The sequence below is a fragment of the Arctopsyche grandis genome, chromosome 3, assembly GCF_051622035.1.
Source record: "Arctopsyche grandis isolate Sample6627 chromosome 3, ASM5162203v2, whole genome shotgun sequence".
Lineage (NCBI taxonomy): Eukaryota > Metazoa > Arthropoda > Insecta > Trichoptera > Hydropsychidae > Arctopsyche > Arctopsyche grandis.
Window position 1 is genome coordinate 27,924,590 of NC_135357.1, and position 60,124 is coordinate 27,984,713.

The following is a 60,124-nucleotide window of genomic DNA, read 5'->3' on the forward strand; positions in this document are numbered from 1 at the left end:
CCCATATCCAGTGGAGGTTAAGGTGCCATATAAACAACATCCAATCACATACCCCATTCAGAATAAACAGGTGCCCTTTAAACTAGTAAATAATCCTTATATTGTGACATATCCTGTACATCCAAACATTCCTGTGAATTTGGGTCAGTTATATTTTGTAAATCAAAATTATGGATGGCAGCAAAAGGAATGGCCAGTAGTAAATCACTATTATAATAATGCTTATTCACAAAATCAAAATCCTATCAAAGTGAATTATCCTACGCACGTAGATTCATATTATAGAAAAGCACCATCTTCCTACGGTGGAAATAAAGTTGTTTCATCACAACTATCTACTATTAATGGCGCAGAATCCATCAAAAATTATAGTACATATCTAGGTCCAGTACCAATACAAAATAATTTAAATATATGGGGGCAAAACGATAACACAAATGGAAACAGTTTAAAATACAGAAGATCAGATAGGAATAGTAGAGGTTATAGAATGGAGTACGGCTTTAAGCCACCGCTAATTCCTAGCATTGAAATAGACATGAATGGACAACCCATCAATAGGGATCTAAAAAGAAAATAAGTACATTAAAAATTTAAACAAACATGAAATTTAAAAAGTATTGTAATGTAAATATACATTCACATAAAAAATAATAATAAACACAGGGTCATGAAATTGTTATTTTAGAAATCCAATATGAGCCCTAATAGTCATTATAGAAGGGTTTGTCGAAAGGGAATAATGATTGGTAACCCATATTATTTTTGGCAAAACAGTAAAAGTGTATATTTTTAAGATTATACGATAAGGTTTAGTCAAAACTTTGTATTATATTGTACGGTTAAATTTATTTATAATTTTGCCATAATTTAGATAAAGCTTACATAATTCTTATTTAAAATAAGGTGTATCAATAGTATTATAAATAATATTACAGAATAAAGTTACCTTTATATATTAAAAAAAAAAAAACATTTTAATAAGTAAAATGTGTATTTTATTACCAATAAAAAAGACCTACATATAAATATAATCTTAATTACAATATCACATAATAAAAAAATGTTTTCAGTGGTTTTTAATATAATTTCGAATCAAAATTTCAAAATATCAAATAAATATATTTATGTATGTATATATGTACTTACACCTATTCATCATCAAATATTAAAATACCTTACACCTATTCACTTACACCTATTCATCATCAAATATTATAACATCAACAATTGACGTTGAGAAATTAAACCAATAAAAACTTGAATAATGATATATATTATTCAGCTTATTATGAATTACATTTAAAAAGTCTTTGCCATTTTTCACAGCTACAACTTTATCAAGAAGGTAAGTTTTGAGTTCATTGTAAGTTAATTCCAACAATCTTACAAGGGATGGAAACATGCACAAGCTGGCTAAATTATGTAGGTAGAAAAAATCAATATCCCTTAAATGTTTTACAAAGTTTACAATGACTTTTGGTTCAAAAATCATTTGCAAAATGATTGAATTATGTAGCTCCGGTGTCAATTTTGAATTTAATATCTGTGAGTCGACATCACTTCTCGGAAATCCAGTTATTTCTGTACAGAAATAGTTATTGTAGTTTCCACGTATGATTCTAATCTAATCACTAGTATGGCTCAAACCATCATTGTTGGTGCTTATGTTGCTTAACAGTCTAAAACTAAAACTGATTTTGTATACAATATTGTACTCAAACTGTTAATTAACTACTTTCATTCTTTACTCTGTTGCTTTTGGTATACATGATTTAAAATTTGTATCATAGTATTCAAGAAAGATTACCAGCCTGAAGAATCAACACATTTACTATAGAAAGTGACTTTATTTATCTTTATGGTGTTATTTGTATTTTTTTTTATTTTAATTATCAGTTTTTAATAATCACATGTATTTAAAATATCTTAACAAATATAAATTAATAAATATTAGAATTTATGTACATACATACATATTAGCTCGCTTGCTTTTCAACTCGCTTGTTAGAAGTAAGCTAGAGTATAATGCAATTGTGTGGAATCCGCATGAAGCAAACTACTCTCTTATTATAGAAAAAGTGCAAAAAGCATTTCTTCGTTTTCTTTATAAGAAAGAGTATGGGTACTACCCATATCTCTATCCCACTCCTTTCCTTTTGGGCATGCTTGGGTATAATTCCCTTGAACTTCGGAGAAACTTCTCGTTAATTCGTTTCGTTCTCCAGCTATTGCGTGGTAATACGTCATGCCCGTTGTTGCTGGAACAGTTGGGACTTTATGTCCCTAATAATTATGTGCGTGGTAGACATCATCATTTAATGGTTGTACCTGCTGCTCGCACAGTTCTTTTTCGAATGGCTCCTATTCCAAGAGCTATTCGACTTCTCAATGAAATCGTTGCTGCTGTCCCTGAATGTGATATTTTCCACCTTGGGGAGCGTAGATTGTCGGATATTATCTTAACATATTTATCTGGTAACCTGCGCTCATCATTACTTTCTTAATTTGAATGTGATGAATGAGTGGAATCTTAATCTACTCTCTTCCATTTGGGCCTCGCTGTGATTTTATTTTTTATTCATATTTTGTTTTATTTTATTTTATTTTTTCTTTCTCTTTTGTACATTTTTATATACTATTTTAATTTTGATCAGTGTAAACAAAGAATGGGATTTATGGATTTTATTTTTAATTTTTACACTTTTGTTATTTTTTTTTTCTCTCTGAATGATGTATTATTTTCCTTTTGTTACTTTTTTTATTATTTTATTTTACCATGTTTTCTGCTTTTGCTTTTTTCCTTTATTTACAGTTTACTTGTTTTTATATCATGTTTTTATATCTTTTTCAAATGTAGGCCATTGTGGCGCATTAGGTTCTTCCTGTAATGCCACAATGGTCCAAAACTATTAAATAAATAAATAAATAAATAAATTAGATATTTGATTTTTAAATGCTTTTTATTATTACGAAATTATGTTCACAATACATCTTATATCTATTTTAATAGCTACTGATCTACTGATCATTTTCTATTTTACAATTTTAAATTAATTTTGTTAGTAATCATAGTATTATACTATTCTAATGTTAATATGTACAGCGTAATAGGAATGAAACGTAAAGGATGTATGTAAAAAGAGCTCAAAAACCTATTTACAATTCTTATAAATGCTCATAATACATCTAATACATAAATGAATTAAAGACTATCCAAAGTCGATGACCTAAAGCAGATTGTGTTTAGGTAATCTACATATTAGATATAAATCATTGATACTGTTCTATAAAAATTCCATAAAACCATTTTGAAAACCATCAAGCTTTAGACACAAACAAACTTCTTCACAACTCTCACTGAATTCTCATATAATAATAATAATAAATATCTATGTAAATGTTTTATTCCAAAAATATATTTAAAATACCGGATAAATGTATGTATGTATTTACATGTAACTGACCTATGTCCACATGTCATGGAGTATGAATTAAAATATACACGAGTATAAAACATTCTAAAACTAGTCACTCCAATGCCAAAACATTGTTTTTGAGTATCAGATTGCGTCAGACTGAATCAAGCTTAATTAATATGCATATATATCAAAACTTGAACCAAAATTAGTCAAATGTACTAATCAAAATGTTATCTAAATATTCAGCATTCAATATTCATTCCGTTTTCCTTTTCTTTCTTTTCATAGATTTTTTTTTTGTAACAAGGACACTCGTCAAGTATTTATGTACATGTAAAGGCTGATATTAGCGTTTTTATTATTAAGTATTAAGAATTTTTTGTTTTATCATATAACCTTGTCAAATAAATGTGTCACAGGGGAATTATAATTTACATAGAAGTGTAAGATGTACTTTTCTTCATAATCAATAGTGGACCAACATAAATTAATTTTGACTACATTCCCCAAAATGGCAGATTTCAAAATTTTGATTGCATAGTATTTGTTTCGATATTTTTCTTCATAATTACCAAAAATGTAATTATGATGAAAAATAGAGAGCTTAAACAATGTGAATTAAATGTGATTTCTTTATTATGGACATTGATAAAAATTATAAATTAGTTCTGATTGATTTGACTCTTTAAAGTTTAACTAAAAAATCAACGTTACTGGTTTTGAATGACCCACTAAGAAGTAGGCAAAAATAAAATAAAAACACTGCGGTGAAATATGCACATATACTATTTAATATAAACAAATATGATGTATAAAAATGATTCTAATTTAAACATTTCCTTATGAAAACTATAATATTAAACAATTTGTTTTAAGTTTTTTATTTGAATCATATATTTTTTTAATAATAAACAATGTTGATCAAATTATTATGTCAAATTGTTAAGTACAATATCACATAATCAATATTTCTTATCAATATTTAAGTGTTTTACCTATCCTCTTAGCCTACCCTCTTCGTCATCAAATATTGAAAGACTTTTCAAAACATCAAAAATGGACATTGAACTGTTAAACGTAAACCAATGAATACCTGGCAATGTCAATTTATTTTCAAATATATTTTCAATCAATTTCAATGTAAAATTACGTATCACATGTGAAAAGCCTTCACTATCATTTTTCACAGGCTCCACTTCATCAAGCAAGTGCTGAGGTACCGGCAATTGAGTCAACTCTGACATTCTTATAAGGACACTGTATGATGGAAACATGCTAAGACCGGGTATAATAGGTGCATCGATTCCCATATTTCTACAATTTTTTACAAAATTGACAAAGTCTTCTGATTCAAAAAACATTTGCGAAATGATAAAGTTAGCTCCGGCGTCAATTTTGAGCTTTATATATTCCATATCCTTTGTCAGATTCTGTGAGTCAGGATGACCTTGTGGAAATCCAGCTATTCCTATACAGAAATAATTGTCGTAGTTTTCACGTATGAATCTAATCAAATCACTAGTATGGCTGAAACCATCATTGTTGCAGTTTTTGTTGAAACCATCTGAAAATAAAATTACCTTTTTATACAGACATGTTTTAAAATGTATATTATAGTATCTGAGAAAGATTACCTCCTTGGAGAAGCAATAGATTTTGTATAGAACATGACTTCACGTAGTCCAAAATACAAATCAGTGTATTTTTTTTCATTTCAATGCAGGTTAAATGCAGTAGAACTGTGTAACCGATGTCTGCAATACTTTTTGCTAGTTCAATGGCGGGTATTTTGCCCACGTTATCTTCGTTGATGTTTGTCAAGTTTGATTTTGGGTGACCATTCCATACCACCGAAAAAAAAGATGGATATTCCTCATTGTATTTAAAGCTCGCTGGATTTAGATTCGCTTCTGGGAAGATTTCGAATGAAACAAGCTTTGAATTTCTTTGCCCACACTGTTCTATAAGACTTGTTATCCTGTTTTGCACCATTATGTTGTTTTAAAATCTGGAAAGTGTTGAAATGTTGCACTGAATATGTTGTACAAATAAAAAATAAAAGAAAAACACCATTCAAGTACAACAACTTTTCACACATTGGCATCAATTTTCTATTTCGTCTGTATAGTGTTATTTATTACACTTTTACTTAAATATTTAAATTTTTTTTTGAGACATTTCTAAATTTGGATAAAGCGCTTTTTAATATCATATCATATATGTATATACAATAATATAATATCGCTATTATGTGTGTCTGTCTGAGATAACGCTCGCCGTACTATGATAGTCGTTTCGATTCATATGTATGGGGTGACCGTGAAAATTCGTTTATCATGCATACAAATGAAAAACGGTTAGTATATGTATAAATCAGTGGCGTGCGGTAAAACTATCTCTCCCCCCGTCGTACATACTCACTTAATTTGCGCGAGCAGGATACAACAGAAACAAGAGGAACAGGCTTTTCCTCCCGTATCTGCGCGCGCACATTAAACAAGGCTGTATGACAAAAAGATAGATGATTTCACCGCATGGCACTGATAAATATTATATGCTCGTATACATGCACCCTTTTTTTTTTGATCTTTCGACTTAAGATCTTTCGATTTTCGATCTTTGCCTTCCCATATTTGCTTTTTCAACCTTTTCACTTTCGGTGCCGTGAGGTAGACCCATATGTATGTACGTCACAGCTAAACCACTGCCAAAACGAATATATGAATACAATAACAAAATAAAAAAACTACTATATATACTATTGGTTACCAGTGTTTCCTGTTGGTAGAGAATTTACCGCCATATATTGAAAATTTATTTAAATAACTAATTGTGTAGAAAGGTAGGTAGTTTTAACCTTTTTTTATATTAAACAAATAAATATAAATATTAAATTAAATATATTTAAAAGGTATTTGAAAAAAATTCGACCGACGACACATTTCTTTTAATTTAATTACTTAATATGCCAACACCCATGCGATGATATGTCATCGAATACAAGACTAATTTATCATAATATTCCAAAAGTATACACAAATTATATAAAAACATTACTAATTCCTTCATACATATAAAATTGCTATTCTGTGTGTCTGTGTAAGATAACGCTCGCCATACTATAAAAGTCGTTTCGATTCGACATATGTACATCACAGTTAAAACACTGCCAACAAAACTTACCAATATAATACGAACATAATAACAGATCTACAAAAACTTCTATATATACTGTTTGCTACCAATGTTTCCTCTAGGCAAATTAGTATCTGGGCATTTAGCGCCATCCATTAAAAATTGATTTAATTAATTTTTCTACTGGTGTTTTATATTATTTATATTACATGTAGGTAGGTAGATAGTTTTTACCATATTTTTCATACTAAACAATTAAATATAAATATATTTAAAACAAATATGACCGCGTGCGGATTGAACACAAGACCGACACATTTCTTTTAATTTTTTTAATAGCTTAATATGCCATAACCCATGCGATGATATTCCATCGGGCACAGCACTAGTATATTTATAATTAGAGGTAGGACCGGAAGCGTGCTGTTTATTGTTCAATTGTTGTAAATCCTTTGTAAAAAAGGTTCGGAAAACAATACACAGCCCCCTCAGGGTCCGGGCTTTATTTATAATATTTAAACATATTATTAAGATTGTATTAAAATAGGGAAAAAATTGAGCACTTTGAGTTTTTTAATATGGCGAATTTTCACCAAATATAAAATAAAAAAACACCATACAAACGTACATATGTACAAATAACAATTTAAAATTATTTTATATTAAAAATATGTATTAAAATACCTTTTATATGCACGTAACTGCTCTATGTCTACACGTTACGGAGTATAGCTCTGGTATGGATATAAATATATAGATACATAAATTATTATCCATACAAAAATATTCAAATATGTTTCGAAACTTGACCGTTGAATAATCATCTACTAAGCAAAAAGTTGTCCAAATTCAGTACATTTTTGCTCTTCGTATGACTAATCTTGTTTGATAGAGACATTTATTTTTTTTTCTGTAACAAGGACACTTGTTAGGAAACTGAGAAAGCTATGTACTTTGAGCGTAAACATTATCAGAAGCAGTTTTTACCATGTATCAACCATAACAAACCAGTGCCGCATGATAGGATTTGACACGGTTTAAAAATTACATATATAATGAATGAATGTATTATACAGAGCCGTAGCGTGAGGGGAGGGGGCAGATGACCCTGGGCGCAAGATTAAGGGGGGTTTATAATATCAGGGATTTTTATTTATTATTATTTTTTAAATTTGATTATTATCACAAATTCTACAATTAATGTTTATTCAACATGTAGATGAGCGCTACAAATAGGGGCCTTATCTATGTTCGAAAATGACTACTTTTGATTGAATTTTTTATTTTGAAATTTAATTTATTATTTCAAAATAAAAATGTATTAAATGCTCTTAAAAAATCACTTTTTTGAGTTACGAGAGCGGAGATTAACCAATCTTTACTAACTTTGACCCGTTTAACACGGAAAAAAAATCCGTAAAAAAAATATATTTTTGACTTTTAAAATTTGCTAGACAAATAATTATAAGTATTTTAAAGCAATGAAATATCACAATCAATAGGAAAAACATCTGACTATTGATTCCAATACTCACGCCAAAGTCAAAAAACTCTAAAAGTCGCGCATTTTTTTAAAAGCTCATATCTCGTAAAAGCTCACCAACCAACAAAAATCAGTATCATATTCGAATTCAGTGGGTCAAAGTTAGTAAAGATTGGTTAGTCTCCGCTCTGGTAATTTTTTTTTGTTGCTCAGTGTTATCATTTAAAAAATAAAAGGTTCTCAATTTATTTATAAAATTAATAATATAATATTTTAAATTCATATAAGATATTGCTCGCCGTACTATAATAATCGTTTCGATTAGAAATACCTCTATATGCACGTCACAACTAAAACACCGCCAACAAAACGTAAGAATATAATAACAAAAGAAAAAAACTTCTATATATGTATATACGGTTTGCTACCAATGTTTCGTCTGGTCTAATAGACGGTGCTTAGTAAGTCCCTTAGCATTTAGCGTTATATATTGAAAATTTATTTAATTCATTCATTTTTCTATTGTTAATATGTAGGTAGGTACCGCTTTTTTTCATATTAAACAATTAAATATAAATATTAAATTAAATATATTTAAAAGGTATTTGAAAAAAATAGGACCGTGTGCGGTTCGAACACAGGACCGAAACATTTTTTTTTTCAATTAATAGCTTAATATGCCATAAGTAGAGACACGTATTTTGGTCATCCATTTTTGTTAATTTTAGCATTTTCATTTTGCATTTTAGCGTTTTAGGGTATTATCATTATCATATTCGAATTCAATGGGTCAAACTTAGTAAAGATTGTTTAGTCTCCGCTCTGGTAATTTTTTTTTGTTGCTCAGTGTTATAGGTATTGGAACTGTATTAGCGACCAATAATTGTAAATATCTATTATGGAAGAAAATTCACCCTTTAATTAGTGTAAATAATGATATAAAATTCACCTCAATGAGATATAAACAATGTAGGAATGTATTTGTATAAAAATTAATAAGTGGATTTTAGTAGAAGACAAGTTCTAAAAAATATGATCTTTTCGGTCTAAACATTATATAATATGTACCTGAATGTGAATCTAGCCACATTAAAAGTAATCATACTCGTGTATAGTTTTGGAGCTTTCTTTGACATTCGAGAAAACGGAAATGTGGTTCGTTAGCGAACGTACGTCAATTAGAAAGTTGCTCAACAGGTATGAAATAAGCAAAATTATGGTAGGTACACGTCCGTATTTTGGGTGAAGAGCCTGCAAATTTTTAACTACATACATACAACATTTAATACCAAACTTTAATTACATTAGAAACTATTAAGGCTTGAAAAATCATAACATGTAAGTAAACCACATGTTGAAACCATGAAATTCACTTAACCCAGTTAAAAATCGCATATTGCAAAACATATAGAAATTGATTGAGTACGAATCATATATAACACATATGTACTTGAATTAAATTACGAGTGATATAATATAAAAATTATCCACATATTACTTATGTATATTACTTATGTGTATTGCTTTTAATAACAGCCCTACAATTTGACATGAAATATTTATTATAATTCATTCTAACTAACTAATATGACGTCCAAGCTTCAGCTGTTTACAATAAAATTGGTAATCATATAACCTCTAAATGACCATATTGGTTGTGAATTGCACAACGCTTGCTAATTTTAAGAAATGAAAAATCATGCAGCTTTCAAACATATGTTTCTATTGGCTCATTAAATAGTATAACGTTCGACGTTATGTCGACGCAACAGATGATAAAATTATATTACATATTATACCTACATGCTATTGCAGCAATGCTTTTAGTAAACTGATAAGAAGATATCAATGTATTTTAATTTGACAGTCGATCAATTCAATCGAAGTTTTTGGTCGTAAGAATCTACATAGTTGTTCATTTGTAATATTCAGTATACCAACTTTTTAAAGGTTCGAATTTAAATTTAAATTTGGGAAGTCAATTTGGAAAAAAACAGTTGAAAATTTTAAAATACCCATTTTACTTCCTCTACAAATGTGAACTTCATAATACAAATTTCATTTCACATATTTTTATTGATCATCAAGGTGGAAAATCAAATACTGTTTTGATTATCAGTGGTAAATATAAATTTTGTTTAACCCTTAGATGTTGACCAACGCCGATCGGCATTTTGCCAACAAGTCCATGGGCTTAAAAAACGACGATAGGCGTTGTATTTTGAGCATGTACAAAGTAAACAAGATTACTCAAACATGGGCTGTGTTATCCGTGTCAATGTTTATAAAGACTGGTTTACAACGGAATTTCATTCATAGCGGAATTTCGAGATGGAAATCCCTAACTGCTGAGTATTTTAGATTGTGCTTGGCATTTAGATTGTTAGCATTACATTTTAACAACAAAGGAACTTGTTTTGGGAAAATACATTCATTAATGGACTTCTTTTGTTTTTTTATTTTATATTGTTACAAGATATATTAGATAGTCTAAACTAAATAGCAGTAGTTATCTAGGATAGTGATCTAGGGTTTGTTTGGATTAACTACAATTTTTATATCTGCTTTCTATTGGATTTCTAAATAATTCTAGTTGGAAATGTTGGCGAAATTTTCAGCGTGGCGGGCTTTTAACAGAAAATACATCAGCACTCAAAGGACTAATGTGAAAAAGACAATATTTCAAAAGATAATATTTCAATTTTAATATTTTGCAATTACATAACCATTTTGCACAGTTCAATAGTAATAACTAGAGATCGGAGCCACTTTGCGCCGTTCATTATTATCATTGTTAATTTTTAAGCATTTTACTACAAAACTAGAGAGCAAATGAACAAAGAACGGCGCAAAGTTGGTCCGCTCTTTAGTAATAACTAGACACCGGATAGTCACAGTGCTTTTTCTAGGAATTTGGGCGGTTTAGTTCTATTTACAAAGCTAGAGTCAAAAAAAAAAACGCTCGGCGAACCTTTAACAATGCAATGAACAATACACAGCACCCTCTGGGTTTGTTTCGAACCAAGCGAAGAGTTTTAGGAATATTGTCTGACCGATAGGCGAAGTAAGCCTCATATTGTAAAAAGTGAAGTAAGAAGAGGCTAGTAATAATGGCGGATTTGATTTCCACATACATATATTGATGACCAAACCGAGCAAAATGGCAAAGTTTGAAAACGATCGGATAAGAAGTCAAATTTCGTCAGACGAAATCAGACGAAAAAATCGAAAGCGAAGTAAGAAGAGGCTAGTAAAAATAGAATCCACTCAATTAGTTTTTCTAAGCGGATTTACATTTAAAGCATCGATTTTAACCCTCAGTTCATAAATTGTGTGTTTCCGACATTAATGCGAGAAACTTCTAATACGGACTAAAATCCATCGATATATTATTACACATATACATAAGTGTATGTATGCTATTTTTAACGTATTTTACTTTCTCTCTTTCGTCAATATTGCGCGATCTCAAAAGACGTTTAAAAATTGAAAGTTTTGACAAGTTGTTGATTTCGGAGCACTTGCAAATTGCATACCAACTTGTATATATTCGATATAAGCACTTGTTTATCCATTTTTTCATCTACTTTCATTGAGCCAAACTTACTTTTAATTATTGAGTAAAGACAGTACGGTACAATCCTGAAAAAATCGATTTTTACTTTCTTTATTCGTGAATTTCTATATGACTGGAGTTTATTATTAAAGCTATCGATGCCATTATCATTACTTGTTAAATTAATCATAAAATGATATTGATAAATAAAAAAATGGAATATTGTCATATTTAAAGGGTGAAGGTGGTCATTAGGGCAATATGTTTTTTTGTCGTTATGGTAGAAAACTTTTTTTTATTGCTGTCTTGTATTGTTGGAACGTGTATTGTTATATGGGAATATGGGATTGCCCTAATGATCATTTGATCTCTACTGATTAATGATTACATGAAGGGTCCAAACAGGCAGACCCAGAATTTGCAGGAATAGTAAGCTTGAATGTGATTCAAAAAATAAAAATGATTTTAAAATTAAACATGATTATGTTACACTATGTATATAGCTTTACAGCAGAGTATCCCTCCCTTTTGTTCAGATTTGTTTTTATTTTAATTTCATATAAGAATCGTATGGTTAAATATTTAATTAAAATTTCATGTCTAATACTTATGTATATATATATATATTTTTTTTTTTCAAATAATAAAATAAACGTAAAAAACGTGTGCAATAATTATATTTAATGAGAAGAAATCATATAAAACTGTTTTTAAATTATTCATTTGAAACAATATATATAAATTTAAGTCAAATATGAGAAAGCTGCCATTCAATTTTAATGGGGTCCCCATTTGTTCTTGATCGAGTATATTATTCAGTTGCCAATGATGTGCTACATTGATAAATAGAAGATGATTAAGTGCAACCAACATCATTGACAATGGCATTGAATTGTGGTAACGTTTTGGACTTGAACTGAGGACCTTGGCATTCGAAGTCTTTCACCGTCTGACGCGACCGGTTGCAGATTCACTCTCGCTCAGATTACACACAGACTCTCAATCTACTACATCCAACATTCGTTTTTGATAAAAATAATAGTCAACTACAAATAGGTAAGGTAAAAAAATATACAAGTAATTTTCCCTTTCAACCTATGCACGTTTAATAAAAATACATAATACCTTACTCTAGTGCAGTGCCGGCCTACACCCTATGGCGCTCTCGGGCAATTTTTTCTAAGCGCCCCTAGAAAATTGTGACAATTTATTTTGTGACATTGTAGACCAGAGATAAGTTTCAATTTCAAATACAGTGTAAGTCGAAAACCGCGTAAGTCGAGGAATTCTTTAATTCGATATATGTATTTGATGTGTGAACTGTATATATGTATGTGTGTATTAATATTTTTGTATCAAGGGACAATTGAGAAAAATAAGAGTAAGTGCATAAATCTTCATGAAAGTAACATTTATTTTGTAACTGACATTGCTGAAATTTTACTGATCATGGTGAACTTGAAGATTGAGTACATAAAAGTGGAAGTGGTCGTGTTGCCATGGTTATTCACTAAATATATTCAATAAGGGCGGAAATCAGCGGATTTTTCTTTTAAATTCTCAACCGCGTAAGTACGAATTCGCGTAAGTCGAATTCGCGTAAGTCGAGGACTTACTGTAATCAATTTAAGTTTCGCCTTTGGCACTCTAATCTAAAAAAAAAATTGTGTCTTTGGCTTTTTTAAATTTTAAAGCGCCTTCGACCCAGCCCCCCCCCCCTAAAATCGGCACTGCTCCAGTGGTGTAACTAGAAAAATTCGGCCCGCATGAAAATGTTAGCAAAAGGCCCCTCTTTAGAATTTTTCTTATTAAAATTAACTAACATTTTTTAAATGTTCTTTTTCCTCGCCTTCAAAGTCGCAAATTCTGCAATTATGTACATCTTTCAAAGACATTTTAGAAGCTTCTTCATGTTCAATCGATAATATTGCTAATTCACTGAGCCAGAGTTGACTCATTGAATTTCTTTTATAGTATTTTATTAATTTGAAAAAAAAAACACCATAGTGTATCAAGTTATAAAATATTTCATTTAAGATAAAATTACTATCCGAAAATCTCGAACGATGTCAAATACGAGAACGTGTGTCTAGCGTTTCTGAAAGAAAACTGAAGATTCACAATACAAAAATTAAACGAAAATATTTTACTATCCATTATTTTTTTAAATTTACCATAGAGTTTATAGATCATTGCAGACAATTATTATTACTGTACCATAACGGAAAACTATTAATTGTCGCTAGAAGGAGTACAAAATCGTAAAAATTCGACACGAAATTTGGAGTATAAACTTTTGACTAGTGCTTTCATTAGTCTTATGAATAATTTTAAGAAAATTTTACGACCTATTTTTATTCAAAAATGCATGTACCGCATGCCCTTGCGGCATAGTAGTTACACGCCTGCATTCCTCGCAATATACAAATGTAGTTTTAACATAAAATGAAGATCTGAATTTGAAATGCAATTTTTTTAGAGTTTTTTATAAGTATGAATACGACATGGAAAATGAATAACTAATAAGTTAATGTGAATAGGTTTATATTTATGAAATAAATTAATTAGCATTCAAAACTATAATATATGGATTTGTAATAAAGATGCTTATTATAAATAGAAAGAAGAGTGAGTGATTACGAGTAAATGTAAGTATATGAATATAATTATTATTTGAATTACTATAATACCACCATTCGAATGGAATTAAAGAGTCTCACACCTAATAAATCTTTATCAAGTCCCCATTTGAGAATCGCTGATCCGAGTCAAGTCTGGTGAGCAAAATATACAAATATGGCGTCAACGAATGAAAGTGAAATAGTTGTGGTTTACGCTTCAGACAGTTAACTACCGGCATTTTTTTATCTATAACAAGTGTCACCAGGAAATAAATATATATTGGACAGAAATATAATACATATATATGAATTTCAATCGAAATAATTTCATATAATAACGTATGTAGAATTTTTTTTATTTTATTTTAAAAATCCTGAAATTAAATTTGATGGGGTTGGTAATTTTGTGATTTGTTAAATTTTTTAAATTGCCGTACTGCAAATTTTTCATATTTCATTTAATTTTTTTATTTTTAATACTTGTTTTTACTACAATTAAAAATGTAAATAGCGGCTGAAATAAATTTTACAGTATATGCAAATGTCAGAATTGTAATTGTAATTCTTTTTTCAAATCATTTATTCATAGATTTAAAATAAAATAAATTATTCAATACAAATTGATCAAAAAAATAATTCATTTGTCTTTTTGTTCTTAGTAAAAATAATTGAGATATACACATAAATATGTATATGTAAATTAATTAAGACTGGAAACATTAATTTGTGTAGTTATAATTAAAAACGCATTAATTTATCATAAATATAAGGTAAAAGGTTTTTATACCCATTTTGTGATGACTGGGCAGTTTAATTATATATTAATTATTCGACTTTTATGTTAATTAATTAATTTTCATTTGAAATTAGGTTCAATGCTGCAAAATGAGCAAAACCATGCTAATGTATTTATGTATTCATTTTTTTATATAACAAAATTTTTTTATATAATAAGATTTCTAGCACGTTGCATCAATTACACTTGTTTGGATTTCTAATTACATCTATTATTTATTTGGAATTTTATCTAATTCGTGTATAATTTGGTTCGTAATGCACCGTCGGTTTTAGTTAATGGACACGCAGTATGTACTGATTCTTATCTTATTTTAAATGCCAAAAAAATGAATGGGCGAAATTTCGCAAATTTAGTTTTAATAACTTTTTAATAACCATCGTATTATATTAAATTTCTTCATTTTTCCACACGGGTGATCCATTCAACTTGTCGCAAAATGTGAATGGCCATTTTCACATTGTCCAAATTATTGATACGTTTCGATTTCTTTTTTTTATCGTACATATGTATGTATATATGTACATACATACATATGTGTGTATTAATGTTTATCCGAATGGCAATCGATAGCCTAAGGGTTTATTTTGTCGTTGTATATATGTACATGTATTGAATATATTAAATGAGAAAGTCGATGGTCATAAAGACTTAAATCAGCTGCTCTCAGTTGACATTCGAGTGTCATCTCTGTACTGTAGAAGAAGTTCTAAGAAAACTGCATGTATATATTATATAGTAAATTTAAATTCAGAACTCAATCACGTACATATGTACGTTGATGTTTATTCTCTATTTAAATTTATGCAAATATTTATATTCGAGAAATCGTATTACGTGATGTATAGTTTGTATTGGTTAATGAAACTTGAACTGAGTATAATATCTAGTAATAAAAAGTGGGTATTTTGTTTCAGATACAGTTTTCATCACAAAAATGGCGAACTTGAAAACCTGCACGTTTTTGATTTGTTTCGTATTGTTCATTTCCATCGAAGCAGGGAGGATACAAACAAAACCAGTTTATGAAAGAAACAGTGATAATGCAGAGTTTCGAGGAAACCCCTTAGTGGCTGAAACTAAAAATGAACTGTCCCAAAGAGCTCTAGCTCACGTTCAAAACCAACAGAGGAGGTACAACATGGAAAAGACTAGAAAGCACAAAGCACTTATGGAACACGCTCAAATTCGAGGAAGTGAAACTATGGACAGCTATTTAAAAGCTTATCAAGAACAACAGGACAACTACCAAAGAGATGTTGAAAGGAAAGTCAGCTTAGAACGCACTGCAAGAGACCAAGATCGTGCTAGAATAGACAGGAACAAAGGTTTAAAAGATTATCCGAATTCTCAATGGTGGAAGAATGATAGGCAAACTAGAAATAAGAGAGTCAATGCGGATTCCGGAGATTTCTTTAAATCCATGGCTGCAAAGAGGGCTATATCACAAATGGAAGTCAGAAATACTCCTTATGTTTTGAGTCCAAACTACTACTATGGACCAGCTGAAAATCAAAACCTTTATTCGTACGAACCAAGCCACACATTCAAAGTTGAAGAGGAGAAATCGGGTTTGCATCACGTACAACCGTACGAGCACTTGACTCATTATAAAAGCAGCGGTGATATTCAATCCTTGAGTGCACTGTTGGGTAAAGAACCCAATGACCAATTGAGGGGATTCAACGAGCTTTTGAATACCCACAATAGTCATGCACAATTGTCGCCATCTTATTACGACAACGTACGCGTGAATTTGAAAGCATCTTCCTTGGATGCTCCGAGTGAAGGACAGGCTTCTCAATACGTGTTCCAAAACTCGTACCAAGCCGACGAAGCAGCTCAGCAACAATACGCTTACACTTACAAAGATCACACACCGATAACTGAGAACGTGAATGATGTAGCAGATACTAGGGCACCTGCTAGTTTGGCAGCCACGGTCAAGTACGTGTATCCAACTGAGTCACCTTTGGGTCACACGTTGTCTACGAACTACTACAAAGTGGAGGTGGCCAACCAAGTCGTGAGCGAACCCAAAAGTGAAGTCAAATATTATAATGTGGATGATGCATCTGATCAACACAACGCCGATGTAAGTATGAACATAACCACTAACACTAACCGATCTAAGCTCAAACTGAACCAACGCATGCGAACAAAGCGGCAAGTAAGTGTTAACATTGCAAATGCGACAAATCCATCGGTAGAATCTAACATTAAATTCGAAACTGACATCTTTATAACATCAAAGGATTTTGAAAATAGTAAAACAACTTCTAATGAGACTGCCAAAGATGAAGAGGAATATTACTACTATGACGATGACGATCCGAACTCTAATGATACCAAAGAATACGATTATTCTTCGTATGATATCTCGGATACTAATAATACTGCAACTACTACTTTGAATGCAGGAAATAGTTCCAATGCATTCAATATGACTCTCTCCAATAATAGTTCTTCTGAAGTGAACCCACACTTTGAAGCTTTAACGAGGATTCGAAGAATCAGAAGAAGACCACTGTATAGGGTTTATAAAGGAATCAAATCAAGAGTGCATCACCCAAAAGAGTCAAGGTTCAGAAAATATCTCGTCAAAAAACCTAAGCGATTTTATAATATGTATAGTGACGAAGATGACATGTATGAAAGACATTTAAGTAGAAATCCTTTTTTGCATTACGATGGTGATGATCGACCGGATTCTGAAGAATATGACGAGGAACAAGTTGAATATGAAGATCCCGATGATGACGCGAGCGAAGGTGTAGAATATAGAGACCTGATCAACTCAGGATCAGATCATCGCGATAGGTATGCTTCTCGTTATAATGCATATGACGATTACGTCGAATTGGATAGACCTCCCAGGATACGAACGAGAATTAAATATCATAATAATCATCGTCCTGTGCTCGACCAGGATGATTATGACGATCATTATAATTACTTTAGAAGCAAACCAGATTTTAGCCAATACGCTTCTAGTTACGCTGATGATTACGTTTATGAGAGGCCTAAACATAGCAAGCGTAAATATGAAATACCCAGAAATAGTCACCGTTTCGATAAGCATATTCATGGCTATGGACAACCCGAGTATTTCCACGAGTCATCATCGCGTGATTGGTCGGATACTAGACCCGTTATAATAGACAATGGAAGGGATGGTGACAAAATACATATTGATAAAATAAATGTCTTACAAGAGAAGCTAGAGAAGCACGGTCATCAACATCATCACCATTGGCGACGACCCGTTAAAAAAATCAAGAAAAAGCCGCATAAACGGTATAGAAGACCAGTGAAATCACATGGATCAAAGAGGACAAAACAGGAAAAGAAAAAGCATATCTTGCATCTCCAGCACAATATCAACAAACTGGCCAACAAATTACACTTCTAAGTAGTTAATTCGATTTGTACGATGTAATATTTAAATTATTATTAAAATTACTTAAATCCAATTCTCATTGTTTGCATCAATAATAAATCATCACAAAGAAAGATCTTAAATTGTTATGGGAGAGAAATTTTTTAAATCGAAGTCTTATCTTTATTAAAAAAGAAATTGCTTTAGAAAGAAACGTGCACCGAAAAATACGTCGTGACATTGACCTCCGAGTAGACTGTGTTGATGCATCATGATGACTCGGAAGAAGGTGAAATAAATTGGAGAAATCAACGTCGCTCGCAGCAATATCCGCTATGTTAATGATATTGAATTTGAACATGCTCGACATGGCAGTTTTTTATTATTTTATTTCATGACACAAGAAAGTGGTCATTAAAAAAACGGTCTCTAAATAATGATGATTGAACACATATTTTAAATGCGTAAAAACAATTAGGTAGCATACCTATTTTAATTTACATATATTAATGACATGTAAATCACTGTAATCAGAATTTTGAAATATTTACTCATGTGCATTGTTTCATATCTAGACGATAAATAAAAATAATAAAAAAAAAGAAAATTTAATGAAATACATTTTAATTTAATTTTTCATATAAACACATGTATCATACTTATATATATGTATATACATTTTTTTTTACTAACCTCTTCTTACTTTCAATTATTTTTAATTTTAATTAAAAGACGATAGTTTCAAAAGTTTTATTATGTGTTAAATATAACAATCGTGTTTGAAAAAATTTGAATTTAATCAAATTTTTCCATGTTTTTGTTTTTAATCATAAGCTTCAAATATTTGAGCTTTATCTTTTTACATAAAATTTATTATTATTTTTTTGAATAATTGTTGATATATTTGCAGCTACATTATGCCTCGCAGTACGAATTTGGATATCGAGTGAGAGATCCACACTCAGGTAACGATTTTGGTCATAAGGAGGTTTCCGATGGTAAAACGGCCAAGGGTAACTACCATGTCCTGTTGCCGGATGGAAGACTTCAAAAAGTAAGCTATGTTGCTGGACCTTCGGGATATCATGCCAATGTCTCCTATCAGAAAATCTGAAACACATACAAATCCATCATCACACCTACCCACCCACCCCTCTTTTTAGCATAAAGGTGCTAAATTTTCTACTCAGCAAGGGGGTAACTTATTTAAAAACACTATTTTTCTTTCTAAAAACATATGAATAAGTATTTTAAGCAATATATTAAAATAAAACTATTTAGATGAGTAAATGTAATTTATTTTCTTAAGAAAAATTAAAAAGCCAATTCTGATATATTTTCTTATAGAATTGTTGAACATCTATTATTTATGACTAACGACAAACCTAAGAAACTTCAGCAATTTTTAAATTATTTTTTCCTCGTTAGAAATTACAATAATTTAATTTATATAAAAATATTTCTTCATCTGAAAATCAATTTTTTTTTATTTAGCTTTTGTATTTCCTGCTAGATTCGTTAAAAATATTAATTAATTGAACTAAAATTATACAAATCAATTTGAATCATATGTATGTATGTACATATGTTGAATGTAAAAAGCATACAGTTATTTATAATAGATATAAAAAACTCACCTGTGAGGTATGCGGTGTGTATTTAGCGCACGTGATACCGGTATTGAGTATCAAGAGTAACTGGCGCCAAATTGCCCGTTGTCTCAAATTTACATTGAAATTTTGTGAAATTTGGTGCCAGCTGTTGCGTTGAATCTAACAAAAGAAGTGGGAATAACAATGTTGTAAAATGAACTTTCTATAGGGCCGTCGAAATTAATTTTAGTTACAATATCAAAAAAAACTACACACTCCAATAGTGTATGTAACCGATTTTATTATATGTATTTATTTGTTAAATTGTATAGGTTTATATCTAACTCGTGTTTATTTATGATTTGAACCATTTATCATTCGAGATTGAATAAATATATTTATTTATGCATTTAAACGTACGGCGTATGAACAAAACGGTTATGCAAATAAATTTAGATGTATTCGTGTGATTCATTTTAAAAATGAAATCGCATATTCGGAGAAATTAAATTTAAACGGTGGATCAATTAAGATAAATGATTTACATACATACATTGTATTAAAAATGTTAATTTTAACATTTTATGTGCCACTCGTGACAAGTGCAATATTTTAGTTAATTCGATTTATTTTGATGATAAATTTTAAGCGTTATTGTTGACATTTTAAACGTTATATTAATATTAAGAGATATATTTATGTGTACCTAATTAAAAAGCCAAATTTTATAATGTGCAATATTTTTATTTATTTTGAATTTGGGATTTGTTTTTAATAAATGTTTTATTTTTATTATATACATATGTATATTGTTTTACTTTTACCCTTACCATATAATTTTCCTAAGCAAAGAAAAGTAAAATTGTAATGCTACACATTAGATATACTATGTATACATGGTATTTGGCTAGAGGGCGCGATGGGGGCGCTAGCCCCCCCAACCTCATAAATTGAAAAGAAAAAAAAATTACAAATGAAATAGACATTAAACCTAATTTTCCATGATTTTTTTAGAATGAAACAAAGCTTATAAAAAGCAGGGACCCGAACCGGAACTGAACCGAAAACCGAAAGCCGGAATAACCGGAAACCTAACCCAATGGTGTAGTGCTAAATAAAAAATAAAAATTTGGGTGTGACCAACCCATGACTTTATCTATGTATTTGAGGAATATAAGAAGGTTACAAAACAAAATTCGATATTGAACTAATGACTATGATAGCGATACAAATTGAGCGCAAATGTATGGAAACTTGCACAAGACAAAAGTTCTACTTCCGGTTGTCAGATTTTGTTCAAATTTTTTTTATTACTAAAAATCACTATCAGTATTATACTCATTAAATATCAAGAAAATAAAAATAATTTAAAAGATCAAAATAAAATAATTAAATATTGTTTTAAAAAAAAATACTACTTCCGGTTTACGAATTCTGACCAAAACCCTACCAGCTCTAAGTTAGTATATAAAGAATAGGAATATAAATTTTCAGCTTAATACGTCCAGGGGTGTGGACAGAGTAGTGGGCACAACATTTTTGACATTTCTAAGAGGAAAAAATTTCACTTCCGGCTCATTAAATTTATTGATTTTTATTTTTATTTTTACTTAAAATCACTATCTTTATTATACACAATAAATATCAAGAAGCTTAAAATAATTTAAAAGGACAAAATAAAATAATGAAATATTGTTTTAAAAAAATATACTACTTCCGGTTTACGAATTCTGACCAAAACACCACCAGCCCTAAGTTAGTACATAAAGAATAGAAATACAAATTTTCAGCTTAATAAGTAGACACCAGATAGTCACAGTGCTATCCATTTTTCCATTGTTGTAAATCCTTTGTAAAAAAGGTTCGGCAAACCTTTAACAATGCATTTACAACCTTTGAACAATACGCGGCACCTTCTGGGTCCGGTGTCTTTTAATAAGTTCAGGGGTGTGGACAGAGTAGTGGGCACAACATTTTTGTCCTTCTAAGAGGAAAAAATCCCACTTCCGGCGTATAAAATTTAATGATTTTTTTTTATTTTTATCACATTGATACAAGAATTATACTTGAATTTTTTCGTGACAAGCACACATGTTTAAGGGGTCGAAAAAAATAGTCGAAGAAAAATTGAACAAGAGTAAACTGCCACTTCCGGTTGACGGATGCTTACTAAATTTTAAAAATAACTTGGTATTAAGTTTAAACTTCTAGATACGAAATTTCAGTTGAATCAACCAAACGGTTTCTGAGAAAAACATAAAAAATCTTGATTCTCTAGAGTAAAAGTACTACTTCCGGTTCAGATAAAAATATTTAAAAAATATAAGGTTATAAAAATTATTATTTCTATTACATTTAAAAAAATTTAATCCGATTCAGTTAGTGGTTTAGGAGATAATTGAATTAAAAAAAAAGAGGACACCTATAAGGGGAGGTACCATTTCCGGTCAACTTAAAAATCTGAAAAACATTTACGTCGTGTCGATAAAAATGTCAGTACCGATACCAAGTTTCAGTTCGATAGGACTAATGGTGTTCAATAAATCCCCAAAATACACAGACACACAGCCACACACATTTTTTCTAATCATGAAAACGTGATCAGTGATCGATTCTGAGTTCGAATCAGTTAAAATCTTGAGTTCGAATTTTCGCATGATCACAAAACTTCATCTATTGTTACTACGTACATAGATAAAGTAACCAGGTCGGTTTTTAATATTTATGACCCCCCCCCCTCCCCGATTTTTTCCTTACTAAAAAAAAGTTGTATCCTAATATTGGTAGTAAAAAATATCAAATCAAAAAATCAAATAAGCTACGTCAGAATCCGCCTTCTATTCCGCAGTGCACCAGCGAAAAGAAAAATATTCTCCTTAGAATTTTATATATGATATATGTCCACAATAAGTTATAGCGAAAAATTCGTATAAAGACAGGTATTGGTGTGGGTAGGTATAACTTGCTAATATTTAAATAAAAGAGAACCGAAAACTGAAAACTGAAACTGAACCGATATTTTTTTTTTTACCGAACTGGAACGAAAACCGGAACAAAAAAATAACGATTCGGGTCTCTGATAAAAAGTGTCGTTTTTTATTCTGAAACTACGCTTTGGGGGGGGGGGGTTTGGAAGCGCTTGTGTTTCAATCTTCCCCTCTTAAACAAAATCCTGGCTATGGCCGTGGAGTTTGTATTTTAGTAACTCCAAAAATCAACAATCGGATAATTTTTGTAAATTTCACTATATATTTTTCGATAAAACAAAAAAATATTGAGCTCTAGAGAAGAAATAAAAGTTTAAATTTAATAATATAATCAAAACGTCTTAAAAAATTGTTGATAAATGTCTAAACCTCTTTTCTTGCTCAAGGGAAAAGGGCAACAAAGGAAAAAAGTACTGATATAGTAAATACGCCGTCCACACACACGTTATCTACAAACGATATTTCCATATCCAGTTCCCATATTGCAACTTGTAGTTGCTATTTAGGAACTGGATATGGAAATATCGTGTGTGTACCAATGGTTACATAAGTGAAAAATTACACCTATAGAAATTTTGAATTAATTGATAACAGATTATTATGGTGTTCCCTGCAAACTTTGTGTAAAATCTCTAAAACGTTGTTTTAGATTAAATAATATAACATAAAATGACTTTCTTTGCATCTCTCATTCTCACATTTTGTTAATAATTCAATTTCAATTGACTTGTAATTCTTTAATATTTATTTATAAAATAAGGCACTTTCCATCTTTAGATATTTAATTCTGTATACCGCAAAACGACAAAAAACAGAGTGTTTATTTTATAAACACAAATCTGTCAAACGTCAAATAACTTTCAACTGGTCACCCTGAATTATTAAACAAAATTTTATTTAGCATCTGGCCACATTGCCCACAGTCGGGCTTGGACTAGGTTCGTTCTCTCGTTCGGTCCGTTGATTTAGTTTCATCAATTCACATATAATGTCGTTGTTTATTCAATACTTCATTATAATATACTAACATATATTTATCCAAGTTTGCTTTTTATTGCAGCTCGTCGTTTGATAGTTGATTATAAAAATGAATATACTCTCTTTGCCCACTGTTATGCTCGAGCACATCTTCTCCTTCTTGACATATGATCAAGTCGCCAAAAATAGAGTTGTAAGTATGAAGAGTCTTACCTGATGACTTGTCGTATAATTAGTGAACGTCAGCACGTAAACGAGACAATTTTATTTAAAAAAGAGTAAAAATATATATGTAAATTTTATTCGTTCGAATCTTTGTGTCAAATATGTAAATTTATTTATATATGACTGCAGGCCATTTGAAGTGTTTCTAAATTTATTTTTACTTACGTATATGTCTGTAGAATATAATTCTTTTATATTTTAGTATGACTGTTACAATACATGTGGTGATTTTTATTAAAAAGTTAAAAACATATTTTATTGAATTGAATGATTTTTTGTTGTATTTGTAGGTTTGCAAAGACTTCGATATGGTATCCCAGCGCGTGCTGAATCGAGGATTTCAAAAGATGGATAAACGTCTTACAGCTAATATGAGAGCCATCAAGGCTCAGCTGCCGAGACGGGAAAGTGAACGAAGGTGATGGTTTTTCAAATAACTAGATGATATGTTTTGGATGAGTTGATATGTTTATTACCAATGTAGAAAAAGCATGTTGAATTAATCAGCTGGGTTGATCTGTTTATGTTTATTATAATTTCATTATGTAAATGTTGTAGGTTTCATCCTTTGTCGAGACACTGCGATTTATTAGCATCGATAGAAACTAGATTTTCCATGCTCAGTATGGCTTACAGTCGATTTGTTGAACAGGGAATGTGTTGCTTCATCCCAGGAAAGGTATTGTATTCGTTGAATAGTTATAATTTAAGTTTTATTTTTGATTTTTATTGAAATTTATTTGTATGTGTAGGTGTTGGATGAGTTTCGGCATGTAGTGACGGTCGTTGATGAGTGCAATCCGTTACCGTTGGCTTTTGAGGTTCTGCAAGAGCTACGAGATATATCAGGAATGGCTATTGAACACTTTGAAGAAGTAGTCGCTCCGTCCTTGCGACAGAAGATGCAAGAATATGCAAACGGATTGCCGCCTCTGCCGCTCGTTATGAGAAGCGAAGTTGAAAAAAAATGTATATATTATTTATATTAATTAGATTTTCATTCAGGTTGGACGTCTATATTTGACTTTTATTAATTACTTTTTAGCGTCGAAGGTATCTTTGGGTTCACCATCAGAATTAGCTTTGTTGAGGGAGGCATGTTTGAAAAATAACAAAAATATTTTAAAAATGGAAAAGAAATATATAAAACTTACAAGAAAGGTAAACATTTTATTATTGAAAGAAAATCAAATGCCCAGTTAAAACCAAAGTTTTAATATATCATGTTTTTTACAGCTCGAGTTGAATAAAAGACTAATGGCTTTGAACAAGCGTCAAATGCTTCAAAGGCAAACCGAACAGGGTCACAAAATTGGTAAAATTATTTGTAAATTGTAAGCATGTAGTGTTTATGATATATTTGGTAATCATTTTCTGCAATAATTTTAGCTGAATTGAAAAAGAAAGTTGAAGAATATGAAGTGAAATTTAATGAATTGTCGCTTAATCAATACGTTGGATACAAAACATGTATCAAAGGTGAAAAATCACATTCCTTTGCATATTTTTCAAATGAAAAAATCGAGGGTCATGTTGTTTAAAATTTAAATGTAATGATTTCGTGCACATTTTTCGATGGATAAGTTTTTATTGACAATTCTAGAACCAGATACGCGCGACAGAATCTCAAATATGTTAGCTAAAACGAATAAAATGCTGAATATCAAAATGAGGTTGAGGAATATTGGCAGTCAGATCAAATTAGATCCATCTCCGTCGCGCATCGGACCAAATAAAGGTGGTCGAGGTATAATTTAGTCGTAATATATTACTGTAATAATAGTACTTTCGGTCACGTTGTGGCTTCATCTTTCAGGAAGTCCAATAACCAAGCCGCGCAAAGCCGGTTTGAATCTCCCATCTCCCAAGTCGACTGACGATTCTGTCATACCTGAAACATTGTCGAAATTCACTGTGGCGAATGTTAACATTCCGCAGAAGGACCAATTCGCTGGAGCTGTACGATCGGCTATTTTCAAAGAGTATCCATGGATGAGGAACATGTTGCGGTCTCAAAATGAGTTGGCTAGTAGGGATTCCATTTCGTTGCCGAGCACGTCTAAGTCCATATCATCAGATGATAGCGACCTTCAAGTTGTGGATTTTCCTATTGAGAAAAGCAGTTCGAGTTTGGATGGCACGACGGGAGGAAAGAAACGCGTTAATTCTGAAGCGGACGACGATACTATGAGGTTTGGTGTTCGTCATAGGGGAGTCCAAGCGAAAGTACAACTTCTGAGTAGAACAATTATGAATTTAGCCGAATCTATGTCGTATACGCCTTTCGGTAAACGCCGAAGACTGCAAGAAGATCAAGAATAAAACGAAAGACTGATTTTAACTATGGCCCATTGTATCATATTACAATAATGATTTTGAGGCTTATTGACTGGAAAATAATTAAAATCTAATATTATTTCCAATATTACTGATTGGATTGTTATATGTACGTATGTATACATATACAAATAAAGACAAATCTGAAAGGCTTATATTTATCAGTAATATACATACTAAATCCCAATGAAATTTTCAAATAACACGATTTATTTCTAGATAAATATATATATATATATATATATATTGCTAACACTTTTCTCTTTGTTAAACAAATAACAAATTTTGATACGTATTTTTAGTCATTTTTTATTAGTCATTCAAAAACGAACATTATATTATTTTGTATGCCATATTTGTTATACATATTATACACTAGTATCTCAGTGGAGATTAGTCTGACTCAATGATGTTACGGTAATTGAAAATATATCTTTCTATGACATCTCCAGTTGATCAATTCTGTAAGCAGTGGGTGAAGTGTATTGTTATTGCTTCCAATTTATAATATTTTTGTACCGTGGTGCACCCTTGTAAATGTTATGAATTATATTGTGGGTTTGGGTGAAATACATATATACATTTATATGCAAATAGTGATTAGATTTATATGATAATATATATAATCTGTAGTTAGATCGTATATGAATAATTTACTTTGATATACCATAGATTTGTTTTATTATTTAGGTTATTAGTTGCTTTTTTTAATAATATTTGCATACGAAAAATGAGTATCGGTATGTATAGAATAGTATGTAGTGTGATTTTGATGGATTGAATAATCAATTTACATATAATATATCCTGTTTATATCTTTTTTATATTATGTATGTATATAAAGAAGCTATACATGTTTACTTATGAACACAATTTAATAAAGTAATTTACCAATGATATTTGTGGTTTTATTTTATAAAATGTAATTTGGATTGTATGTTTACTTACTGTTTTTATTATTTTCATAATTCCAAATTGTACATGTCATCAGTCAAATGAGAAATAATCAGCCAGCATGTCAAATTCATTGTAGTAATTTTGACATAAAGAAACTAAGTATTTTTGTACCATAGAAGAAGTATCCAAAAAACCCTATTCCAAATGCAGCAGCTGTAAAATGTATATTAAAACATTTTATTTACGAACCTTTTTTATGTGATTAATAATTAATATTTACAAAACCTTACTGCATAATATATATTCCCATTTATTTAAGTTAACTACTCCAAGGCTGAGTTGAATTTTGTAGAATATGAAATTTCTAATGTGTTTCAACATTGGAGTTCTGAAAAATGATAGAATTAATTTAATGCGTCAGATTTCACTTAAGCAATGTAATGATGAAAACTTTACCGGTTGTAGGTATAGATGTGAAAAACTCATGAACGACGAAACATCTAGAATGATGATCTTAGATTCATTGATATATGCGATTTCATTTCTCGAAATTTGAGAGATTTACATATGAAATCAAATGAACTTCGAGTTTGTTGATTTTTTGCAACGCATGAATAAAAAAGTACAAAACACCAATCTGACAACGCTTACGTTACTGCTAAAAACCTGATCAGGTGAAAATTACCCCATAATATTTATATACATATATATGGGTATAATTCCCTTGAACTTCTGATAAACTTCTCATTAATTCGTTTTGCTCTCCGGCTTCTACGTGGTAATACGTCATGCCGTGTTGGGACTTTATGTCCCTAATAATTATGTGCGTGGTAGACATCATCATATGATGGTTGTACCTCTTGTATGCACAGTTCTTTATCGGATGGCTTTTATCCAGTGACGGCTCGTCTATATGGGCTGCAGGGTACATATACATGGTATTTTTGTCTGCATTTGATCAAAGGTATGGTCAACGAGCTATTACATCCCGATTAATCTCTGCAGCCCCCCCTCTATGAATTTTCACGAGCCGCCACTGCTCTTATCCCAAGAACTATCTGGCTTCATAATGAAATCGTTGCTCTTATGTCTGAACGCGATATTTTCCACCTCATTGAGCGTTGGTTATCAGAGATTATTTTAACCTATCTGTCTTGTAGCCTGCGCTCATTCTTATTGTCATAATTGAATGACGGATGAGTGGAATTTTGATCTTTTCTCTTACATTTGGGCCTTGCAGGGATGTTTTGTATTTGCAGCTGGTTCTTATTTATCGGTACTGGCTGTAGGTGCAAGACATTCCCTACTGTGTATTTTATTACTTAACATTTTTATTTGATCTGCTGCTATTATAATCCTTTAGTTTTTTAATGACTGTATAAATGTATTTTTGTTTGTGTACATGTACATGTATATATTTTTATTTTCCTCATCTCTCTGTATTTTTTTTCGACCATCGTGGTGCATTAGAGACAGAGAAATGTAATAATAATAGCAGGGCCCTTACGAATAAATAATTGTTGTCAATATTACGCGGTACGTCTCTATAAATACGCTACAACGCACGGAATACAATCGGATCAATTTACTTATAAAAATGTAACCCATGTTGTTTATTGTGTGTTTTTGAATGCATTGTGCAATTTTTACAGTTGCTTGCCCATCTTGCGAGTAATATAAACAAACAGAGAAGTTTTTATCGGATATACGTCGAGCACCAAGCATCAAATACGACTGATGCTAAAATTATTTAGGATTTTCTGTGGACAATCGTCACTTGACAACAATATGACGCCTAAAGCCATTTCTATTAATATAACATTTCTCTGATTAGGGATTCCTGTAATGCCACAATGATCCAAACTTAAATAAATATATTCTTATATATTGTTAACTTTTCTCGTTCAAAAAGTAATATCTATTTAGAAATATATACATACATAGACCAAATTTATTTATTTATTTCATTAATGAAAATATGTTCAAGCCTTGTACTGAAACAGAAGCCGTACCATTTTTGCAAAATTGAGGCATCCTTCCAAACAGGATGGTTTGCCACAAAGTTATATTTTGATTCATGTATGATGTACATATATATATATATATATATATATATATATATATATATATATATATATATATATATATATATATATATATATATATATCATAGAAGTATGTGAATCAAGGCAAGGCAAGGATTGACCGTCGAAATCGACAGGAGCTTATTCATTAAGAAAAATTCCGACCGAGTACTGCCTTCGCAATGGATCTTTGACGGATCATGCGGGTAGACGTGATGTTTGATGATTTTTTGGTTAAAGTGGACGATCGCAGTGCAAAATCGTTAGTGATAGTAGTATTGAATCTGGTTCAGATAGTTGGCCCTTATACAAAAAGGGATTGGAATTCAAAAAGGCGGAATTAATATGAATCATAGTTATAATTTCATCGATTTACAGACGTCAGTTCACATTCATAGCATCAAGCCAATGTGAGGATCAGCTAAATGGCGCAACAAAGACTTCGGAGAACAACACATCATCATTTGGATTCACATTTGGAGACAGCGGAGATGTATTCGTATCAGTTTTAAATTCTACAAAAGTGCAATGAATTTGGATATCGATAATAGAAAAGTACCATTTTAGTTTTACCATACTTGAGGAATAAACTAATTATATGATAAGAGGATAATAATGCAATATGTATGCATATGCTGTTTATCTGAAAATACGTTTTGAAAATGGGTTCTATAAGGGTTATGCTTATAATGGCCGACAAATTCTCATTTGTTTTTTTTTATATTAGAGTAAACACCAGAATACAAAAAATTTCGTTATCTTACGGTCACAATCGACATTAAATCAAAGTCAGTTTGACTTCCATTTTTTTTATTTTACTTCTTACTCTTTAAAATATTCACAATCAATGACCATGACAAACTTATTTTCAAAAGGTGTTTTATTTTAGTTATTTTTCCTCTATGGTGAGTCACCTTTTGACTGACTTTTTTTTTTTTGTTAGTATAAGTTCATCCGGTCTGGGACACTGCATCGAAAATCGAGAAGAATATATGCATGGTAAACGGTACTATATATTTATGTATGGTAATACTACCCGCTCTAAAAATGTAAATGGACTATTTCACATATTGTTATAAAAAGCGCGAAAAACATTGTTTTTTCGACTTTCGTTGACTTTGACGGCCACCGACGTTTATCCAATGTATAAATGTATGAAGATTTCAAACTGATGCCTTTTCAATTTACTTTTATATACCTATATATAATCTCTGCGTTTTATAAGTATGAGACATACATATATGCATTTGTTTATCACGAACGACTTTTTATTTTATATAATAATTGTCTAATGCGTGCGTGCGTGCGTGTGTACGAAGTACTCCCTGTTAACACCATGCTCCATCTCTATTTCTCCCCTTGGAATCATATATCGTGGAAAGAGACGGAACTTGGTGAGTGTTTACGAAGTATTCACTAACCATGCTCCGTCTCTCTTTCTCTACTTGGAATCGTATATTGTGGAAAGAGACACATGAGTGGCCGACAAAAACAAAAGATTTTTTTTCAAAAAAATTAATTCAATTTTAACACTATGGCGGCCACTGACTCATATTTGTATCATGTTGAGTGCACAACGCTTACTGGCCGCTAAGGCTTCCAATCCCGGTGTTTTCTGGTACCGTGAATCCCGGTGCTGAAATTAGTCTGAATACTGGGATTACGGTGCTGGCAGAAATTTCTTTAAAAATAATATGGAAAAAAAACATAAAACAACATTATATAATGAACAATGGTGGGATGAGCAAAGACAGTCATAGTCCATTTGTTTGCCACCCATTTCTTCCACCCGTTTCGACGCCGGCTTGCCGTTTCCACGAAATGGTATGAAAGTAGTACTTTTTATTTAGCTTTTTTAATGTTTTTCTAAGAAATCCTTTAATTTATTGAACTGAAATTTTATATCTAGAGTTTTAAGTTTAATACCAAGTTATGTATAAAAGTTGGTAAGCATCCATCAACCGGAAGTGGCAGTTTATTGTTGTTCAATTCTTTCTTCCATTATTTTTTCGACTCCTTTAACATGTGTGCGTGCTCTTCACGTAAAAATTGAAGTATTATTGTTGTATCAATGTGATGAAAATAAAAAAATTTGAATTCCGATTATGAATCACTGAATTCATAACCGGAAGCAGGATTATTTCCTCTTAGAAAAGTCAAAAATGTTGTGACAACGATTCTTTCCAAGCCCTGAACATATTTTGCTGAAAATATGTGTTTGTATCTTTCGGTCGGAGTTCGTAAGCCGGAAGTAGAACTTTTGTCTTGTGTAAGTTTTCCTACATTTGTGTTCAATTTGTATTGAAAATGCTCATAGCCGGTATGTGTGAAAGTGTATGTACATACATACATATGTTCGATTATCGAATTTTGTTTTTTATCCTTCTTATATTCCTCAAATACATAGATAAAGTCGTAGGTTGGTCACATCCGAATTTTTTACATAAAGTAAATGTAATTGAAGTTTTTTTTTATATTAGGTGGATTGTTTCGATGAATAATTACTAAACGGTACAAACTATTTGTAAAAAACGAATCAATGAATCAAATCGATGTTTTTTACTTTATTTAATTACATTTTCGGTTGTATTTTATTTAATCTTAGAAATGTATGGATGCGAACCGAAAATTTAAAGAATGTAGCCAAACTCCCAAAATTAGTACGCCAATATGGTAGTATTTTTTTTTGATCTTTCGATTTTCGATCTTTGCGTTTTCGGTAATTTAACATTCACGTAGACCCGGAATATACATACATATGTATAATGATAATCAAAAATGAACAATGAAAAATAAAAACAAAAATTATCAATTTTTTTTTTATTTACAAATATGTGTGGCAAATATATTGTGTAAAAACAAAATTTAATATATTTAGCCATAAAACTATCATTATATAAAAAATAGAAACAAATATAACAGTCAAAATGAATAATAGATTCAATGAATACAATAATAACCAAAGACCATTCCGCACCAAACCACCATATTGTATTACATATATTTTTATAATAATTAAAGGTTAAAAATGAACATACACAAGTGTGTAATAATTTTGCTACACAAATACAATCATAAAACGATTATCAATCAACATCAACTCGACGCATCCATTTATATATCATATTACATATATATTTTGGTACATTTTTAGAATGGCTTGTAGATATCTATAACGTAAATACAAAAAATGGAAATGAATTACAGCCCGAGGAATTGCTTCATCAAAATGTAGTAAGAGGTAGTTAAATTCTTCAAAGCTGAAACTTTAAGTCAATGAAAATTTTCTGGCACAAAAAAGTATGCCTATTACAGAAATTTACTTCCAAACAACAAAATAATAATGTATATTACGTATATATATTCAATTTAAATAAAAAAAATCATAAAAAAAAATTAAATCTTGCAAAATTGAATCTGCATCTGTTATAGTTGCGACTTAGAAGAGTTTTGCTTTAATTAATGAAGAAATTTCATACAAAACATAAGAACACACATATTTTGGCTAATTTCTTATAAAAATTCTGTATCATAAAGAATGGATGAAAAGTAGATCACATATTAGTAATTTCTTATTTAAATAATGGATGAATAAGTAGATCACCTCATATCAGTAAATACTATAAATCTTATTAATGCAACAATAATTGATCTTTTATACATATTTCGATTTTGCAAATATTTTCATTTGTACACAAACAGCACCGTAAAATAAGGCAAAGGAGCAAACGCCAATACAATCAATATTCGAAGTACTTTACTATATAAAGGTATTCGAAAGTTCTTAGTATAGGCATGTCTTTTCCGATGAAATAATAAAAATTAAAATGACGCAGGAAGCATGTTGATGTCTCTCGAATCGGGCATCTTGGCGAATTCTCCAAAACCTGTCATCTCGGATATTATTGTGTAGTTAAAATACCACAATCCGATTATCGGAACGGCGAATAAAACATCTACAAAATGGCGTCAAGGATAAAATTATAATAAAAGTAACTTTACAATATATGTACATACATAAATATTTCAATAAATTATGGAAAGCAAACGTTGTTGACTGACAAATATAAATGACTGACGTTATCGACTGACAAATATAAATGACTGACATTATCGATGAATATATGAATAATTCAATATGCGGAATTCGATATGTGATTTTACAGAATTTAATGCAAAATATATAAAGGATACGCATTAGCATTCTCTCCCAAGGTTCCACCATGTACAGCTCTGTGACCACCAAGTACCTGAAGTACCAATACTTGATGAATTTCCATATCATGGACAGCATTTCAGCGGTTGATTGTGCACACACTAAATGTCACCTTTGACACCAGATAATATAAACCAGTGAATGTTCTAGTTTCAGTGGCCTTAACTTCTTTACTATCGGCCATAGCCTTAATTCATAATATATATAACGCGCAATATATTTAAAGTTACATTATTTCTATAAATCACCGATTAAATGTTTAAAAATCTAAACTTTACATTTCCAACGACCTATCAAACTTTTTGTTAAATAAAAATGAGTTTAATTCTTTTTGCAAAATCTAATATATAAAATTTCAAAAGAGACTTTGTATGTGAGAAACATTGGTTGAGAAATTCGTCAATGATAGAAAGTTTCTATGACGACATGGGGATGGGGGGCGAAGGCCCCCGGGGCTTTTGGTTATATATATGGGGATTCTGGTAATATATAATTTCGAAGGTAAACGGACTACTAGTCATATGTGAACCAGTCACAGGACAACCGATCGCTCTATATCGGTCACACCTGATCACCCGTCACACTAAAACTGGTCACACCCTAAATCGGTCACGAGAAAACTGGTTGATCGATTTTAGGGTGTGGCCAGTTTTAGTGTGACGGGTGATCACGTGTGACCGATCTAGAGCGACCGGTTGTCCTGTGACCGGTTCACATTTGACTAGTAATCACCGAACCAATTTCGAAAGACACTTTGTATGTAAGAAAAATTGGTTGGGAACTTCGTAAACAAGTCAAAATTTCAATGAAGAGTCAATTTTTTTTTCGATTCAAATAAATTGTTCAGACTATGTCTGATGATCGGCTTTCGTGGCCTTACGACCCACGATTTGGCCGATATATTTTTGTGGGTAATTGGACTATTCATCACATTGGGGTGGTCACCAAGACAATTTTTGCCATGAAAATCACGAATACACAATATTTGGCACTCAAGTTCTCGTTACTATGATAGTTATCGTTAGTATGATGGACTTTTCGGCTGCCAGATGTTCCGTTATAGAGATTTTAGTGACTTTGTGACGAGTAATCACCGAACCATTTTTGTGCTGGCCACCCTGACTGACAGCGGCTTGCCCACACTGACAGTAGTTCGATAACGTTGGCGCGTAAACACTGCGGTGTTTACGTAGCCCTTCGCTCCTTGCCACCGACCACCAGCTCGAGACTGGTGGGTTGTGACGATACTTGGAGACCAGCTCCAGTATCCGTCCGGTGTGCACCAAAGGAAGCCTGGTCTGTCTTCGTCCAGAAGGCAGACAACTCAGCTACGCGTGGCTAACCTCAAAATCACGCGTGGTTTCTTTGTTGACTCCCCCCCCCCCTCTCTGCTCTATGTACATTCAACGTGGAAATATAATCATTGTGATCAGATTTACGACCTGTTTTCATTGTTATATATCTCCCGCCTTTTTTCCAAATCACGCATCCCACGGACACTGTACGAAAGAGAAAGGGACAGAGCAGAGCAGCCATCATCAGCAGAGACCAGACCACTGACGACGAAGGAAGGCACCTTGAGGAAACCAGCCCCGCTCACGCTTACCACGAGCTATCTCACAAACCGACTTCAGGGGGCTTTCGATTAAGCCTCCCTGGCGTCCGTACATAAATTTAATAAAAAACAAATGAATATTTACTATTAGATTCGCCATGTGTTCGAGCCAAAAGCCCTCATGGCCGTTGGTTGTGCTCTTACGGCCGGCCGGGCTTCACCCGCGGCGCGGTAAATTCTGACAGCAGTTGCTATTTAGCCTACATTTCTCTCTCATCATATTAATCACATCATTAGTCACGATCGCCCAAAAGAATTTTTGCCATGAAAATGGCGAATATGGAATATTTGGCACTCGGGTTCTCGTTAGTACGATGGACTTTTCGGCTGCCAGATGTTCCGTTATAGATTTTAGTGACTTTTGGGCGAGCACTTTGTGACCAATAATCACCGGACCATTTTATTATGTATGCTAAAAAGCAATATTTTATTTACACATCCGTATTATATATATAATGGTTCTGTAATTATTACGCACAAAGTGATCTCGCACACGTCACTTAAATCTCGATCACGGAATATCTAGCATTCGAAATTTTCATCCATTGAGAGCCACCACGCGACCTATCATACTAACGAGAGCTCGAGTGCCAGATATTCCGAATTTCGTGGCAATGATTGTCGTGTGCGCGATCACAATGTGCGAAATAGTCCGTTTACCCTGTATAATATAAACGCACACCGATTAACTGACTCGGACCTCGGTTGGGAAGTTTTATTGCATGCCCCATATTTTCCGGATATGGCTGCTCCGATCCATGAAACATTTTTTGAAGGAAAAAAATCGGTAAACGGATTATTGCGCAAATTGCGATCGCGCGCACAACAATCCCGAATAGGGAATATCTGGAATTCGAGTTCTCGTTAGTACAATGTTTCGCGTGATAGAAGGAGTTTTGGGTGCCAGATATTCCATGATCTAGATTATAGTGACGTACGTGAGATCGGTTTTTGCGGAATTATCACAGAACCAAAAAATTCTACAGAGGAGATGAAATCGGCCCATTCTAATTAATTCTAAACTAGAGGAATTTTACAGAAAAGACATAAATGATTTAACGGAAAGATGGAAGACGGTTATAGAAAACGATGGAAATTATATTTGAAAATTACATACAATAAACTTTTCAAAATAGTATTTTGAGTTTTAATGAAAAAAGAGTCAAAGTGAAGCTGGCATATACATATGAACATTTATGTATGTAAAGCAAGAACCAAATTATATAAATAGCTGGTAAAAAGAAATAGAAATATTAATATACGAATAGCTTTCTTTCCTATAATATATTTAGCAGAAAAGATGCAACGTTATTACTCTTAATCATAAATAACTAAACTGGTGAACATAAGATGTGCGTTCAAAAAGATAAAACGGAATAATGAATAAATATAAACATAATATAAAAAAAGTATTTTATTTCATATCATCGTAAAATAAAGTTAAATATTCTTTATTATTCATGGATTATATTAAATATATTTAATTTTGATTAATCATTACATTATTTTTAAAATCTTTATTAAATGCTTAACATCGTAAGTAGCTTAATTTTTTTTAGCAAAAATAGTTCATAGTTAATAAACCTTGTAAGTCTGTTTTTTTCACAATTTAATAACAATAAAAATGTGAAAAATAAATAAAATTCACATAATTCATACTGATTCGGATACTGGTAAATATAATATTTATGTATATAAATTGAAATTATTAAAATTATAATATATAATTGTTTATAATTTTAGTACATCAATTAATAAATTTGAATGTTCAACTGTGAACATTATCAGTTAAAAACCATCTTGAGAAATACCGACTATTTATCAAACCCATAATAAATATGCATTTACTCGATTTAATGTGTGAAAATACACAAGTGTAATATATTAAAAAGCTGCCTGTATATTTATTATACCCACTCGCAATAATGCATTTTGTGAATCATTATATTAAAGTACTTACATTATCTTTGGAATAATGAAGCCTTAATAATACTACTAAATTAAAAGATTGTGACACCATAAGTAGACAGATGTAAAAGATGATTTATGATTTATTTCATAAAAAAGAAAAAAGGCACTTTTTTATGCATGTATGTCATGAATATAATATTCTACATTAAAATATATACGATTCAAACTGGTCACAAATATAATACGAAGCACACAATAGCAACAATATTGTCATAGTAAAATACATAACGTTTAAAATTACAGATATTGGTATCCGTTCATAATGGTATAATAGATATGCATATAATAATTAATATTAAAATACTGTTAATGATTTATTCCTAGAATATATAAATATAATTGAATCACACACGTATATGAATACATATTTAAACCGATGAGCACACATAGTTAATTGGACTAGTAACCACAGACAAGAGTGTCGTCCGGTGAACCCTTAGCAAGTTTGACCGAGTTGTAGATCATGAGAGATTCACTGCATGTATTCCGTGTAGCCTTGCGCTCCCGTAAAGATGACGTCAATCCAAATCCTGGCAGCGGGCCCGGAAGGCGCCATCAGGTAATACCGCCTCTGTCTTGTCTTGATTACGAATGTTGCAAGAGGCGTGGGAGATTTCGAAGCATTCAAATGGTCCAAATACACTTCTTCAATTACCTGCACGATGCAAAACAAAAAACAAATTGATTAGAAATTTATCATTACAATAACTACACATAATATTAATTTATTTATAGTTTTGGAGCATTGTGGCATAACAGGAAGAACCTAATGCGCCACAATGGTCTATGTATATAAGAAAAAAAAATACAAAATAAAAATACATAAGAATAAAAAAAAAGTAGAAAAATATGATAAAAAAAAACAAAAGAAAAGTAATACACAAAAATGGAAATAATAAAAATTAAATAAAATACACAATAAAAATATCAAATAAACAGAATACATGGTAGGAAATGTCTTACATTTACAGCCAGCACCAAGTACCAGCTAGGGTTGCCAACTAGTCTCTTTTTAAGAGAACATGGTCTCTTTTTACATACCTCTTTTATGTTTTTTAACACGATTCTATATTTTTCTTTTTTAACACAATTCTTTTGTTCTCTATCTTTTCTTTTTACATTGTACCCGTAATTTTCTACTTTTCAATTTTGACAATAATTTCACGCAGTCCATACTATAGGTATATTTTCTCTCACAAGATATGACGTGAGTGGAGAGGTTTTTGCAATACCTGGCCAAACTGCCAATGTAGAAAGAATATTTTCCATGATCAGCGGACAGTGGACTAAAGAAAGAAATAAGTTGAAAATTTCCACTGTCCGGGGTATTTTAAGCGTAGTGTACAATTACAAAAATATATCATGTTTAGAATTTTATAAAGGAATAAAAGAAAATAAGAAACTTTTGCAGCAACTTAGCAGTGTAGATAAATAAAGCAACAGAGGTAATGAAATTGAGAGTGAGAATGAAGATGATTAAATTCAACAATTCATTTTTAAGCGCACTTTTCAAGTTCCTAACTATATACTTATGTATGTTCCGGTTATTATAGACGTGGAATAAGTCATATAATAGTTCGTTTGATATAATTGTACTTTTGCATAAATTTGTTTTAAAAATTATTTTGATACTACATAAAAATATATGTATACATTATTATTCTTAGCCTTATAGATATATTCTTTCCTGTAATGGTGGAATTTTACGATTACCTTATCAAATAATGATATTCTTGGTACCTTAAATTACTTATTTCACTTTAATAATAACCTGCACAATTATAAAGAAAATTATAAAAATAAACATTTTTTGTTCTCTTTTTTTGTCCATGACACTTGGCAACCTTAGTATCAGCCGTAAATATAAAACATCCTCTTGAGGCCTGAATGGAAGAGAGAAGATTAAAATTCCACTCATAAATCACACCCAATTATGAAAATAGTCATGAGCGCAGGCTACCAGACAAATAGGTTAACATAATCTCTGATAACCAACGCTCATTGAGGTGGAAAATATCACATTCAGACACAACAGCAACGATTCCATGAAGAAGTCAGATACCTCTTGTGATAAGTAGAGGTAGGATAACCAAGGTGCCGTTTATTGTTCAAATGTTGTAAATGCATTGTTAAAGGTTTGCCGAAACTTTTTTACGAAGGATTTACAACAATTGAACAATGAGCGGCACCTTGGCTATCCTACCTCTAGTGATAAGAGCCATCCGATAAAGCACTGTGCGGACAGCAGGTACAAACATCAAATAATGATGTCTAAAATAATAAAAAAATATTATACCTGGAAATAAGCACCACCTCTCGGTTTCTTTTCGTTTTTGTCTGAATAGTATATCAAAGTTTTAGCCGACCTATCGAACACGAACCATCTGTAAATAAAACAATACATTTCAGCACAAAATTGTTTGAAGATTATATTCTTAGAAAAGGTAAATAATAGTAATCACCTTTTAGACCAGCCGTGGAACTTAGCACCGAGTTTGTGAAGGTACCCCCTGCACGATGTAGAATCAATAGAAACATGCGGACACTGATCAACTTGATGACCTTAATGATAAAAAAAAAAACATATATATAACGGACAGAAATTTTATCATCACATATTGATAAAGTTACAAAGCGTATAAAATCAAATTGAAATTACCGGCAGAATCAATATGTTGCCTCAAATTCAAATCGTCATTGTCTATCGGCAAATATCTGGTGAGGGGACGTTGCAAGTCTCCCCTGTTGTGACCCCATCCGAATGAACTGTTCAAAGAATTCGAAGACACCTTTCGAGATCTCCGCGGCGCTTCGACTAGTTGCGGTGATGCTTGAATATCAAATATCGACAATATTAAAACGAATCTACATACATAGTTAAAGATGAGAGTGAATCTGTGGAGATTTATAGCACATACCTCCGTTTTCACTGCTCATGTCCGACATCTCGCTGAGGGGTCTCGCCGTGTTGTTGGTGACATGACCCAACGGCACCATCGGATAACTGCTCAGGGGTGAACTCTGTCGTTCGTTTCTAGACGCACTCCTCTCATCTTCGGTGAAGAGCGACGAGTTGTGGGAGTCGGATTGTGAATGCCGCAATTGCTGCAACGAAATTTATGAACGAATAAGTGATTTGAATTTGTAACGTGTAATTTTGCATGCAAATTTAACAATTTCAAAATCGTTATCGTTTTACTTTGGGAAGAGATTTGGTGCGTTTGATTGAAGCATTGTTCTTTTTCCTTGCATATGATATCCACATCGACATTACAACAATTATTTATTAATAAATTTTTATCGATGACTTTAATATACTTGGTAAAATCAGTCTGAATGTTGAAAAGATAACATAACAACTGTGATCTTGACGATGAACGGCGAGTAAATGTACGCGAAGACGCGGCAACTAAGAGCTTCCACGGTTTAAGCAAACATTGCGGTGACCAAGTGTTCTCAAATACTACCAGTAAACGATTGATAAAACTGTATAAGCTATACGTACATATTTACTCAAAAGACAACAAATAAAATACTTAATAAATTCAAATGTATCGAAAATAAACATTAATCTATTTTTATTTGATGCATAATAGTATCTACATATGTAAAACATTGAATTTAAACAAATTATAATGCATATGTATGATGCTTGGTGAACCTAAGATTAATGCTCTGACTAATAATTAAGACACACGACACCAGCAAAATAGATTGACCCAGAAATTACGACATTACTATTCATTTCGCAACAGAATGGATGCGAATGCATATTATGAAGCCAAAAATAACACGTTCCACCAACAAACAGCAGTTTAGATAAATAGGAAGTTTAAAATTTATATGTAAAAAGTTTATACGCACCCGTAGAGAAACCTTGAAAATTTCACCGACATAATAGTGGATTGTATTCCAACGGTGATCTCGAATTAGAACCGTTTTGTGAATGCAAACAAAGCTCAATCATCCGATTCATAAATCCCGAATGTTGTCTCAACGCCGAGAATTTAAATTGGATATAAATATTTACAACATGGCTCTGGCATCAAAAGATCACCAAATTGACTCGACGGTATGGCAGAAGACTTCGCACATATCTCAGGACACCCGTATACACCCTGACTCATAATAAAAAAATATAAACTTTCGGCAGACCGGTTCCGAATAGAAGAGGCAGTCTGTAGAAATCGAATCACCTACGTAAAACGTTGAAAATTTTATGATTTAATAGTGAGACATTCCCGATGTTTGGTATTTATAGATTTTGACCGATCCGATAAAATGCAATGCATTATTGACTCAACTGTGTGATTATAATAGCGGGGTCACTGACGTGACTACGAGATATGTGTTTAGTTGTCTAATGTATTTCAGTAATGCTAGAATTGAAGCGTGGGTCGAAACCGTATATCAAATTTACTTAACGAGAATACCCGTTGAGACTTCTGTCAGCTAAATTAAAATAAGTTGTGTATCAATTCTACTATTTCATATGCTATCATTTAAACAACTGATATTACAATGTACTTTGAATTATTATATACTAGTTGTTTTACTCGGCTTCGCTCAGTATTTGTAATATAAAAAGCGTAAACATGGCGAATCTAATAGTATAAATAGTCTAAATATTCATTTGTATTTTTATTAAATTTATTTGAATCGAAAAAAAAAATCGACTCATCATAGAAATTTTGACTTGTTTACGAAATTCCCAACCAAAGATAAACATATACTTACATACAAAGTCTCTTTCGAAATTATATATTAGATGTACAATGTATTCGTGGGGGGGTGTGGCCTCATGTCGAGGGCTTTATGGCGCCGTCCACACTACCGATATTTCCATGGTAATTGGACTATTTGTCACATTGGGGTGGTCACAGAGACAATTTTTGCCATGAAAATCGCGAATACACAATATTTGGCACTCAAGTTCTCGTTACTATGATAGTTATCGTTAGTATGATAGACTTTTCGGCTGCCAGATGTTCCGTTATAGAGATTTTAGTGACTTTGTGACGAGTAATTTGTGACCAGTAATCACCGAACCATTTCCATATCCAGTTCCTAAATAGCAACCACAGGTTGCGTTAATGGTAACCATCGAGATGTCCCCGGGTTCAAGCCATGATTAACCTTGATCGAAGAGAATTTATTCAGAGTATTTCTGTATTGTTGCTGGTCAGATAAGGGGGATGCCTTAGGTGCTATGCCCCCCCCCCACTTTGGACGAATTTAATTTAATATATATGTTACAGTCAAAGAATATTTTTAGTTGTAATATATATATATATATATATATATATATATATATATATATATATATATATATATATATATATATATATATATATATTCAATTCAATTCAACTAGTAAATTATATCTCCACAAGCGCAAATACACTTTCAACAACGTGCGGCAGTTGTAATATAACAGTTGAGTTTTGACAGTTCTGATGTTTTGACGAATGCTTTAGAATTCAATAATGGGTTAATATTAGCTAGATATTATGAATAAAGGTAATGAGTACCATATTACGATAGATCTAAGAAAGTGCTCGCGACAAAAATTTGATTTTCCAACTCAATTCACTAATCGATTGACGTTTTCACGATAGCCTAACCTCTCCATCTTACCTGGTACCAGCTTATAATTGAACTGTATTTTCAGATGTAATATATTTTGATCAGTTAGAATGTAATTCAACTGGCATGGGTTAGACGGAATATATTTCAACTAGTCAAAATATATTACAACTGAAAATACACTTCAACTATAACGGTAGTTGGTACCAGGTTAGATAGAATATATTTCAACCAGTCAAAATATATTACAACTGGATTTAATTTAACTATGCTTTAATTTTTCACATTTAAATATATTACTCACAACCGAATTTTATTTATATTTATTTATTTATATATATATATATATATATATATATATATATATATATATATATATATATATATATATATATATATATATAAATATATAAATATATTTTAGTTCTTTCTACATATTTTAATTTTATATAATAACGACCCTTCCAGGTAGACGAACTGAGCTTAATTCAAAATGAAAACGATCGTTCGCGCTATTATTGCAGCAAATATTTACATATTTCAACTTTCTAAAATGTAACTATGCAAAAAAATAGGTCTTTACAATTTATGGCCTAGTAGTTTTAACAATTTTTTTTTTTAATTTTAAATTGAATGCTTTCTTTTGACTATTTTCTGGATCCGAAAGTGACTCCAAGTTGATCGTTTCCTACCAGAGTTTCATTGTTGAAACGGTTCCTCATCAAATTGGTAAAACCATCCTACCCACTATTTGTCATCACCATGATTTGTAATATATAATCTATAAATTTATATAAATACTAGTGGCTTGTGTGCACATACTTGTGCACTCGGTAAATTATCGCAATCCAGATCCGCCATTTGATCAGTCGACATAAACAAAAGAATAAATTATAAATACGGATTGGATATTTTTTTCAAAAGAGTAAATTAAATTTTAAATATTATAAATGTCAACCACGTGACATGTGTAAAGCCCACACTATGCCGCGTCTCTTTCCACGATATACGATTCCAAGGGGAGAAAGAGAGACGGAGCGTGTTAACAGCGAGTACTTCGTACACATGCACGCACGCATTAGACAATTATTATATAAGATATACAAATTTAATACTAAAGGTGTCGCTCAGGAGTGAAACCCGCAATGTCATCATGGTTAAATATGATAAAAATAAATAAAAAAAACCAATATTGTTTGATACCGGTGATAACAAAACTTCATTTAGTGATACGTCAAATACTACAGTATGTTTTTAAAATTACCTTTTCAATCAGCGATGTATCAAACGTTGAATTTTCTACACCAGAGCTGAAACGAAACAGCAAGGTTAGACACAAATTTCACACAAAACAAAACAGATAAGTCCACACATTTGTAAAATCACAACAAACCAGCACAGCAGTCGTTTATAATCGATGCAACAAACAGAATGCATTTTGAACATATATAGCAAACTGTTATAGCAAACTGTACAATACTGTGTATGTATTATTTACATCGACCACATATTGGAAATAATAGATTTGCACTGTAGAAATGTAGCCGATGAGTCGGTGCAAAGATAAGATAGACACGGAGTTGTGGAAGTTGTTATCGCACGAATGGTAATGAACTCGCTCCGTCGACGATAAATGATAGGATTACGATACAGTGATAACGACATAAGTCGACGAATTTAAGTCAAGCATTAAGTCTAGCACCATTATTTAATGTTCAGTACTAAAATTCTCCTATGTATGAAGATTATTTAGATATACATATAATAACGATTAAATGCTTGTTTGTACGTGGCTTTATATGATTGTGACAATAAATTCATTCACTATCCACTAGCTTACTTTTCAAATCGAGAGTCTGAACTGTCATCGTTGAGCGTCTTTTCGGCATACGATTTAAATGCGTTGTCCGAGTTGGAATTAGTAGATGAGTTGAATTGTTCCGTTTCGCCGTTAGGACTGTTTTCGCAATCGCTGATACTCAATTTTTGTTTGATTTGATTTTCTTCCCATTTTTGCATCGTTTCGCTTTGAACTCGCCTCTTCAGTTCGGAAATTTTCTCTCGTTCATTTTCGATCACCTGACAACCTAAAATCATAGACGAACTTCATATGTGAAATAAGTTATGGAAGTTTCCGTTAAATTGTTTTTACTTTATCTATGTACGTAGTAAGTATAGATCAAGTTTTGTGATCATGCGAAAATCGATCACTGATCACGTTTTCATGATCTAGAAAAAATGTGTCTGTGTATTTTGGGGATTTTTTGAACACCGTTAGTCCTATCGAACTGAAACTTAGAATCGGTTACTGTAATTCTTATCGATACGATGTAAATTTTTTCCAAATATTTAACTTTGTCCTCTTTTTTTTAAGTTTTTGAATTCAATTATCTTCCAAGCCGCTAATCGAATCAGATTGAATTTTTTTACATGTAATAGAAATGATAAATTTTATATCTTTATATTTTTTAGATATTTTTACCTTAACCGGAAGTATGTAGTACTTCTCTAGAGAATCTTGTTTTTCTCAGAAATCTTTTGGTTTATTGAACTAAAATTTCATATCTAGAAGTTTAAGCTTAATACCAAGTTATATATAAAATTTGGTGAGCATCTGTCAACGGGAAGTGGCAGTTTACCCTTAAAAATGTGTGCTCTTCACGAAAAAATTCAAGTATAATTATTGTATCAATGTAATGAAAAAAAAATCACTAAACTTAATAAACCGGAAGTGGGATTTTTTCCTCTTAGAAAAGTCAAAAATGTGACCACGATACTTTCCAAACCCCTGTGCATATCAAGCTGAAAATTTATATTTGTATTCTTTACATACTAACTTAGAGCTGAAAAGGTTTTGTTTATAATTCGATAACTGGAAGTAGAATTTTTGTCCTTTGTAAATTTCTCTACATTTGCGCTCAATTTGTATCGAACCGGTGTGAACGGGTTCGGTGATTATTGCCTACAAAGCGCTCGTCTAAAAGTCACTAAAATCTCTACAAAGGAACATCTGGCAGCCGAAAAGTCCATAATACTAACGATAACTATCATACTAACAAGAACTCGAGTGCCAAATATTCCATATTCGCGATTTTCATGGCAAAAATTGTCTTTTAGGCGATCGCAATGCGCGTAATAATCCAATTATCGTGTGAGCGTGTATGTACATATGTATGTTTAACCCTTTGCCCGCGGCAATAAATATAGCGAACAAGCCCTGTACGCGGCACCTTTTTCGCGAATTTGGCAATCGAGTTTTCGACCTTAAATACAGATTTTAATATTTACTCAAGTAACCAGATATGTTAATTAACACATAAAGTATTATTTTAAACAATAATATACATAATATATCTCGTCGTTTTGGATTAATTGTCAAATAATCATTCTTCATAATTGTATGAAGACGTGACGTCACATAAACGAGGTTTCAGTATGGTTCCACAAAAAACTAATTTTTGACTGTTATATATTAATTTTAAGCAAATTGAATAGATGGCATTCAACTCAGTTATATATTCAACCAATTTTGAACCTTAAAACAGTTGAAATAGGCGCATATAAGCCTCAAAGTCCCGTGTAAAGTTCAGAAATTCTATGGAAGACAGCCGCGCTACAGACTCGTCGCCCAAAGCTTCCATAGAAGACGGCTGCGGGCAAACGGTTAATTATCGAATTTTGTTTTGTAATCTTCTCTTATACCTCAAATACATAGATAAAGTCGTGCGTTGGTCGCATCCGAATTTTTTGAATAGGTAACAAGTTATATAGTAAATATAAATTCAAGTTGAAAATAAATATATACCTTTTTCTTCTAGCATTGCAACTCGGTTTCTTTCAAGTTCCCGTAAGCTATCCAACGTTTTCCGACCGAGTGTGTTGTTCATTTCTCCACTGCTGAACAACAATGGTGCGTCCAAGGTAACCTTGGAAATCCTATCGATATCATCCTGCGATGGAATTTTCGTGTTGTCGCAGATGGTTTTCGATTGATCTAGATATTTTCGGATTTCATCGCCGTCGCTCTTCCTGTACGTAATCTTGTTTTTGGCTTCGCACATTCTAACGGTGTTGCCGGAAGGATCGATCACTCGATAGTTGTCATCTTCCAAGCTGTCAGCAAAGCTGTAGCGATTTTCGTCTGTGGAACCGTTGAATAGATTGTCTTTGAACTTTTCCTCCGTTACGTTGTTTGTGTTGACATTGTTTTGTATTTTTGAAGATTTGTATGTGTATTTGTTCTCTGTGCAATTCGATTTGGAGTTTTTCAAGTATCTGTGCTTTGAATTTTTGGTATCGTTGTCTTTTGATCGATCGTCGTGTACGTCGTTGACTTCTACGTTTATGTCGACGTTCTCTTTGTTGTCGCTGATGATTTTAGATGCGTCGTCCTTGTTTTTCTTTCCTGTAGAATCTTTTCGTATAATTTTACTTAAATTAGTAAGGGAAGAAATTTTTGATTTTGACGAATTTTCAGATTTTAATTTAGTTTCATCTTTGTTCTTTTTGTTAGACAGACTGTTAAATTTTTCAAATGATCCATATTCTGATTCAATGTTGTCATTATTATAAAACATATTTTCATTGAGACTTTGAGACATCAAATCTTGTGATTTACTATTTTTTGCTTTCTTATCCTTATTCTTTAGTCTGCTAAGTGAATCAAAGTTTCTTTCCCAGAAACCACGCTTTTCATTTCCTTGATATTCTTCTACTTTTTGGGAATCTAAAGAATTTCTATAACTAGTAGATGAATTATTTTCATACATATTTCTCGTTTCAGTAATCATACTAAGGGACATTTGATCTATTGGATATTTTGTCTCTGATGATGTAGGCGATCGTTCATTGCAAAGATCATCTACATTAGTTTGCCTTACAACAATCATACTCATAGACATTTGATCGATGGACGATCTAACCCTATCTTTTATTTCGTTCATATCGTCTTCATCCGAAGTTGGAGGCGAAAAGTCACCTGATCTAATTCTAGCTTTATAATTTTCAATGTCATTACGTTTATCAACATTTCTAAAAATACCCACATCTCGTTTAATGTCATTTATTTGTTTGTTCACATTACTGAGATTATCTTCTAATTTTGTTAGATTGTTAAGTAATTTTTTAATGATGGGATTTTCAGCATCATTCCTCTCTTTTGAATAATTTTCAGATACGTCGTAAATTTTCAATTCTTGAATTAACTTTTCCAGCTTATTAATTTTTTTCGACGTTCCCCACGGATCGTTCTGTACAACGTTTTGTTCTTTGGACAATCGACTAAAGCTATAAACAACGAAATAATACATTACAAAATAAGATTAAAACAAAGTGATTAAATGAGAAATATCATTGTCGAAAAATATACTCACAACTCTGATTCCTTTTCTAAATGCTGAAATTCCATATCTTCAAAAAGTTTTCTTTCATTTTCTAGCATTTCTTGAGCATGTCTTAGTTCTTCTAACGTGGCTTGCGCTTTTGTAAAATCTTTTTCAACTCTGTAAAAATGAAATGAAAAATTATTTTAAGCTAAAATAACACAAAATATAAATTACCAGTGGGCAATAAATATACCTTTTTACTTCCTCTTCGGCCGATTCTAATTTTTTTTGCATGTCTTTCATTTCGACCTGTCTTTCTTCTTGTGCAATTTTAAATTTAATTTTCTCCGCTTCTGAGACAGTAGCTACTTCAATTTCATCGTTTCTGAGAACACGCTGTACTTCGATCTCATCCTGTAACGCTTCCATACGAATTTCAAACTCATCTAACTCGGCCTGCGACTGAAGAAATTGTACATTGAATTAAACGACAAATGACAATAATTTTACATACAAAAGCGCTAAATAGTATATAATATATACATACTTGTTTTCTAGAAAGTTCAAAATCATGGATTTCAGTTTTGATATCTTTCATATCATTCATAGTCTTTTTTCTTAAAGAATATAAATGTTCCAATTGACACAATTTTTCATTTTGACTTTCACTATTATTGACACTGTTTGTGTGGTTAATTTCAGAACAAGCTTCTTTGGAGGCTTCATTCTTTTGTTCTTCTTTATGATCATAAATATCATTATTTACATATTCAAAATTATCATTGGTTTCTATTGAAATACTTTGACACAGATTTTCTTCAATCAGATTACTTTCCATTAAGTCCATTTTAGTGATGACAATGTCATTATTTACATTATAAGTATCTTCAGGTTCTACATTAATAATTTCGGCAACAGCTTCAATAGCATGTGGAGGATTTTTACTATATTCCACATCATCATTTAAAAGTTCATATGATCGAATTGGATTATTGGAATTATTTTCAAAAATTACTGACACATTAGGAGTGGAGTTTCTAATATTTTCAAACACTTCATCTTCAAATTGAATATCTTTCAACGTTTCAGACAAATCTTTTAAATTTTCACTATTACTATTAATACTATTCATATATGATGCCGAGGATTTAGAAATATTTCTATCTAAATCCATTTGAATAGCATCCAGTTCCGGTATATCGGCGATAAGATCTCTTCTGATCTCTTCAAAATTCCTTCTATGACCATCGTAAATATTTTCAAGAGGATCTAAAATAAATTTATCGGGAGATTCTGGAGGTTTTTCTCGATTTTCAGGGTTCAATCGAGCTATCCTCATTTCTAACTCATTGGCAAAATTAGTATCATCAATCATCGGAATATCTTCGGTGAGACTCAATTGTTTTTCAATTCCGGGACATTTCGATACATCATAATGTCTTTCATTATTAGGAACATTTGTGGTTGGAGACGGAAATACAAAATGCTGAGGTTGAGAAGGATTTCTATGAGCATATGTCGTTTTGATGCGAGTTCTAGGACTGTTCGAACCTGGTGATTTTGGTGTATAATTTATTGAATTTCCACCATTGATTGTAAACCCATGAGTTCCCGGCGACACATTTTCATAGGGACTAAAGAACATTTTGGTTCTATCAGAATCATAACTACCCACATAATTCGAAGAATTTTGGGCGTTTCTTGCAATTTTTCTGATCATAACTGGACTTGATAATTCGGTAATTGGAAATTGACGAACATTCTGTACGAAATTCTCTTGTTTATATGCTGTGACCATTTGAACTTCTGGTTGAACATTTTCGAAATTTAAATGATGTGATGGAATCTGTTGTTGATGTTTAATATTATTACTATTATTGTGAGATGGTGAATTATTTCCATTACTCTGCGAAAAAGCTTTTGCATTTTCATAATTCATCCAAACATTAGCAGATTTTACACCGTCTGGCGAATTTGGAATGCGATTAGACAAAGCATCGGGTCTATTATAAGTCGTATCGAATCTAAAACATGAAAAATTATTTTCATAAAACGAATAATATTAAAATACATAGTATTATACATATACAATTGAAAATGCGTACCGGAAAAAACCATCACTACTTTGAATAATATTTGGATTGTTTTGAAATCCTCTGGGAAGAGATCCATTTGTGATGATTTTATTGTGAGTTTTCTTTTCAGTTGGCGTTGTTGGTACACCTGTAATTATATTAAAATCGAATTAAAGCATTATAAACATAAGAATTAATAAATATTTAGAATATGTGCCAACCTGTAGAATTTTGTTTTTCGTATTCTGCACACATATTCAATATTTCATCGATGCGAGCCTGTTCTAATGACCTCTGACTCTGATCATCAAACTAAAATAAAAATTGATAATGAACAAACAATCTAATGGTAAATATAATATGGTACATATTGGAATATTCACGTGTTTTCTGTAAGGATCCACGAAATTCTGATAATTTTGTGAATGTGACATTTCATTATTTTCAGAATATGTGGGGGAATTACAAAACACTGGGTTTCTATCGAAACTCGGTGACGGCGCTTGAAACTTGTAATTCGATTTGTTAATTTGTCCGTTTGGTTGGGCTTGATTTAATTGTATCGATGTTGGGGTATTTCTGAAAAACCATAAAAAAATTTAAATTTTGTAAAATAAATTGAATTATAACAGGTATGATTTTAAATTGCTACCTGTGACCGTCAAAAGTTTTTGTATATTGGTCAACTTTTCCTAATTGATTTTTAACGGTAACATTTGTGTAAGAACAATTTCTAGCTTCGACGGCGTTATTTCTATTCAAAATCACAGACTTTTGACTGTTTGGTGTATTGTCCGTGACGTAGCTCGACGGCACATTTTTACCATTTAAAACGTCCTTGGCCGGCGTATTCACAGTTAAAGAATTGGCACTGAAAACCTTCGGAGACCACACGTCATTAGACTGTGGACTTTTCACATTTCTTTGAGAGTTTTTCACATAATATTCAAATTTCGACACTTTCGACATGATGCTGCCGGTCTTCGGGGGCGTTTCGCTCCTCTGCAATACCTCTTGGTCCGAACTGCTCGAGTTTGAAGTTTGATCCAAGTCGCGAAACATGCGCCTCGGTGCCACTGGTGGTTTTCTCCTGCCTATTTGATCCTTATTGAGCATTTCCAATTCATTTTCAAGCGCTGCCTGTCCTTTGTACGAACTTAAACTATTCATAATCCTCTCAATCTGATCCTTTCCATCGATCGTTTTAATATCTACATTGTTAAAACTTTGGTTTGAAACTGCTTGGTTGGTCGCATCTTTGGTATTGTAGTTTTGATTAAACTGTACATTGTTTTGATGTTGGGACGCCGTATAGTTGTTGTCGTTGGACAAAAATTGTATAGGTGCCATGGATATGCGCGTGTTGGGCAACACTGATTTCATTAAATTTGCTTCGGCTGGATGATTAAAGCGTAAGTAATTGGAACGTCCAATGCCAATCATACAACCTTAAATTAAAAATTGAAATTATGTATTATGATATCGGCATATAAACGACTAAGTCAAATAAATGTTTGCTACGAATTCCAACCTTGAGATAGACGTGTAGGAGTTTCCACTTTGATTCCATCGATGAATGTGTCTCCAACTATAGGATAAAGTGTAACGACTCCATTAGAATTTTCTATCTTACAATGTTCGTTGTGAACTCCGGTGCCTGGAAGAATAATATTCGAAGATGGATCAGAGCCTAATGTAACGCCACCTAAAATGTCAAAATTAAATCAAATTAAATATATGTATACATGTACATGTGTTACGGTTGAAGTGTATCTTTCAGTTGTATTATATTCCTATAGTAGTTGAAATATATTCCAACTAACCTGGTATCAACTACCGTTATAGTTTAAGTTTATTTTTAGTTGTAATATATTTCGACTAGTTGGAATATATTCCGTCTAACCCACGTAAGTTTATTCATATGGCGAATTACATTCCAACTGGTCAAAATATATTACAACTGAAAAAACATCTCATCCATAAGTTGGTACTAGGTTAGATGGAGAGCTGAGGTTTTCGTGAAAACGTCATTCGACTAGTAAATTGAGTTGGAAAGTCACATTTTTGTTTTTAACATTCTTAGAGTTATCGTAATACGGCACTCATTCACGCATTATTGAATTCTAAAGCATTTGTAAAAACATCAGAGTTGTCAAAACTAAACTGTTATATTACAACTGCCGGACATTGTTGAAAGTGTATTTGCGCTTGTAGAGATATAATTTACAAGTTGAATTGTTTTCGATTATGAACAATCTAAAACGCAATTTGGAATATATTACAACTAAAAAAAAACATTCAACTGTAACATATACAAAGAAAAAGAAAGCAAATCAGTAAATAGTAAACGCTCGCTTATTATACAAGAAAATTTCAATTTTTTCAAACTGAAACTGAAGATATAGTTAAGTCATAGTGAAAAAATTAATGTAAATACCATTCATAAGTAAATTAATTGTATATCTATAAAGGTTTAGAGTTAATGCATCTGATAATGATGCAATACAAGTGGGACTAATTAGCTATCTCTACTCTAAAATGACCGATTTGGACCTGTAAGCTTAACCAATGATCCTTCTTGTCCAACAAGCGAATGCTTACCCAAAATGTATATCTAAATATAGCATTAGACATGTATTATACATATTTGAGATTATAAAAAAACCTTGTCTTAAAGGATGTATTGTTACGGCAGTGCTCAGCCGTCCGCAACCCAAGCTTATTAGATGTGGTGTATTTGTTGCTACCCTAAAAACAAAAACTAATCTATGATATTTGTATTCATCGAACTATTTCATGTTGCTAGTTTTGTTAAAAAAACATTTCAAATAACGAAAAACATGCTAACGCTGCTATGAAAGAGCTTAAACTGCAACAGTAGACAATTCATCGAATGCAGTCGCTTTCAATTATGCCAATTTAAAATGTGAACATGCAATGATGTTCAAATTTGAACCATTAATCTTGACAGACAATATGTAAATAATATATACAAATAAAATAAAAAAAGCAAGTGCAAATAGAAAAAATAAATAAGAAGTTTTGAAGTACATATATAACGAATATTGTTTTCGAATCAAGACGTGCAAATGAGTTACATTTAAATTCTGACTAAGAATATAAATCGTTTTGAAATTGAAAACAATCCTATTGCACGATAGGGTCATGTGTGTGAGAAAAAGTTAAAGTTAAAACAATAGCCCTATGAATTTGTGTAACTTTTGTAAGCAGCAAGCAAGGTTACTCAAATATTCAATGAAGCAACACAAAAAGAAAAGTAGTAGCAGTACAATAAGCAATTCTAAAGCGAGGCATACATGGTTACAGGTGTGGTTCAGGGTTCAAATTTGAAAGTCCACATAGGAGACCTCATACCTCAATGAGTTTCCTCGCTCTTCGACGTCGACTCCGCCGATGAATTCTTCTTCGACAGACCGTATATCAGACATTTTTCAGTGTCGCATACCATCTCCGATGATCGTAACGTTTCGTTCACATATTTCACATAACACCGATAGTATTCTGGAACAAAACATAAATATATTATAATAACATGTGTGCATAATATGTACGTTATCTGAAGCAATTTTTGCTCTAATGAGACACGAACAATGTACGACCCTAGGGGCAGGGAATGTACAGATGAACAATTAGTGGCGAAGAAGACTAAATGACTCGCTCGAAATAAATGAGAGTGATGAACCTGAAGGTGAAGAATGCAGACTGTTCTATATTATGTTGTAAATTTGCTTAAAATAATAATAATTCAAGGAAAAATAAAATTTTCATACATTTTTTAACGAACTATTTTTGTATAAATTATATTTTCATACATGATTTGTTCATTTTTATATATCCTGTCCAATTTAGCATTGCCAGTTTGAACATACTAGTACGGCAGCCTAATGTCAGCTCAGCAAGATTGAGAGGAATAAATGCTCAAATAAAAATTCATATCAATTGTTTATTTATATTAAACAAAAATAGATTTAAAGCGCCCGCTATATACAATTTCCAGAAACTGGAACCAAAAAGAAAATGTATCTCCGTTCATGGATTGGACAAATATTTTGACTAGCAACAGATTGGCCACATTTTGAATAGAAATAAAAACGAGTTGGACATACACAAATGGGATATTAGTTGCAAAACTGGTATACATACAACATTTTTCTTAATATATTTATTAATCCATGTATGTAAATGAAGAACATTAAATTAATTCGTTAATACTGTAGGTATTAGCTAGCAGTACAGCTCGGTGGTTGCTAACCACCGAGATGTTCCCGGGTTCGAGACCTGGGTTGATCTCGATTGAAAAGAATTCACAGTTTTTGCCAATTTATTTAATTTCATTGTTGAAACGGTTCCTCATGAAATTAGCAAAAGCCATCCCACCTACTATTTGAATATGATTTCAAAGTTATAATCTATAAATTTATATACAAGTTAAATAACATAATTGTAATGGCAAACGTAAAATATAAATTTAATAAAAAAAAAAGATATCAAATAAAATCATATATATGTATAATAGCGCTATTCTGTATGTCTGCGATAACTCTCGCCGTAGCATAATAGTCGTTTCGATTCGACATATATACGTCACCGTTAAAACACTGCCAACAAAATGTACGAATATAATAACGAATCAAAAAAAAAACCTGAATATATGTATATACTATTTGCTACCAATATTTCCTCTAGGAAAATAGTCTCACGAGCATTCAGCGCCATTTATTGAAAATTAATTTTTCTATTGGTGTTTTATATTGTTTATATGTGGGTAGGTAGTTAGTTTTTGCTTATAATACACTCTGAAATTATCAAAAAAAAAAAATCAAAACAACCCGCTGAAATGTCAACGGGCACAACACTAGTTTTAAATATTCACACAACGCAAATCAAATTGATATTAAGAAAATCTTCTTATAATTTCAGTCACTCAACTATTGATAGAAGATGTGTTTATTATTTTACGAGCTTTTAATACCCTTAAAACTAAAATAAACAAGAATGCTTTCAATTAGCGCCGCAACGTATCACAGTTAATATAAATAAAATAGCTAAAATACCACGTTCGTCAAGAGAGAAACGGGAAAAAAACGTGCTTCGCCAAAACACAAAAAAGTGAACGAAAAAAAAAACACAACATAAACTTGCGGCATAAATCAAACTGTCAAATGAAAAGGCGAGTTTTCTCCAATATATCTCCTGATTTTTTTTATTCGCAGAACGGAATTGTATAAACGCTACTTATTTACATATTTTTTCCTTACAAAGCGGCTAGTATACAATCAAAATGGGCATATAATTAAATGTCTATTCAAAAATGAACTTTTAAACCGCAAAGGGGAGATAATAATTGGTTGTTTACCGGTGACGTAAACCAGTCGCTGATGTAACGTGTCACATCAGACACCATGACAATGCGTGTGTGAAGAAATTAAACACAAATTTACTTTGTTTTATGAGACATTTATCCTCACAACGAAGAACACTCACGCACTGCAGATCTGGGACTGAACACAATTCCTCTTTCAATAACGAATCTGCTATACCACTTCCAATACTGAATTAATTCGTCACTAACAAGGATGTAACACTTTCACAAAGAAATGTCAGTATGTAATAATGCAAATTTTCGATGATGGTGCATTTCCGAAGCTCGGTTTCGTTTTACGAACCCGTTAAAACAGACGTATATGTATATACATATGTACGTATCACTTTACAATGCCGTTTTATTGAAAAAAAAAAGAACTGCATAACGATCTAGTTCACACATATGTATAGAATGTAACTGAAAACTTAATTGAAAAAAAAAACATGATTTCTCATTGGTGCGATTATGAAACGTCATTAGTAATTACGGCTAGGAGTTGAGCTAAGATTTTTGCTCGAATTGCGAAATTCGAATTAAAAACCATCAATCAAGTAGAAGTTACGCGTCGAAACAACGAGGGCATTAATAATGTCTTATGTATGAAAAAAAATGTCAAGGTTTCAATTAAAGTTTTTTGTACGCTACATAACCGCGACCTCACTTTGCGCTAAAAGTGCGTAAAAAGACGTGCAGATCTCAAAAATCACCGATCACGCCTGTTGAATTGACCGCAAAGCTTTCCAGGAACTTAATTTTTTAAAATTAACTAAGCCTAATGTCTAATTATACCTTTTACTATGCAGGAAGAGAAGAGCGAGCTGTTAACAAGACCTAGTATCGGCCACACGACTGAATAACCTTTTTAGCGAACGCGCGCTAAACGCGGCTCGCGAACGATAAGCCGATGGCTAGACGCGGGATTTTCAATACACACTCGTAAAGTGCAGACTGAGCGAAATTCCGCCAATTGAAATTGAAACCTCGCCTGAGGCAAGGCGGTTTACTTGCGTCATCATCGGTACGCCCAAACTAAACAAAAACCGGTCGATGGAGCAAAACTAAATACACAATGTATGCGAGATTAGCCAGAAGTGTGAATGTGACACCCACTCGGCGAAAGATGCAAGTGCAACACTTAAATAACAACGAAACGACAGGAAGATATCAAGTCCTTCAATGCTTTTGCTGAAATTACACGCATACATATAGAAAAAAATCTTTAAAAACACTCATGACGACGCTAATACGTCAACGAGGTATACATTTGCATCACAAAATATGCAACTCGCAAAGATCAGCATTACAAAGGAGAATGAAGATGGTTACTATGCAATTGTCCAAGCAAGTGTTTACTAATTCGATGTTAGCCATGTTTAACGAGAGCGTTTAATTATAGATAGAAGACGGCAATCTGTTTCAGTATTTATTACCTACTGAAAAAAGCTAAACAAGCGTGTCCTCGCCTCGTTCAAAAATAATAACCACTGTAGTTTATAATTCCAAAAAGATTCAAGGCTCAAGCTATGTATGTATGTACTATGTTATAATTCTTCTACGTTTTTCATCACCTATGTACATAAGTCAAGATTGTGGTCCGAACGACATAACAAGATGAATTGATTATTAATTGATACTAAAACCTGCTTCCACTGGAGTCTTAGCAGACCTTTATCAAAGCAGGTTCTAGATAAAGTTTTGGGGTAGAGTAGTCCTTCCCAAATCCTCACCACATTTGATCGTAATTTCCATGACATATACAAATTCTTATCGACCAAACTTTTGTGCGAAAACGCTGGAGTCATCGGATAAGCACTTCTGACGAATCGTATTACCGCCATTAGTATATCAAACTGTCAAACAAACGACTGTCTACATTCTACATCCTTGGTATATATTAGTTGTGTATACGTAAAAGGAAATAATAAAAAATACTGTTTGTATTTAAAAGTACACCCACGCTCATTTTGCTTATAGTTCACGGTCGACACTTTTAACTCCATCCCAGTTACACAAATAATAACGAGAGTGGACAGATCGAGCAGCTGCTGAAAAGTAGTAAACACGATAGTATTTTCAGCGCACAAATTATATCGTAAAGAACAAGCGCAAGTAAATTTAGAAACGGGGAATGTCACACATTTATCTACAACGGACACCAATTGCTGCCAAATTACCTGTGCTGTTCTTCTAAGCATCATGCGTCATGTTCATGCACCAAACGGGACATTGAACTGAACTATGAACCCATACGAACATTTCCACCGCAATTAAAGTACCATCATCAACAGTCGGCAAGAACAGGAGACCGTACGAGGAAAATACACTGCACCAATTAAATTTACATAATCTGATGGGAGGATGAATCACAGCGCAATACTTTCGTAGCAGGTAAATAATGAACGTGTATGCTAATGAAGCGTCACGCCCAGTTTTCCGCAGAGGAGGTCCAGCAAATTCATCGCTAATCGACGATTCCACGTGCCGATTTAAGTTGCAGATAGCTGATGTACCTGGAACGAGGCTGTTTGCGATGATAACGACCGTTTTAAACAACACCTGGAATAGTTTGACTCATCACCTGCCACTATGGATGTGGTTATTGTGCTGTTTAGTATTCCTTATAGCGTGGAACCAATAGGATTGGAGAGTGACCGCGATGAGGATCCAGGTGCAAAGGATGTACAAAATTTAATACCTGGGTATGTACTTAGCTAAAGTAAAGCCTAAGGACTGTTCGGACGCCAAGTTTGGAGGTTTAGTACATTTGTTTATTTGTTTAATAAATAATGTAAGAGAATGTTTAAGTTTTATAAGATTAAGAAAATATCAAATTTAAGGTGAAAACACACAGAGGGGCACGTGGCTCGTGTTTTTTTTAGATAGTTTTGCACATGCAATAAAAACACTGACACACCTAATCTATGCCATCACGATCTTTAGCAAAAATCACACCCTGGAGTGTTTTCAGTGATATTTTATCCTTGTATGGTCAGATTTGATAACGGTGATTCCCAAATTTGAAGAAATGTAGGAGAAACTTGCCGAAAAAAATAAGATTGTACGAATTAACAATGACTAGAAGACAAGCCTATAACAGCTGGAGTTCAACTTACACGTCCGGTGCCGCACTTTTGATTGTGTTAAGGCCACGAACATGCTTATCATTTGATGAAATACTAAAAAGTTTGGCCAACAGAAACTGCAATAAGTTTTAACATTTCGATCAGAAGTAAACAATAAACTGACTAACTTAAGCACTCTCTCCCCTCCCCCCGAAGAAACAGACATGCTTATTTGCGTTGGAACGTTGCAGATTAATTAGCCCGGAGCATTATGTATCGCTGAAATAATTTTTGCATCAACTATCGATAGTTTTACAGACTATTATGACTTCGTCACTGTTAAACATTCTAATAACATTCATATGTAAGTAGATGTCAAGTAGATAGCGGTCGGTGAGTGATATATTTTGTGAAAACTGGTTTGAATGTCATACATAAGTCACACTAGGAGGGGGGGTTCAAGTAGAATCGGTCAATTCTAAATTTTCAGAATCATTTACATATGTAGATCTTATAATAAGCCAAAGTTAGTGTTAAGTCAAAAATGGAGAAGTTTTTATGAAATTTTCGTGCCATCTGAAATGTTCTGTAGTGCCATCTAGGGGGCATAGGTTACTGACCGTTGGACTAACCAATTCGAAGATGTCTTGGAAGCACTGGTATATGTACATATATTTATATGTGACCAAAGAAAATCAGGCTAGTATAGTTCAACAATGAAACCTCTTCAAAATAGATCTAGCAAATACTTGTTTTTAACCACTTAGAAACAGATAGCAGTCATCGTAAGTTAGCTTTGCTGAGTATTTTCCCTTTGTATACCCGCACTTTTCCACAGAATTGTATACAAATGGAATTTCTTGCAATGTTACATCGGTTTTCAGCAAATATAGCTCTCTCTGTTTATGAACTGAGGTTAAAATTTACGACTTTCGAAGCAAGCTTTCATGTCGAATCTTTTAAGAGTGTGTAAAATCTCGTGTAGAGGTAATTGATGGCAATTAAAATTCCACAAGACTAAACGAGACACACGTGCGACTTGTCAGCGGAAATCGAATCTAATCCGCCCTGAGTTGCGTCGTAAATTTGTCTAATTTTAGTGTGCCATGTTCAAAAACCGCCAATGAAAAAGGATTAATGCACATGAGTGGCAGAAACAAAGACGAGTCAGCGAAAATTCCCGACGACGATTCTGCGTAGAAAGGAGAAAGTCGGCGTGCCAGCCCAAAGAAGGACGTGAAGAAATTGGCGATAAGAGAACGAAATTGCGAAAATGCGTTCATAAATAATGCATGTGCGAAACAGTACGGGTTTTCTTGCGGAACTTCCAAAATGCGAGACGACGAATTGAATTTCAAAAGCGTAATCGGTTTCAAACGAAGATACATACATATGCA

At 32.1% G+C, this 60,124-nt stretch overlaps 6 protein-coding genes across 8 annotated transcripts in view; 3 read left to right on the forward strand and 3 right to left on the reverse strand.

The window, feature by feature from the left end:
- The window catches only part of LOC143909523 (uncharacterized), a 17,615-nt gene extending 17,020 nt beyond the window's left edge, over positions 1-595 (forward strand). The window contains exon 5 of the mRNA XM_077427535.1: positions 1-595. This exon is cut by the window's left edge and continues 2,438 nt beyond it. Coding sequence (XP_077283661.1) covers positions 1-580 — 580 coding nt within the window. The 3' untranslated portion in view covers positions 581-595.
- A 3,126-nt stretch (positions 596-3,721) lies between these two features.
- On the reverse strand, positions 3,722-9,873 carry LOC143909428 (putative methylenetetrahydrofolate reductase (NADPH)). 2 transcript variants are annotated; one of them, XM_077427412.1, is made up of 3 exons: positions 9,844-9,873; positions 5,057-5,430; positions 3,722-4,986 (listed from the first exon to the last, which is right to left on the reverse strand). In XM_077427412.1, exons 2-3 carry the CDS (start codon positions 5,412-5,414, stop codon positions 4,418-4,420), a joined length of 927 nt encoding a protein of 308 aa, XP_077283538.1. In that variant the 5' UTR covers positions 5,415-5,430; positions 9,844-9,873; the 3' UTR covers positions 3,722-4,417. The 2 variants fall into 2 exon arrangements, with proteins under 2 accessions (XP_077283538.1, XP_077283539.1); XM_077427413.1 differs by lacking the exon at positions 9,844-9,873 and adding an exon at positions 7,242-7,467.
- A 4,519-nt stretch (positions 9,874-14,392) lies between these two features.
- LOC143909184 (uncharacterized) lies at positions 14,393-19,506 on the forward strand. Its single transcript, XM_077427087.1, has 3 exons — positions 14,393-14,441; positions 15,931-18,404; positions 19,303-19,506. The coding sequence occupies exons 1-3, from the start codon at positions 14,393-14,395 to the stop codon at positions 19,504-19,506; spliced, it is 2,727 nt and encodes a 908-aa protein (XP_077283213.1).
- A 4,375-nt stretch (positions 19,507-23,881) lies between these two features.
- On the forward strand, positions 23,882-27,406 carry pall (F-box protein pallbearer). Of its 2 annotated transcripts, none has more exons than XM_077446893.1 (10): positions 23,882-23,926; positions 24,032-24,142; positions 24,465-24,592; positions 24,733-24,853; positions 24,927-25,143; positions 25,220-25,335; positions 25,411-25,489; positions 25,564-25,653; positions 25,778-25,921; positions 25,991-27,406. In XM_077446893.1, the coding sequence occupies exons 2-10, from the start codon at positions 24,059-24,061 to the stop codon at positions 26,494-26,496; spliced, it is 1,485 nt and encodes a 494-aa protein (XP_077303019.1). In that variant the 5' UTR covers positions 23,882-23,926; positions 24,032-24,058; the 3' UTR covers positions 26,497-27,406. The 2 variants fall into 2 exon arrangements, with proteins under 2 accessions (XP_077303019.1, XP_077303020.1); XM_077446894.1 differs by having other exon boundaries at positions 23,887-23,961; positions 25,778-25,912; positions 25,991-27,403.
- Positions 27,407-32,299: 4,893 nt separating this feature from the next.
- Positions 32,300-33,844, reverse strand: ghi (ghiberti). Its single transcript, XM_077446682.1, has 2 exons — positions 33,687-33,844; positions 32,300-33,448 (listed from the first exon to the last, which is right to left on the reverse strand). The coding sequence occupies exons 1-2, from the start codon at positions 33,784-33,786 to the stop codon at positions 33,315-33,317; spliced, it is 234 nt and encodes a 77-aa protein (XP_077302808.1). The 5' UTR covers positions 33,787-33,844; the 3' UTR covers positions 32,300-33,314.
- Positions 33,845-37,546: 3,702 nt separating this feature from the next.
- On the reverse strand, positions 37,547-53,728 carry LOC143909520 (uncharacterized). The gene is made up of 19 exons (XM_077427531.1): positions 53,655-53,728; positions 52,945-53,027; positions 51,811-51,984; positions 51,519-51,727; positions 50,932-51,419; positions 50,663-50,858; positions 50,501-50,591; positions 50,310-50,427; positions 48,752-50,228; positions 48,458-48,666; positions 48,253-48,381; positions 46,686-48,166; positions 44,721-44,967; positions 44,145-44,190; positions 40,213-40,399; positions 39,954-40,124; positions 39,757-39,856; positions 39,591-39,678; positions 37,547-37,949 (listed from the first exon to the last, which is right to left on the reverse strand). The coding sequence occupies exons 1-19, from the start codon at positions 53,726-53,728 to the stop codon at positions 37,767-37,769; spliced, it is 5,751 nt and encodes a 1,916-aa protein (XP_077283657.1). The 3' UTR covers positions 37,547-37,766.
- Between the last annotated feature and the right edge of the window lie 6,396 nt (positions 53,729-60,124).

Bases quoted from the DNA above. Each gene is read 5' to 3' on its own strand.
- LOC143909428 (XM_077427412.1), bottom strand. From the start codon at position 5,414: ATGGTGCAAAACAGGATAACAAGTCTTATAGAACAGTGTGGGCAAAGA. The intron at 4,987-5,056 runs GTAATCTTTCTC...TTTTATTTTCAG, and splicing joins TCTATTGCTTCTCCAAGGAG to ATGGTTTCAACAAAAACTGC.
- LOC143909184 (XM_077427087.1), top strand. From the start codon at position 14,393: ATGGCGTCAACGAATGAAAGTGAAATAGTTGTGGTTTACGCTTCAGAC. The intron at 14,442-15,930 runs GTTAACTACCGG...ATTTTGTTTCAG, and splicing joins TGTGGTTTACGCTTCAGACA to ATACAGTTTTCATCACAAAA. The intron at 18,405-19,302 runs GCCAACAAATTA...ATATATTTGCAG, and splicing joins AGCACAATATCAACAAACTG to CTACATTATGCCTCGCAGTA.
- pall (XM_077446893.1), top strand. From the start codon at position 24,059: ATGAATATACTCTCTTTGCCCACTGTTATGCTCGAGCACATCTTCTCC. The intron at 25,144-25,219 runs GTATATATTATT...ATTACTTTTTAG, and splicing joins AAGCGAAGTTGAAAAAAAAT to CGTCGAAGGTATCTTTGGGT. The intron at 25,490-25,563 runs GTAAAATTATTT...CAATAATTTTAG, and splicing joins CGAACAGGGTCACAAAATTG to CTGAATTGAAAAAGAAAGTT.
- ghi (XM_077446682.1), bottom strand. From the start codon at position 33,786: ATGCTGTCCATGATATGGAAATTCATCAAGTATTGGTACTTCAGGTAC. The intron at 33,449-33,686 runs GTATCCTTTATA...GCCATTTTGTAG, and splicing joins TTGGGAGAGAATGCTAATGC to ATGTTTTATTCGCCGTTCCG.
- LOC143909520 (XM_077427531.1), bottom strand. From the start codon at position 53,728: ATGTCTGATATACGGTCTGTCGAAGAAGAATTCATCGGCGGAGTCGAC. The intron at 50,229-50,309 runs GTACGCATTTTC...TTCATGTTTTAG, and splicing joins AGTAGTGATGGTTTTTTCCG to ATTCGATACGACTTATAATA. The intron at 39,679-39,756 runs GTGATTACTATT...TTTTATTTACAG, and splicing joins TTCCACGGCTGGTCTAAAAG to ATGGTTCGTGTTCGATAGGT.